General features: G+C 37.4%; 1 protein-coding gene across 2 annotated transcripts; it reads left to right on the top strand.

Moving 5' to 3' along the window:
* Positions 1 to 20,729: 20,729 nt before the first annotated feature.
* Positions 20,730 to 58,051, top strand: AFTPH (aftiphilin). Of its 2 annotated transcripts, XM_007464112.1 has the most exons (9): positions 20,730 to 22,661; positions 33,400 to 33,551; positions 35,366 to 35,492; positions 35,898 to 35,954; positions 38,734 to 38,856; positions 44,535 to 44,595; positions 46,120 to 46,203; positions 50,035 to 50,158; positions 56,918 to 57,065. In XM_007464112.1, the coding sequence occupies exons 1-9, from the start codon at positions 20,730 to 20,732 to the stop codon at positions 57,063 to 57,065; spliced, it is 2,808 nt and encodes a 935-aa protein (XP_007464174.1). The 2 variants fall into 2 exon arrangements, with proteins under 2 accessions (XP_007464174.1, XP_007464175.1); XM_007464113.1 differs by lacking the exon at positions 46,120 to 46,203 and having other exon boundaries at positions 56,918 to 58,051.
* Positions 58,052 to 65,827: the final 7,776 nt, after the last annotated feature.

Here is a 65,827-nt window from a genome sequence, read left to right as displayed (position 1 = left end):
ACTCTTTCCAATCAAGTGAGATCTTATTCTTAGAATCTTTAAAACCACATTTTACTTTACTTGGTGTTTATATTCTGCCTTGTATTAATTACTTTTACTGTCTTCCTATATTGGTCCTCATAATTAATTATAAGTTTCTTTAAGGTTGTGGCTCCATTACTCAGTCCTACCCCTTATAGAACCTATCGTATGTAGCAGATGCTCAGTAAGGTGCGCGCGCGCGCGCGCGCGCGTGTGTGTGTGTATAGTTTAATTTTTTTTAAGTCTTATTACAGAAGCATACAGAAGCATCGTAGAAAATAGTAAATCAAAAAAAAAAAATTACACTCCCAATACCCAGGAATCCCACTGTAAACAGTTCAGTGCATATCTTTCCACACATATATTTATGTATGTGTACTTTTTTACCAGAATGAAATCTTATCATACAGACTGTTTTGTAGGTTGTTTTGATTTAGTCAGTTAGACTCCCTTACCACTTCAAGAAATTTTCATCTGAACTGATATTCAAGACCATATTCAAATTCTTCCCCAGTTGACTCAAAAATGTCCCTTTACAGCTGACTTGGCCAAAACATTCACTCCATATTCTTCTGGTTATTAAAATTATGAAAGGGTAATATACTTTTACTATAGAAAATTTGGAAAAGTGTGGAAAGTGTAAAGAAAACTGGTATGCCTCTTAGTGGCAAATATCCATCTGTTTTAACACTTGGGACAGAGTAGCACTCAATAAATATATATATTTAAAGGAATAATAGAAAAATATGTCAGTCATCACACTACAAAAAGATAACTGTAAATATTTTGGTTTACAATTAGTTTTGTTTTTTTCCCTATGGATATACGAGTGTCATACACACATACATGTATGAATGAATCATGTTGTATCTCGGTGAACAGGTTTGTAGGTAATTTGGTTATTTCCATAGGACTGAGTCTTAGAAGTGGAGTTACTAAATCAAAGGGAAAACCAATTGCTTTCTAAGAGGTTGTAATAAAATCACTCCTACTGGCAATAGTCAAGAGCACCCATCTTCCTGTAATCTGCTGAGATGGTCAATAAATATGCAGTTTTAAAATGGCTTACCTGAATTTTTATTTTGAATTTGGGATTTTCAGCAGCGTGGAATGTTGGCATAATTTAAAAATTTTTGAAGGGTTTAAACGTGAGACATATCCTTGTTGATAGAAGTTAAAATTGTTTAATGTCATGCTCTTTTAAAAATAGCTCTGATTCTATTTAAGTACAAGAAATAGGATATTATTTTCTAGAACTATGTTGTGCAGTACAGAAGCCAGTGGCCACATGTGCCACTTGAAATAAAGCTAGTCCAAAGTAAGATGTGCATTAAGTATAAAATACCAGATTTCAAAAACTAACGTAAAATATAGATTTTACATTGATTACATGTTAAAATAATAATATTTTGGATACTTTGGGTTAAGTGAAATATATTAGATTAATTTCACCTCTTTTTTAATTGGCTACTGGGAAATTTTAAATTGTATATGTGACTTTATTGTATTTTGATTGGACAGTGCTACTCTAGAGTATGACATTTTTACCTATGGAAAAGAAATGCAAGATAACTTCATTGTTCTAGAAAGTAGTTAATAGTGTTCTTAAAATTACTTCCTACATTTAAGCCTGTCAGTGTGTTTTTTCCAGTATACTCAGTTTGCACATTTTTCAAATTATGTTTTTTATTACAGACTATAACTTATTGCGGTTCTTATGCTCTGAAAGAAATATGTGTAGTAGGAATTGGGAGAGGGTGTTAGGAAACTTACTTGAGGAATTGATACCTCTTCTAGGAATTGAAGCATGTGTGGGCATGTTTTATGCAATAGGAGTGTAGGTGCAAAGGCCTTGTGGCACAAAAGAATGTTATTGTCTGACTTTCAAAAACTGAAAGAAGGCCTAGTTTAGAGCATTGAAAACTATAGGGGAAAGGAGAAGGAATCTGTGTTGGAGAGATGGGAATGGCTTAGACTTTATTAAAGATTTTTTTAAAATCTTTATCATAAGCAGGGGATTGATGTGAACAGATTGACTTTTTTTAAGTTTATTTGTCGTGATTGTTTATGAGGTATTTCTATATATATATATTTATTTTAATTTATTTATTTTTGGCTGCATTGGGTCTTCATTGCTGCACTCGGGCTTTCTCTAGTTGCAGTGAGCCCCGGGGGCTACTCTTCATTGTAGTGCATGGGCCCTTCATTGCGGTGGCTTCTCTTGTTGTGGAGCATGGGCTCTAGGCATGCGGGCTTCAGTAGTTGTGGCATGTGGGCCGGTAGTTGTGGCTTGAGGGCTCAAGAGCACAGGCTCAGTAGTTGTGGCACACGGGCTTAGTTGCTCCACGGCATGTGGGATCTTCCCGAAACGGGGCACGAACCCGCGTCTCCTGCATCGGCAGGCGGACTCTCAAGCACTGCACCACCAGGGAAGCCCCCAGATTGACTTTTTAAAAGATTACTTGGGTTGGGCATGATTGAATACTAATCAGGGAGACTAGTTTAGATAATGGAAGCTTACACCAGAATGGAGTCAGGGGAGTTGGAAAGAGGTACAGGTATTCCAAAGTTGAGAGATTCATGAGATAAAAATTATTCTTTAGAGATAGTGGAGGGTGGGGAGCTTTGTCAAGAATGGCTCTGAAGTTTCTGGCTTAGTGACTGGGTGGGTAGTGGTGCCATCTGCCCAGGGTTAGAGAGCCCTGGATGAGGACCAAGTTTGAGGAAGAAAAGCTTGGGTTCTGTTCTTCTTAAGCCCAGTTCCAGGTCTTTGAGGACCTCAAGTGGAGAGGACTGTAGGGAATTGGCTTGGCTGGACTGGGTTTCAGGTTTGAGGGCTGGGCTGCAGGGAAAAATCTGGGAGTCCTAGAATGTACTAATTAAACCTTAGGTGGATAAGATTGTTTGAGGGAGAGTTGAGTAAGAACAGAGCCTAGATGAAACCTGGAAGAACTTAATGCTACTAATTTGAGTATGTTCAGTACTTACAAGAAAATATCAGTTTGTTTTGAAGCCTACTTGTAAAAGTGAAAGTGAGGAGTAAGTTGGATCAAATAAGTTAAATACTTCTGTTTGACTTATATGTATTTGAATAGATAATCTAACACAATTCTTATTTCATTATTTGGAAACATACCTTTTTCCTGCAATAGAAAACAAACTGGGCTTCCCTAACATCAAACAAGCTGGGAATATTTATGAATAAGGATTGGTATTTTTGCTACATTAGTAGATCTAAGGAAAAATTATGTAATTATCTCCGTAAATACTGAAAAGTCACTTTAAAAACCCGTCTTCTGATTTTTTTTAAACAAAGCAACTTAAAATAAGAATTATTAGAAAATTCTGTAATATGATAAAACATATATACCTCAAACCAAAAATCAGTACCTTAATTCAGTATCCTAATTAAGGGGAAATACTAGATGCCTGCTGTCACCACTACTACTAAATCTGGTATTGGAGGCATTAGCCAGCACAATCAATAAGGAAAAAGAGACATAAGAATTGGAAAGGAAAAGGTCAAACTACCCCAATTTGCTTATGATGTGATGGTATACTGTACAAGTAACAAGGGCTTTCAATTTTATAAACAGTATTCAGCAGTTAGAAAATTAGATGAGCAGAAGAAAAAAAAAAAGGTAAAGTCCTTAACAATAAGCTTAATAATAAATGTAAAAACCCTACATTGCTGTTTCAGTTTTATTAACAATTCTGTGTTTAGGTAATAGAAATCATTCTAAGTCATATCTTCTTATTCTTTAAATGCTGACTTTAAATGATACTTTTCAAAGTAAGACTTCTAGGTGTAGGACCTTTAATATTTGTATACATCTTAATGAGACCACAGTTCTTTAAATGGATGAAGTGCATAACATTCCTGCCTCACCCACCCTCCGAAGTGGACATTTTTGTTGTTGTTTTCTTCTTGGTCATTGCTTTTGTTTTGTAGTATTTTCTGTTTTGCTGTGGTTTATCATCTCGCATAATAATTGTTTATTGTGTGCATGCAGAAATGTTGACCTGGAGTATTTGCAGATAAAACACGTCTGCTATAGCAACACTCAAAATCTGAAGCATTGGTTAATTTTCTCTCTTGAAGCTTTCATTTTTAGTAGCTATTTATAAAAAGTAATGAACCTATCATTAAGAAATAATTTAACTCTCTCTCTCTCTCTCTCTTTTTTTTTTTGGCCATACGACACAGCTTGTGGGAATCTCAGTTCCCCCACCAGGGATCTAATCCGAGTCATGGCAGGGAAAGCCCGGAATCCTAACTTCTAGGCCACCAGGGAACTCCCTAACTCTTTTTACATTGAATATTTTTAATAGCATCTTTGTTCCTTAAAAAAAAATTATACAAGTGATTCAGGTATCAAATTCAAATTTTCTCTTAGCTAAAGCCAAACAGAATGTTTGACTACTCATTACTTTTTACTTGTAGTTAAATCACGATTTCTTCTTACTCCTTTGCATATTACAGATTCCTTCCCCTATATCATAATGAGCCAGCAGATGATAGCATTCTGTCTCATTAAGTTTCAGAAGTTTACTTGAAGCACAGTACGAGTGTTACACGTGAATAAAATGTACAGATTTTAATCAGATAACCAGTGACCTTGGTTTCTGGAGGTGGAGAAAAGTTTCTGTTGTTGCTGCTGTTCACATATTCATTTCTTAGTGTTCAGCTGCAAGGGAAACTGTGATTAATTTTTTAAATGTGGGGTTTTTTACCCCAAGAATTCTGTAACATTTAAATTATATAGATAATTATAAATGTTTCAAGGATTAGTGCAGTAATTTAAATTTGATCCTTTAAAGAATTTTTCCAATATTCATTTTTAAGAAAAGTACTAATTTATCGTGAACTCCTTGTTTTTGAAATCTTAAGAGAGTTAAATTTTGTAGTGATATTCTCATGTATGTGTACTGACAGAACTTTAAGAAATATTTGTACAATCAAATCACTGTAAGTAAGGGAAAACTTTTTGTAAGAAAAAGTACTATTTCATTGATTTACCTATATTAATGAGTTCAGCAGTGAAGTTTAGAGATGTTTATGTTATCCCCAGAGTTATGAAGTCCAGTAATATTTATATTCTCTGGAAGCTTAACACAGTGGTTCTTAACCTTCGCTAACCATCAGAATTATCTTTGAAACTTTTTTTTAAATACAGATATTCAGGCCCATCTATTCTATTAAAAAAATACTTAATACAAAGCTAAGATTGAGACACATTGGTTTATAGCCTACTAGAGGAGAAAAACATGGAAATAAATTTGGTTCACTTTGTTAAATGTAATAAAAGAGATAGATATAAAGAAGTATTAATTCAGACACGCAACCTGACATAATGAAAAGAACACTGATTTTTTTAATGTTAGAGTCCTGCTGCATAACTCTTTGTGGGACCTTGAGCGGATTTTTTGACCTCTCTGAGCCTGTTCCTTTATCTAAAAATGGATGTTTGAGATTAAATTGGATAGTGTACGAATAAGTACCTTGCACAGTTCCTATCACATAATAACTTGATAAATATTGGTGATATCACTTCACAGAAAAACTGTATGCCTGAATAGGGTTTTGAAGGCTTAGTAAATGGGTTTTCTGGACAGATAAGAATAGTAAATTAGAAGAAGTGGCATATGTGACAACCTAGAGGTAACGTAGTGCCAGTGGAGAACCCAGGGGGTAGTGTTGTCTGGCTGGAGGAAAGAGGGAGTGTCTTGGCTATATGGCTAAGATAAGGAGTTTCAAGTGGACTACAGGAATCCTGGCCAAAAATAATGAGGCCCTGAAATACGATATTGGTCTTGGGATATTAAATATAGTAAGAGTTGTTAAGGACTTAATTTGTGGTTCATTTAATTTGAGGGAGGGAGATGGCAAAGAGGGAGCAGTCAGAGGTAACACTCAGATTTCTGGACTTAGAACTCAGAATATTATAAGAACAAGTGGTTTCTGTTTGTTCTTTGAGTAGAGGTTGACTTCAGTTTTGGAATTGGAGGATATGAGTTGTATTTGGGACATCCAGGTAGAGAGATTCAAAAAGGCAGTTGGGTAGGCAGAGGTTGGGCAGCCACAGATAGATAGAGGTTTGGCCATAGTGAACATATAATTATCAAACAAGATGGGGAAGAGATCTCTCAGGGATAAGAATATGAGGAAGCCAAGGCCTGGGGAACATGGACATTTATGAGGCAAGCAGAAGCAGCACATCCACTGGAGGAGAAAGAAAGGATGTGATAGGTAGGAGGAGAATCAAGAGAGAATGCCTCTTCAGAAAGGCTTTTTCACTAAAAATGTGTTTTAGACACCTTTCCCTATTAGCAATATAGTTTATCTTTTTAAAAAATGGTTACAGTTTCTATTTACCCTAATTCCTTATTGATAGATATTTAAGTTGTTTTCAGTTGCTTCTTTAAAAACAAACAATGCAGGAATTAACATTTTGTGGAAATATCTTTGCATACTTATATGAATGCATCTGTCGAATACATTCTTGCAGGTGAAATTGCTTAGTCAAAAGAATATGCATTATAAAATTTCTGATATATTACTAAATTACCTGGAATATGGGAACCAGTATATACTCCCACCAGTAGTGTCTTTACTTTTATCTTTAAAGTGGCTTGCTTCCTAGATTGAGGGTAGTATGAATTTGAAAAATAAATAACATTTTTTATTTATTACTTTAATGTAAAATTCTGTAAAGAGGAAAGGAATACTTTGATTTTATCAGATTACTTGGTTCATTCAAATAACATAATTTAAGAATGCATTTTGTCCTTGAATGCACAAGATCAAGGAGTTCTTTGTTTTAAAAGAAGCTCTGTTTCCTCTTCTTATATGCTGGAAGCAATAACTGGATTTAGAGGAAGTGGATCAGAAGGAAGGAGAATGATAATATTATTGTGAGGTGAATTAAACTTGAACAGAATTAATGGATGCAAACAGTTCTTGTCATTGTTGTAGACATAATGACATAACCAACACAAATTCTGTGCTAAGATTTTAGACAGAAATATTTTGATTTTTTTTTTTCTTCTTATATAGACTTTAAGCAATGGCCCCAAGACTGGAAAATGAGTTATTCTTACAAAGCTGATCATAGGAGAGTCAGTGCCTTAGAAAATACCCAGAAATACTGCAGAAGTTTTAAGTTGCCCTAAATTGTACTGCTTACATAATTTAAAGGTAAAGACTATGGACAAATTTCACAGCTGGTTTAATTACCTTACATTGTTCACAGTACCAGTATGGAACTACCCACTGCCTTTTCCTAACTTCAGTGATGCGAGCAATATTAGGGGGAAATTGAGGTTAATTTTGGTCATTTTCTCTAAACTCTTTAGTATCCTTTTTGTCAGACTTTTTTTTTTTTTTTTACACTTTGGGTTATGACCTGTTTCTGGTTTGTAAAATCCACTATAGGGGATCATGACCAGCTTTTAAGAAAAAATGCAATAGAACTAAAAATATCAAGAGTACACAGTAAGAGTAAATACTGAAACTTTTTTTTAAATGTATATATTTCTACTGTGAGTTACAGAGGGGAAATTTTTGAAAAATTCTGCTTTATACAATAGGCTAATTCTCAAGTCATTTGTAACCAAAGGTATAACAGTACATTGTAAATAATAAATGTTGTCTGTTTTTTGTTTTTTTTTCCTTTTTACCCTTTAGTCTTTCTACCTCTTAGGAGAAAGTAAAACTTTAAACCAAGCAATAACACCACTAAAAGGTCAACTAGCTAGAAATTTGTTTGTAATGGGAATTCCTTCCATAGTTTCCATGAAGTTATCAGTACAGGTAGATCCACTTGTGGTAGTACCTGTATATCACACACATACACACACACACACACACACACACGAGCACTGTTTTGGAATGTGTTTACATTTGATTTTTCAGATATACAAAGCTTTTGTTTTATGATAATTTACCCCAAGAATGCCATTTATGTTATTGTCTGTGGATAATTTATGACTGTTTCTAAGCCTGGTTCATTGTCTGGTTTCCTTCTGTTAACCTCATGTGTCTCTAGGTCATCTTCTTCTCAATTGATGGGTGGTCAGGGAACAAATTAAAACTAATAGTACTTGGGAAAGACATCATTTGTGAGGTAAATCTTCTGTTACATAGGTCATAGTTTAAGGCCAAATTTGTGAGTTTTAGATGATCTAGGATATTGCTTTCTTTCTCATTAGCTCAGATAATTGAATTCTAACTGCATTTGGTTGCAGTTTTATAACTTTAGCTAGATGCTTTTTCCTCCAGAAGGTGAGTTGGTGAGTTGCTCTCATGGTAGGCGTTATGCTACAGAGAGTAACACTGTCAGGAGAAGGGCAGCTGCCAAGAGCTTCACAAGGTGTACAGATTTTAGTTACAGACTAAAATGATGTCTTTAGTTTTGAAAGCCCACAAAGTATGGTTTTGGGGTTGGTTGGTTGGTTTTTCCCAGAATACCCTGGGCTCTTGAGGTTTAACTTACCAGTCTTGACCAGAATGCTAATTTAAAACTTTACAGCAAGAAATTTCTTTCAAAGTATGTCAGCTGTTCATGTCAGCTGATTGCAAAATCTGTGGGAAGATTTACATGAAGTACTAAAGAAAGTTGCTAGGAGCAGAGAACAAGAGCAAGGGAAATTAGTTGACTGCCCAGAGCAGTATTACGCTCTGGTGACACCAGGTGACACTGGCTGACACCTCCACTTATGCAGAGAAACGGCCTCAGATTGAAGCAGATATTTATGTTATTTGGTCTATTAAAAACACCGTTATGCTACAGAGAGTAACACTGTCAGGAGAAGGGCAGCTGCCAAGAGCTTCACAAGGTGTACAGATTTTAGTTACAGACTAAAATGATGTCTTTAGTTTTGAAAGCCCACAAAGTATGGTTTTGGGGTTGGTTGGTTGGTTTTTCCCAGAATACCCTGGGCTCTTGAGGTTTAACTTACCAGTCTTGACCAGAATGCTAATTTAAAACTTTACAGCAAGAAATTTCTTTCAAAGTATGTCAGCTGTTCATGTCAGCTGATTGCAAAATCTGTGGGAAGATTTACATGAAGTACTAAAGAAAGTTGCTAGGAGCAGAGAACAAGAGCAAGGGAAATTAGTTGACTGCCCAGAGCAGTATTACGCTCTGGTGACACCAGGTGACACTGGCTGACACCTCCACTTATGCGGAGAAACGGCCTCAGATTGAAGCAGATATTTATGTTATTTGGTCTATTAAAAACACACGAACAGGGCTTCCCTGGTGGCGCAGTGATTGAGAGTCCGCCTGCCGATGCAGGGGACACGGGTTTGTGCCCTGGTCCGGGAAGATCCCACATGCCGCGGAGCGGCTGGGCCCATGAGCCATGGCTGCTGAGCCTGCGGGTCCGGAGCCTGTGCTCCGCAACGGGAGAGGCCACAACAGTCAGAGGCCCCGCGTACCGCAAAAAAACACAACAACAACAAAACACGAACAAATTTTTGTCCTTTGGCTGTTTTTTTCCCATAGCTGCATGTGAGTACTGTTCCTCTCCACACATTCTTTCCTCAGACAGGTTGCAGCAAAATGATTGGATTTGTTTTCTTTCACATGTGTCGTATTTCAGACCAGCCTCTCTCAGATCACACTTACTTACCTTGATTGAACTTAGGTATTTCCTAACTTCAGGTATTTCCTAACTTCTTTGAGTGAGCACGAGGAGACCAGAGCTAGGGTTATAAGAAATCCAGCGAGGTCATGGAGGAGGTGGCAGCTCAAGAGGGTCAGTGGACCAAATGCCCCAGCAAGAACAAAAGTAGTGTATTCAGTTCCTACTGTGAGCCAGGCCCTGAGGATGCAGTGGTCAACAAAAGAGGCCTGTGCCTGCACAACCTTTCTAGTCTTTTGAGCTCAAGTAAAGTCCCTCTTAGAAGAGCAGTTTCAGTGGAGTGGTAGGGTGAAGCCAGATTGTGCTGGGCTGAGGAGTGATTATAGGAGGTTAGGAAGTAGAGATAGCGAATAGACAGGGCCCTTTCCAGAAGCTTGGTGGTGAGGAGGAGGAGGTGAGCTAAAAGGGCACAGAAGGGAGGGGTTTGTTTTGTTTTGCTCTGATTTGTTTGACGATGGAAGATTCTTGAACATTGACAGGCTGATGAGAAAGCATCAGTAGTAATAGAGAAATTCAAAAGAGGCCCCTGAGCAAGCAGTTGAGAAAGAAAACAGAAGGTCCAGGGATTATCTGTAGACAATACTGTGGATGTAAAGCAAGGTTTTAGTGAAGGGGCATGAAATTGAAGTAGTTTCTGCTTTTAGATTCTACTTTCAATGTAAAGTTTCAGGGATATTAGGGTGGAAATTTAGCGAGGCTAATTTATTCTGCAGCTCTGTAAGAGCAGAGGGTACTAGAGGAAAAAATGGTTTTCTGAGGGCTAATGCATCTGCCCTCATTGCTGCTTCTGTTTCATTGCCTTTTTATCAACAGTTATCCAGTGTCATTTATTCAATTTCAAGTTGAAGTACCTTCTGGGAAAAATAGCTAGTAAACTCTCAAATATGGTCAGTTGATATTACAAGTTAAAGGTAAAACAGTTTCTAATGTTTTTATCTATCTTCAATTTTTACTGTGAAACTGTACAAATAAGTAAAATACCTTATGGATTTGCATAGAAGGTTAAAATATACAATGAAAGAAAAGCTCTTTCTTAGGAATTTTTGAAAACCAGCTTCTGTAAAGTAATAACTTTTATTGCTGATTAGCAACATTCATTGAAGAGTGAATATGTGTTGCTGCTCACATTGTCATTTACCTTATATATAGTATATTTGTACTTCTGTGACTCATCCTTATATTGAAACCAGGGAAGACAGATAATTTGGTTGTCACTTTTGGCAGTCTGGCCTTTTGAGGGTGGTCAACTTAGGTATAAAGATATTTTGCTGTTTATTTTCATTGTTTACCACGTTTTTACCACTATGTACATTAATATTGAAACAAATTCACTTCTTGGCATTTTTGTTGGTTATACTTTTTCTATTTTTTTAGGTGGGGGCTGCATTGGGTCTTCGTTGCCGAGAGCAGGGGCTGTTCTTCGTTGTGGTGCGCGGGCTTCTCATTGCAGTGGCTTCTCTTGTTGCGGAGCACGGGCTCTAGGCGCGGGCTTCAGCAGTTGTGGCTCGCGGGCTCTAGAGTGCAGGCTCAGTAGTTGTGGCACACAGGCTTCGTTGCTCCGCAGCATGTGGGATCTTCCCGGACCCAGGTTCAAACCCGTGTCCCCTGCATTGCAGGAGGATTCTTAACCACTGCACCACCAGGGAAGCCTGATTATACTTTCTTCATCTTAGCTCGTAAGCATCTTTTTTTCTCCTTCCAAATTGTTGTGGAAGTTTCAGAAAACTTTTAGGGAAGATTCTTGTAATTCTAATGTTTGATGTCAATTATTTCTGCAATAGGACATTCTTCAGATATCTTTATTAGCTTGTGACTGACTCACCACTTACTAGTTATACTACCGTGAGGAATTATTTAACCTCTAAGCTTTTATTTCTTCATCTGTAAAATGAAGATAATCATTCCTACCTCATACTATAGTGTGAGGAATAAATGAGATAATTCACGAGTGCTTTTTACATAGTATTGACACATAGTTAGCGCCCAATAAATATTAATATTGTTATTGATGAAAGCAGAGAATGAAAGTATGTGGAATATACTATTTATTTAAAAGATATTTTAAATAGTATTGCATATTATTGATACAGTTGATGTCAGTGGTATCTTGGGTTTTTGTTTTTAAATTGGCAAGTTCTAAGGAATTCTGAAATCTGAAAAATGCTCAGCTTTGAGATTGTGGGAGTGTGATTAAGTAGCCTTAAAGTTTGTAGCCTATGTTGATGGGAGGATGATAGTCCTAAAAACAAACAAACAACACCATCTTTCTCAATTCTTTACTAAAAAGCTTTTATTTTTAGGGGCTCTTTTTTTTTTGTTAGCCATGAGTGAGCTAATATGCTGAGGACAAAGCACTCAAAAAGAGAAAAAATATTATCCTTTTCGTAGATTCTAAATATTAGAGGCATGAAAACTTTTGTGACATCATATTCCAGTCATCTTTAGATGTATTGAAAACCAAAAAGTTAACTAAATTTAAATCTTCATATGGCTCAGAAGAAGGGCTTTCCCTTTTGTTTCTTTATGACAAGACGACTCTTAAGCAGGAATATGGGCAGGGCGGATTCATTTACAGTGCATTTTGATAGTGATAGTATCTTAAAACTCCCATGAGGATATTACAGTAAAGATTTGAATAATTTGAACTACTGCAGTAGCAGGCAACATTTGTAATGCAAATTGATGTTGTTATTTGCTTATGTAATATTTTCATTCATTTTTCTAAAGAAAATACAGATTTTTTTTCATTCACCCAAATGATTTAACAAATGATTAATTATAAACCTCAAACATATTGTGGTAAAAAGGTAGTGATTTTGTGTGTATGTGTGTCTGTGTGTGTGTTTCATTAAATAAGGCTTGTTAGTGTGGTTTGTACTACTTAAGTCAGTAGCATAACTTCAGATACAATTGTTTGTCTTTCTTCTCCCTTTTCTTACCACTAACCTTTCTGCTTGTGTTCTTCACCACCACCACCCACTTCTGTCCCAGTCCCTATAAAAATAAGTTTGGAGCGAAGGGTCCTTAGTAAAGCTGGATTGTATCATCTAGAAGTACTATCTGGCCTTGAAAGTTGATGTACACATTGATAAAGCTGGGCTGTTGTCCTGTAAAAGATGGGAATTTCTCTCTGGTGGGTTTTTAGCTTCTCTGGAAGGAACTCTCAATGTTTGATTCTGGGAGATTCCTAGAGGGACTCTTAGAGACCCCACCACTATCACCAAATGTGAGCCCAGGGATCTTTGGAGTAGTTAACACTTTGTGTGGATGATAGAGGGTAGAGGGTTGGTCGAGGATTAACTCTCTCTTAGAGGAGTATGTGGAATCCTAATCCAACCGGGCACCTTCTTAGAATCTTTTCTTCTTCTGGTCGTTCCTCTAACTTGAAAGTATCTACAGCCGTATAATTCAGGGTACTACTGGTGAGAACTTCTGGGTTGCCTTGGCCTGTTCCACTTCAAAACCTACATCTTTTTACAGACTACTACTGGTCCCTTGAGTTGGTTCAGAGGATACGGTCTCAGTCCTTTAACCTTGGGCATTGTTTCCTATTTTCTAGGGATTGGTTATAGAAATTAGAAGTAAAGTCAACTTCATGTATCTTTAATGTGGTTAGTAATAGTTTTCTTTAATGATTTATTCTTTCAGTGACCTATAAAAGTATATGCAGAGTCAGGTGAATGTTTGTGCCAACTAAGCAAACATTGGCTTAGATTTTGTTAAGGGTAGACTATGATTTGAGCCACAGACTTGGTGCAAGTTCTAATGTGATGATAGTTTATAACTTACTGAGTGCACAGAATGTGCCAGGTACTTAAGGTCTGTTATCTTTAATACTCATAACAGTAGTTGTGGTGCATGGGCTCAGTTCCTCCACGGCATGTGGGATCTTCCCAGACCAGGGCTCAAACCCGTGTCCCCTGCATTGGCAGGTGGATTCTTAACCACTGTACCACCAGGGAAGTCCTTCTTGTTGTGGTTTTAATGTGCATTTCCCTGAAGACTTTTCAAATGCTTATTGGCCATTTGGGCATCCACCTTTGTGAAATACTCTTGTTTAAATATTTTGGCCTTTTTTCTTTTAGGTCGTCTCACATTGATTTGTAGGAATTTTTTGCATATTCTGGATATGAGTTCTTTGACAATTATATGTATTGCAGATATCGTCTTCCAGGCATTTGCTTGCCTTTTCATTCTCTTAATGTTGTTCTTTTGATGGACAGAAGTTTTTAATCTTAAGTCCAATTTATCAGTTTTTTCTTACATGAGTAGTGCTTTCTGTTACTTGTTTAAAACATCTTGTCTTCCCTAAAGTCATGCAAATATTCTCTTAGATTATCTCCTAGAAGGTTGATTGTTTTACCTTTCACATTGAGGCCTACAGTCTGTATGGAGCTGGCTTTTGGGTAAGATGTTAGGTAGAGTCAAAGACCTTTCCCCCAGTTGATCTAGCACCATTTGTGTGTAAAGGCTGTTCTTTGCCCCCCACACTGCATTGGCATCTTTGTTATCATGTGGCCATATAGCTTTAAACCGAGGCTTGTTATCTGGTAGGTTAAATCCTCCAATTTTTTCCTTCTTGAGAAACTATTTTGAAATGGCTCGATAGTCTTAGATGATAGCCCAATCCCTCTTCATTCCTCTGCCTTGTCAAGCCCCAGAGCTTTCAGCCTAGAGACTCACCATCTTTTTTCTCTAAGACTATTTCAGAGTTGAGGCTAGAACTCCTTAAGCAAATGTGGCTCCTCTTGTGAGAGATTAATACTGAATCTCCTTCACTCATTATATCCCCTGTCACCTTGGCTGGTACTCTGGCGCAGGGCTGCTCTGACTACCTTTAGGACTACCATTACTACTCAGTCATGAGAGCCTTGTGTATACTATGACTTGAATCTTTCCTGGATCTCCCCATTGCTTGTTTACTCTCCTCTAACAGGTCTTGGAATAAGCAGACAAAAAAATGGCAGGTTGAGCACACCCCCTTCCCTGCAGACACACACACACACACACACGCGCGCGCGCGCGCGCGCGCGCGCGCGCATACAAGTGCTTGTTCAGGTTGTAAAGAAATTGGATGATTGATTAGGACTCCTTGTGTGTGGAGTAAGTAGTTCATTAAGGATAAAGAAACATTTATTGAGGTGGTTGTGTGCCAGACACTGTATTAAAGTAGCTCATCTATCTTTTTTCTTTTTTCTGTTAAGTAGAAATAGCTACTTTAAAATCCATATTTTCCTGTGGTTAAAAAAGAAAAGTTAGATTTGTCTAAGTCAAACTTAATATGTAAATTCATTATACAAATAATACTTCAGTTAACAATGAACAAATATACTTCAGTTAACAAATTTTACTGAATTGCCCTGGGCACAGAGGAATTTTCTGAAAAATTTCAGGCCTCCTCCACACTGGCTGGTTGGCATTCTTGGCTGAAACTCGTGAGCAGTGGCACTCTCTTAGGTTTCTGAAGGGTGAGGTGGGCCAGAGCCAAGACCTGCTGAAGGGGAATGTGCAGCCCACGTTCTTCCCATCAGTAGGTGACACAGGTTTGAGGAATGTGGAAATGTTCATAGTCTGGGGGGCTGATAGAGCCTGTTGCACCTAGGAGAAAGAGAGTATCTTGCCAGGGTGTGACAGGAAGAAAAACTACTTTGTGTTGTTGGATTGGTTACAAAGTTCCTGATTTCAGACCTTTATATTTGCCTTAACATCTGAGTTTGAAATAAGCCTTGAAATAATAAAATATTTTATTTTTCAAACAATGAAAAGTTTTAGAAAAAGCAATAGATTAACCATGAACAGATTCTACTTAAACATCACAGATGGTTCTTTAAAAATATAGTATTATGAGAATATAAAATGATACAGCACTCTAGAAAATAGTTTGGCACTTTTTACAAAACTAAACATGCACTAACTTAGGACCCAGTGATTATACTCTTGGGCATTTATCCCAGAGAAATAAGAACTTATGTTCACACAAAAACCTGTACGTAAATGCTCTTAGCATCTTTATTATAAATACTATTTAAATATACTATTAGTGTATATATTATTAACGTAGTATATATACTATTTATAATAGTAAAGTGTAGGAAATAACCCGTATGTCCTTCTCTTGGTCAGTGGTTGAACAAACTGGTATATCTGTACAGTGGAATACTACTCAACAATAAAAATTGGCCTACTGATGGACGTAATAACCATACATTGGACCTCAAGGGCATTGTAGTGAGTGAAAAAAGTCAACCTCAAAAGGTTACATGCTGTATGATTCCATTTACATAACAATCTTGAAATGATAAAACTATGGATATGGAGAACAGATTAGTGGTTGCCCAGGGACAGGAATGAGGTAGGGGAGTCGGGGCAGTTCTGTATCTTGATAGTGGTAGTTTCATAGATCTGTATGTGGGATAAAATTGAACTATACACAAGCACAGATGAATCAAGTGTTTTGGGTTGTTTTTAATGGTGAAAACTGAATAAGGTCTGTAGTCTAGTTGATAGTAATACCAACATTTCCAGTTTTGCTATTGTACTAGAGCTATTTGAGATGGCACCATTAGGAGGAACTGGGTGAAGGGTGTACAGACTTTACTATTTTTGCAACTCTGTTCATCTATTATTATTTCAAACTAAAAAGTTTTAAAAATAAGGTATGTTGTACACTCACATTCATGGCAGCGTTCTTCACAATAGCCAAAAGGTGGAAGCAACCTATCCGTCTGTCGACAGATGTTAGTGTATACATACCATGGAATAATATTCAGCCTTAAAAAGGATGAAATTCTGACTCATGCTACAACGTGTATGAACCTAAAGGACATTATGCTAAGTGAAACAAGCCAGTCACAAAAGGACAAATACTGTATGATTCCACTTATATGGTTAAAATGATAAATTTTACGTTATGCTTATCTTGCCACAATTTTTAATAAAGCATTATTATTGTATAAGTAACACATTTTTTATAAAATAGGCATATTTTAAATGCAAACATAAATCTCCTGGAATGCTTTTAATCTTGCAGTGATCACAAACTTATAAATAAGTTGCAGGTTTAGTACAAATAAGATTTTTTTCCAGAACAATTTGAGACTGTTGCCAACCTGATGCCCCATCTCTTTCAAATATTTTAGAGTGTATACCAAGGACATTCTCTTATATAACCACAATACTACCATCAAAATAATGAAATTAGCATCAATGTATTGCTGCTGTCTAATTCTTGGGCTCTTCAAGTTTCACGGTCATCCCAATAATGACCTTTATAAAAAGGGGAGCCAGTTGATAAACAAGTGTTATATTTACTTGTCACTTCTCTTTAGTCATCTTCAGTCTGGAACAGTTTTCCAATTTCTTCATAACTTTCATGACATTGATCAATACTTTTGAAGATTACAGGCCAGTTGTTTTGTAGACTCTCTCTCAATTTGAATTTGTCTGAAGTTTCCTCATGAATTTATTCAGGCTATGTATTTTTGGCAGCAATATTCCAGAAGCGAGTCTGTGTCCTCATTGCATCTTGTCAGGTGATGCATGATTTCGATATTCCCATTACTAGTGATGTTCACTTTGATCACTTAAGTGTCAGGCTTCACCACGGTAAAGTTAACACTTGTTCCCTTTGTAATTAAGTATGTTGTAGGGATATTTTGAAACTATGCAATACCTTGTTCCTCATCTTTCAGTTTATTTCACTTATATGTTTATATCCATGAGGACTGATAGTTTATTATTTTATTCAGTGAATTATAATCTATCATCATCTTTATTTTGATGCTCAATTTGTCCCTGATTTAAACAGCAGTAACCCCTTCAAGCTGGTTTTTGCATCCTTTTGACATGTTCCCATCATTATGAATGCTTTTAAATTAAAAAAAAAAAAGGAATTATGATATTAATGAATACATAGTATCCTATGTAGCATAATTTGCTTAAGTAATCCCTTTGGAGCATTTTGTTTTACTTTAAAAACTTTTTATTTTTATTTTTTAGTATAGCCAGATTGCCTTCTGGAAGCCTTGTAACAATGTATGCACCCACCAGTAGTATGTGTGTACAAGTGTCCCTTTCTCCACACTTTCATTAACAATTGGAGAGTATTTTTAAATACTAGGAACTTCATCATTAAAGGGAAACTGTCAGAGGTCAAATGACCCTGTACAGCCAGCATTAGAAGGGGTGTTCGGTGCTCTAGAAAAGGGAAGAAAATAGGATTTATGTGTATCTTTTACTGTTTGTTTTTTTTTCTCTTTAAATCAGCAGAAAAGAAGGTATCTTAGCACTAAAGCAGTTATTTCCTTCTTTATAATGCTGATTTCATAGGTAAACAATTTAAAGTAGATATGTTACAATGGAATGTTTTTTTCTCATGACTCCCTTATTTCTCTCAGCAGCTGACCAGTCATTGACCTAAAGATCTTTTCTAAATTTCTGAAGCCATTCTCTATTAACCAGCAGTATTGACTGTATTAACCAGCTGTATTGACTGTTGGTAAAGTTGCTGACCAGTAGGCCTCATTTTCCTCATCTCTGAATTAAATTATGTGGTTTCTAAGGTGCCTGCTCTGTAAAACTGGAAGATCTTATGAAATTTTATCCTGAGAGTCAGAAGAAAGTTTTGTTGTTGTTGTTGTTAGCTTGCAAAACTGGTTGAATTTTGTAGTAAACGTTTTCCTGATGTGTCTAAGGACAACTGTGAATTGCAGTAAGTATCAATTCATTGTCTATGGGCTGTTTTTGTTCTAGGACTTTGATGTTAATCTACCCTTTGCTTTTAATGTTAACTTTGTCTTGTGACACTTTTGACTGTTTAATAGAGAGGACCAAAATAACCCAGACATAGATTTCATTTAAGAATTAAATGTATAGAAAAAGAAGGTATCAAACTGGTGGGCATGGGAAGGATTATTCAGTAAATGGGAGTATGATAATTGCTAGTCAGAAAAAAATTCACTTAGACCCTTGCTTTAGACCATATGCCAAAATAAATTGTAGATGTATTAAAAATTAAATGTAAAAAAAACCCTCTAAGTAGAAGAAAATAAGTGAATATTTATTCAATTTTAAGCTTATATGATAGCAAAATAATGAAGAAAATTACTAATGGAAAATTAATCAGTTTGACCCCTTAAAAATTAACTTGGGAAAACAGTTTGGCTTATAAAGTTAACCACACACTTACCATGTGACCCAGCATTTGCTCTCCTGGGTATTCATCTTAAAGAAATGAGAGCTCATGTTCACAGGATAATCTGTACACAAATGTACATAGCAGCTTTATTTGTAATTGTAAAATACAGAAAATAACCCAAATGACTTGAATGGAGTAAATGGAGAAACAAACTGTGGTAACATCTATAACATCCAACATCTGTATAATGGAACACTACTTAGCAATAAAAAAGAATGAACTGTGGACACATGCAACAACATGGATGGATCTTGAGGGCATTAAGCTGAGTGAAAAAGCCAACTTCAAAGGATTACATATTATATGATTCCATTTAGATAACACTCTTGACATAGCAAAATTATAATGATGGAGAATAGATCAGTGGTTGCCAGCAGTTAGGGTTTAGGGAAGGGCATGACTGTTAAGGGATAACACAAGGGACTTTCTTTATATTGATGAGTATTATTGAACTATTTTTGCAACAGTTCTAATCCCCAATTGTAGTGACAGTTACTTAAATCTAATCTGCACATATGATCAATTTCATAAAGCTATACAGACACACACACAAAGAAAAAAAGTGGTGAAATCTGAACAAGGTGTGTGGCTGAGTTAATAGGTTGTACTGATGTCAGTTTCAGGGTTTGATCATGTACTGTTGTTGTTTACCGTATTCTTATTGAGGGAAACTGGGTGGGAGTATACATGAGAACTCTCTGTACTATTTTTGCAACTTCTTGTGAGTCCTAAGCAATTTCAAAATTGAAAGTTATAAAAAATTAAATAAACTATGGTACATCCAGACAATGGAACATTATTCAGTACCTAAAAAGAAAAAAGAGCTATTGAGCCATGAAAAGATATGGAGAAAGAACCTTAAATACATAGTACTCAGTGAAAGAAGCCAGTCATACAGTGTGTACAGGCTACATACTCTGTGATTCCAATTATACGACATTCTGGAAAAAGCAAAACTATGGAGACAGTAAGAAGACCAGTGGTTGCGAGGGCAGGGGAGAGGGAGGGATGAATAGAATAGGTGGAACACAGGATTTTTAGGGCAGTAAAATTATTTTGTGTGATACTGTAATGGTGGACACGTCTTTATGCATTTGTCCAAACACATAGAATGTACAGCACCAACAGTGAACCCTAATATGAACTATGGACTTTGGGTAATAATGATGTGTCAATGTAGGTTCATCAGTTGTAACAAATATACCACTGGTGGAAGATGTTCATAATAGAGGAGGCTATGCATGAATGGGGGTAGGAGATATATGAGAAATCTCTGTACCTTCTGCTCAATTTTGCTGTGAACCTAAAACTTATTTAAAAAAATAAAGTCTATTAAAACAAAAAAAATTAACTTGGGTCAGAAATAAACATTGAAAAGTAAAGTGAGGAAAATATCAATATTCGTAGCCATTATTAGAGATAAAATTTTCATGTCTTTTATTTATAAAGAACTCATACAAATCCATAAGGCAAGCCCTGAGTCCCCAGTGAACTGGAAAGAGAGCTCAAGAGAACAAGCAAGTGCCCCAAGAGAGACTTTTGTAGATATACTTTTGTAAGTGTTTATTTGAAATTTTCTGGAATCCCCAGATTCAGTAATGTACTACCAATGCCCATGGAAACATACACTAGAAGAGAGTGTGTTTCTTCTTTTTTTTTTTTTTTTGCCATTATATTATAGCTGTGTAATCCCACCTAAGATAAAAAATAGTTTAAAAGATAAAAAAACAGAGCACTGTAAATTTGCATAGTTTTGAAGTTTCTTTGAGAGAATTTTGAAAGACTTTGTTCTATGTAATCAGTTCCCTAAAAAAAAAATCTTTTTTTTTCAGGTATAAATTAATTATTTGAAAGCAATTGAACAATGGAGCCAGACATCATTCGAATGTACTCTTCATCCCCACCACCACTAGACAATGGAGCTGAGGATGAGGATGATGATGAATTTGGGGAATTTGGTGGGTTTTCCGAAGTTAGCCCTTCTGGTGTAGGGTTTGTTGATTTTGATACACCAGATTATACTCATCCCAAGGAAGAGTTTGTACCTTCAAACCATTTTATGCCAATTCATGGTTTCTCAGAAAATGTAGATAGCCTTACAAGCTTTAAGTCCATTAAAAATGGTAATGATAAGGACATCACTGCTGAACTTTCTTCTTCTGTGAAAGGACAGTCTGATATTTTACTTTCTACCACCAGCAAAGAAATAATTTCATCTAAAACTTTAGATACTTCCATTGATGGCATAGAAAGTCCAAGAGATTTAAATAAAGTAGTGGAGCAGAGACAGAATGTTGGAACACCTGAAAGTTTCTCTCCAGGAGATTTTAGAACTGATATGAATGTTGTTCATCAAAACAAGCAGTTAGAGAGCTGCAATGGTGAAAAGCCTCCTTGTCTGGAGATTCTAACGAATGGGTTTGCAGTACTAGAAACTGTAAATCCTCAGGGAACAGATGATCTGGACACTGTAGCTGATTCAAAAGGACGAAAGCCTCTTAGCACTCACAGTACTGAGTATAATTTAGACTCTGCACCTAGTCCTGCGGAGGAATTTGCAGATTTTGCCACATTTTCCAAAAAAGAAAGGATACAACTAGAAGAAATAGGATGTGCAGTTTTAAATGATAGAGAAGCACTTACCATTCAGGAAAACAATAAAATTAATAGAGTCAATGAACTGAATTCTGTAAAAGAAGTGTCCTTGGATAGAAGCATTGACAATAAAGGAGACAGTGCTGGAGAGGATCAGGTTTGTGTTTCAGAAATAAGCATGGTGAGTAATGGAGTTTTCACCAGTGAAAAACAAAGCCTTCCAACATTGCAACAGGATGAATTTTTAAATTCAAGTGTTCAATCAAAGGCTTGGAGTTTGGTAGACTCAGCTGAAAATTCAGAAGCCAGTAGGAGAGAACAATATAAAACTGAGGAAAAACTTGATTTATTTACTTCTAAACGTGCTGACCTATGCATGGATTCTACTAAAACTCACGATGCTGATGATGAAGTTGCTTCTTCCAAAGAAGAAAGTAGAAAGTTTACTGATTCCCAAAGCCTCAGCATTGATCCTACAGAAGAAAATGTTTTGGATGATTCTATAAGTGTAAAAAATGATGATAGTAGTAATGACTTTGTGACTTGCAACGATACCAATGAGGATGATTTTGGTGACTTTGGCACAGCCAGTGGCACGACTCCACCTTTTGTTACTGGTACACAAGATTCAATGAGTGATGTCACTTTTGAAGAGTCCTCAGAGCACTTTCCACATTTTAGTGAACCAGGTGATGACTTTGGAGAATTTGGGGAATCAAATGCTGTCTCTTGCCCAGAGGAAATTATATTTACTGAGTCAGTTCTAAAACAAACTTCTGATAGTTTATCAGAGGGATGCAATTTGGCAAGAAAATCTACTGGGACAGGCACTGAACCTGTTTCAGAACTGAAAATTGGGCAAGAAGGTGAGTTTGGAGATTTTGATTCTGTGCCAAATATTCAAGATGACTGCAGTGATTTTCAGGACTCTGATGATTTTGCAGACTTCAGTTCAGCTGGCCCTAGTCAGGTTGTAGACTGGAATGCTTTTGAGGATGAACAGAAAGATAGCTGCTCTTGGGCTGCTTTTGGAGACCAGCAAGCTACTGAATCTCATCATCGAAAGGAAGCCTGGCAGTCACATAGGACAGATGAGAAGATTGATACTCCAGGAACCCCCAAAACGCACAGTGTCCCTTTAGCAGCTTCCACAGGAGCAGTTGCTGGTGGTCATTTACAGGAAACAGCCACTTCAGCTCAGGTATTTACTCATTTTCTCTATTTTGTATGACATATTAATTGCTATGGAGGTTTCTAATTCAGCTTTTCAAAAAGTATTTTTTAATTGGGTACCTGTTAAAGGCATCTCTTTATGATACACAATGCTTGCCAGATTGGTAGATTAGTTACATGTTTCACAATCATTTGGTTAACGTTAAAGAGACATTCTTATAATAATCTTGGTAAGATTTTTCTTTATCTCAGTAGGTTTCTTTAATATTTACAGAAATATTAAATAATCATAATCATCAACTTGGTTTTTTGATAAATATAAATACCACTAATGTAAAAATTCATTAATTAGTTAGTGAACTATTCTAGCAAATCCTTCAGTTTTTACCTTTTTAGTGATTTTAAAAGAAGGTTAAACTGAGATTTCAAAGATTTTTTTAAGCTTCAGAAAATAATGTCTCTTAATTTTGTCTATCAAAGACCTAGTTTTGATTACAAAAAAGAGCAAGCAGAGTTTGAAACCTCAATCTGTGCTGAAGGCTATAGGGACTTGAAGGATAGAAAAAGAATTTGAAGAAAGCAGATATGGGGCTCATAATTTAACAGCTAATAAAAGGCCTGAGGTGAGGGTGTCAGATGGATTAAGGGTTAGAGCTAGAACATGCAACAGCCATAGTTGACTTAGCCATACTGTGACTATTTATTTGCTTATAATTTCTTGCAAATGTATATTTATGTTTACTCTTAGGAAGTAGGTTTGTCAGGAATATTTTTACCCCTTAGCCCCTGTACTTTATCCTTTTCTGGTCCAGATTCTTTCAGAGAAGATTCATTAAGATTTATTTTGACCTAAAGTAGCCCCTAGAGGTGCAGTTTGATATCCAGATTGTTCCCCAGTCCTGAGTTGTACCCTGTGCTAAATTTAACCAGGGGTATGGAAGAGAGCACTCCCTTGAATATAACTGCTTTTTATTGATATATGTAACACTTGGTCTACAGGCCTATTTTAAAAATACTGAGAATAAAATCAGAATCTATAAACTTTGCTTCTCCAATTATCTTTTGCTAAGCAAACCATTTTCAATTGGAAATATTTCCAGAGTCTGTTAATTAAAATGGTTATACATCATTGCTTTGATATTGCTGATACATTAAGATATTGTAGAAATTGTGGTACCACCAGTTGGAGTGCACAGCTAATCACTTTTCATTTGACATTGAGTGTCTGAATAGCTTAATTTGCTAATTCAGTTATTACATGGTTTGGCTAATGTGTATTATTCCTGTTGAGTAATTCATTATTGAGGCAGAAGTTTACAATTTTAAACAAGGAATGAATGAATTATATAGTGCAAAGTGAAGACTGTTGGGTTTTGACCTAATCGTTTCCCTGTTTAGTTTCATCTTATTAGAGTATAGGGTGACACTAGGATAATCTTTAATTTATAGCCTTAGAACTTTTAACATCATCATATAATGTATTTTTTAAAGTATGACCACTTCAAAAAGGAATTTTTTGCATCATAAGATTGAAGTTATTTATGTGTAATCTGATAACTGGATATAGGAGGAAATAAAGTACAAGGGCTTTATGGAATCTTACAGATCTGAGTTTGAATCTTGACTCAGAGTCATATAAGCGTTATGATTTTGGACAAGTTCTGAACTCAGTTGTCTGTAAAAAGGAGGTAATATCTGTTGCAAAGGACTTTTGTGAAGATAAAATGACAGTAAACGTTAAAACGAGTGAAAAAAATCTATTGAAAAATAAGAATCTTGTATGATTCTATTTTGTAAAAATAAAACAAAAACTATATGGATGTGTCAAGATGCTTTGACTTCCTGAGATTTGTCTGGTTCAGTCCTCAGGCTTTTCTTTTTGCTGAATGGCTATGCAAAATGAGCAGAACTTGGAGATGCATGTTGGAAAGGAGAAACTGCTGGAAGGGGGCTAGAAGAGAAGTTTGGAAGGAAATTGAGGTGGGGAAATGGAAAGTGACTGAGCTGGAAAGTGACTTCCATTCTTATCCTTCTGTTGTAAAGGAGGGTTGTGACCTGTAGTTTCTTCCTTTTCCAGAATCTGCTGGAAATGAACATTAATCTAGTTCTCTAGGAGAGGATTAGATGTATTAATATTTTTCTTAAAATGTTGCTCCTAGTTGCTACCATTTTGGGGACAGCACAGAAATCCTCACATATTAATGACACTAAAAGTTAGATTTTTTAATAATAAAATGATTTATCCTTGTTGAATCTTACCTGTATACAACAATTCTGTCTTGAACAGAGTGCCCGCAAATTGTGTTTTGACAGAATGTTGTGAGAGTCTTTTAGAATACAGAGCTCAGTTAATTCAATTAAGCAAACATGGGGAACAATTCTTTGTGAAGTCAGACAGATGGTATAGTTGTCATTTCAGATTTCTTTGACTTTTTTGCTATGTATGTGACATTGTCCAGGTCCCTGTTTTTTTAGTACTTTCCTTTTTTCAGCCTACCAGAAGGATATCTTAACATTTTAATAAAATATATCTTCCCTGGGTCAAGAGACAATCGATTATTGTAACTTTATTGCTATAATTGGTTACTTAGGGAAAAGTCAACTAAGAAGAAATCTTTGAAACTTATAAAATGTTTTCAGTCAAGCCAATTCTCAGATGGTGAGTCCAGCAAGCCTCAGAGGGTTCAGGCCTTGATGTAAAAGCCATAATGACCATTTATTGAGAAATATTCTTCCCCTTCAGTGAATATTTTTTTCTGAGAACGCAGAGTTCAGTTTATTTCATTCTCCTGTTAACATTCTTATAAATTGTAGAGAAAAGCAAGTTAGTGGTATCTCTACTGTAGAAGTTGGAAAAAGGTCAAAATTATTCTTCACTTTTGGGGCTGAGATTTAAAGCAAAATAAAATGACAGTAACAAAAAACAAAAATCTCCTTACTTTGAAAGCAGTTCTTTTTCCAAAAGACCATTATATGTATTGTTTTAACAGTTTTTTGTTTTTTGGTTTTTTTTAACCTGTTAATGTTCCAGAAAGGAACCTTGATTGAAATAGCCAAGATGCCTTTTCTTTGGTATAAGGTAAAGGAGATAATGCCATGAGCACTGCATTAAACTCTGAGCTTTTGTAAAATTTTCAAAATAATCCTCTGGGTGTTATTTGAGAATTTAGGTAATTGGTAAGTAATCTCCTTATATTAATTGGCTATAGAAAAAGAAGCTATGAGTCATTTTCTTTTATTAGCCATCTAATTGATAATGCTACTGGGAAAATGTTATTAGAAGATTTATCTTGAGAGCTTTAAAAATTGAGTATCACAAAAAGGAAAAAGAAGAGAATCACTAATACTTTGGCTTATGTTATTTTGAGATTAAGTTATTGGTTTGCTCACCAGAAAGTCAGCATTCTCAAACTGAGTGTAACTACATTTTCACCTTCATTTATTTAATCACCTGCCTAAGATTTGTGCAGGTTTTCCTTAATGTGGGTGAACACCTGAACTTATGACTGAAAACATAAGTAAGCAACAAAATAAATTAAGTGGTCAAAAGGTGCAACCTTCCAGTCATAAAATAAATAAGTCCCTGGAGGTACAATGTACAGCATGGTGACTATTGTTAATAATACTGCATTGTGTATTTGAAAGTTGCTAAGAGAGTAGTTCTTAAAAGTTCTCATACGAGAAAAAAATTTGTAACTATGGTGACCATTTTGCAATATACATATATTGAACCCTTATGTTGTACGTATGAAACTAATATGTCAATTATATCTCAATTTAAAAAAAAAAAAAGAAAGAAATGGAGATTTTGGCCGTATAGCTCTTTGCTTGCTTGAAGTATTTGGACAGCAATTTTGTTATTTTTCCCTCAGAAAATGTGAAATTCTGTCTTTAATTCCAAAATAGATAGAAATACTTTATTAGATTTATCCAGAAACTGTGCAGAAGGGGCAAACTATCTTTTTAGAGCAAGTGAGTACTACAATTGGTTACTCTTCTTACATAGCTTGAAACTGGGGATTGATAAGTATACAGTTGTAGATTGTACTTGATATCTTACTTAATATTTAATGGTGGTAAGGCATAAGGTATCCTCTTACATGGAAGATTAAATTGCCCAGTGGATTTTATGTTTCTTCTAAACTTCCACTTAAGAACAAGACCAAATTCTATCAATATTAAAACTATTGACATTAATCAACTACTGTTTGTAAGGGAGAAAGGAAAACTAACTAGAAATATGTTGAAGGAATTTTAGAAATTACCCTAAAATCAAGATACTTTAAAGGGGATACGCCTTTGAGTGGCCTCAGAACCATAGTCTAGGATCCTCGGTGCTGTTCTTATACACTCCTTTGGAAAACTGAATGAGAATTTCAATACACAATCTTTTTATACTCTACTGTAGTCATTTACAAAATAGAGGTGTATTAATCATGGTTCTCCAGAGAAGTAGAACCATACATGCATGCATGCATGCATGGAGAGACAGACAGACTGACTGATGTATTATAAGGAATTGGCTCATGCAATTATGGAGATGATCACTAAGTCCTAAGATCTGTAGTCCGCAAACTGTCTTCAATTGATTGAATGAGGCCCATCCATACTAAGGAAGACAATCTGCTTTACTTAGTCTACTAATTCAAATATTAATCTCATCCAGCAACAACCTCACAGACATATCTGAAATAATGTTTGACCAAATGTCTGGGCACCCCTTGGCCCTGTCAAGTTGATGCATAAAATTAACTGTCACAAGAGGGAACACCAAATATCCATATATAGCTTTCAGGATTTTTGGAAGACCTGTAACCTGTTTGTAACTGAGCCACATCAGTTGAGAAGCTCTGCATTAGATAATATGACTTATTTGCACCAGTTTATAAAATGAAAGGGTTTTCTTCCTCCAAACCCAGACATGGAGATAGGACAGAACTGGGAATGAGTATAAGTGAATTCATGCATAGTGCTTTGCCCTCATTGATGAATTAAAACATTGGGTAATCGTTTTTGCTTTTCCAGAAACACTGTATGTGTTGAAAAAAATAAAATATAGAGGGATTCAAGGTAAAAAGGACCCTGATAGGAAAACAAATATATGAGAAATGAGAAAATTGGGAAAGATAGAGAAATCCTATAAAAGCCAGTGTACCCTTGGAGAGTAGTATAGCTAAGACCACATATGACTTTTGTGAGCCCCTTCCCCATAAGATATTTAAAATTCTATTTTATAACTTGGTATAAGGTTGATTATGTTAATATTAACTATTAAAACGTTTTCATGAACCCCTAAAATTATTGTGGACCCTAGGCCCTGTGCCTACTGCATAAGTTGGCCCTGATTATAGTATAGTACCTAAAAATCAAGGCTGTGGAGTCACACTGCTAGATTTAGATCCAGCTTTCAGCACTGACTTGCATTAGCCACTTCTCTGAACCTGAGATTTAGAGAATAATAATAGTACTTACTTCAAAACTCTCATTGTGAAGATAAAATGAAATTGTGCATATTAAAGGTGCTTAGTGCAGTGTCTTGCACATAACTAGTGCTCAATAAATGTTAGCTGTTACTGAATAATCTCAGAAATGCACTTCTTAGGAAATGCACTTCAAAGGTGCAAGAGGGCTTCCCTGGTGGCGCAGTGGTTGAGAGTCCGCCTGCTGATTCAGGGGACACAGCTTCGTGCCCCGGTCAGGGAAGATCCCACATGCCGCGGAGTGGCTGGGCCCGTGAGCCATGGCTGCTAAGCCTGCGCGTCCGGAGCCTGTGCTCTGCAACGGGAGAGGCCACACAACAGTGAGAGGCCCGCGTACCGCAAAAAAAAAAAAAAAAAAAAAAAGGTGCAAGAAATAGTGTTGCCAACTGGATTTTTTGGTGAAGAGCAAAAAGTAATAGGGAGATAAATGAGAATTTGTGTGGGAGTGCCCCTAGTTCAGCTGTATACTCACCTGTCAGACTATTTTGAGAGCAAAAGTGCTGCTTCTGGCTAGTTTCCCTTCTCAGAATAGTTTTGACAGGTAGGAACTCTTCTGAGCCCAAGTGTGCTTGTCTGCAAGTAGCAGACCTTCTCCTTTGGCTTCCTAGCGCTGGAAACGGTAGAGAAAATAAAAAAGGGAGTCTGGTACCTGTCTGGAAAAGCATTTGCCTTTCAACCCTGCATTTATCAGAGCCCCCTGTTCTTAAAATGTTTAATGGCTGGATATGCTGCTGTTTGCAGGTTTAGAATTTGATATGTGTTTGAATTGACAGACATGGCTCAATCACCAGTTTCCTAATTCCAAATACAAGGGAGAACTGATGACTATTTTTCCTCTTTGACTTTGAAGTTGAAGGCATTTGAAATTCAAGTAACTGGAGTGAATATTATTTTATTTAGTTCGCTATTTAGTTACTGTTGTAACCTCAGCTAAATATTTAATATGCTAAGTGTGTGTGTACTTATTTTGTTACCCTCACATTAATTTAGAGTGCAGCACTGGCTCTTTAGTAAAAATTTACTATTTGCTTTGTTGGAAACTATGAATAGTAGTGTTAGATGAATAATTTGCATATGTACAGTAGAATAAATTGAAGTTTAAATAATATTTCACTTTACTGACTTTAAGGCTATTGCATGTGTTAGACTACCTTGGCTGACAATGTTGAGGAAAAAAATTGAATATGTTTTAAAACAATTAAAATTATTTAATAGTCTTCAAGAAACAAAAAAACCCAAAACTTTTACCAGTATCAATCTTTACCCTTTTTATTTATTTATTTATTTATTTATTTTTGGCTGCGTTGGGTCTTCGTTGCTGCATGCTGTCTTTCTCGTGAGCGTGAGCTTCTCATTGTGGTGGCTTCTCGTTGCAGAGCACAGGCTCTAGGCGCGTGGGCTTCAGTAGTTGCAGCGCGCAGGCTCTAGGGCGCATAGGCTTCAGTAGTTGTGGCACGCCAGCTCAGTAGTTGTGGCTCCCAGGCTCTAGAGCACAGGCTCAGTAGTTGTGGCGCACGGGCTTAGTTGCTCTGCGGCATGTGGGATCTTCCCGGACCAGCGATTGAACTTGTGTCCTCTGCGTTGGCAGGCAGATTCTTAACCACTGCGCCACCAGGGAAGTTCCAACCTTTACCTTTTATCTCATGCTCAAATTTTATGAGTTTTTTAAAATTGAGTGTCTGATTACAGTGTTTTGGGAAATCTGTTTTTTTTGAAAGAAATTTATCTGCTTGGTCATAAGAGAAACTATTCTTGTGGTAGGTTAGTTTCTCTTCTTCTGAGTGTTAATGTTAGTTATATTCTTGTACCTCGTCTACTTAGCAAGTTACTTGGGCTATGTTCCATCGTATGTTTGAACTTTATTGTGCTTCTTGGGAAGTAAAGCATCTTAACACACCTCATGTGTGGTTTACACTCTTTGATTTTCATAATGTGATCAAGATTTAAGTCACAAATGCCAACAGTCAACCAAAATGTTCACGAGTTTTCAAAATTTAAAATCCCCAAGGGGCAGCAGTAACAGGTTCTCATTATATAAGCAGCTCTTAACAACAGATATTTTTTAATTAGGTACCTTTTTCCCAACTTGATAGGAGGATCTTGGGGACGATGCAAAATATTTGGATTATTTAATTTCTTGATATAATATGTTAGAAATTGATATAAATTGAGACAATTATTTTCATAATGATTTAGAATGCTAAACAGTGGTGGAGAAATAGCCTTAGTGAGATTTGAACCTGGTTTTGACGTTTATTCCTTGGCAGGCCACTGTGTCTGTATGTATCATCTATATAATAACAACAGTAGTGATAAAAGCTACCACTTCTTGAGCACACACTGGGTGTCAAGCATTTACTCCTCTAATTTATTATTCACCTTGTAAGGTAGGCCCTGAGAGCTCCAGTTTATAAATCCTGAAACTGAGTCTCAGCCCCTTGGGTCCACAGTCCTCTTTTTTTTTTTTTTTTTTTTTTTTTTTTTTGTGGTATGTGGGCCTCTCACTGTTGTGGCCTCTCTTTTTTTTTTTTTTTTTGTGGTAGGCGGGCCTCTCACTGTTGTGGCCTCTCCCGTTGCAGAGCACAGGCTCTGGAGGCGCAGGCTCAGCAGCCACGGCTCACGGGCCCAGCCGCTCCGCGGCATGTGGGATCTTCCCGGACCGGGGCACGAACCTGCATCCCCTGCATCAGCAGGCGGACTCTCAACCACTGCGCCACCGGGGAAGCCCCCACAGTCCTCTTTTGAAGTGTTATAATTGCATCAGCTATTTACTTACTGGAATTAACTAGTAGTAAATGAAATTTGGCATTATTTATTACCATGAACAAGATAGTAGCCCTTTTAGCATCAAACTGGTCTTGTAGATAGTTGGAAATTAATATACTTTTAAAAGTAAAATGTTAGGAAATTTAATTTTAATCAAAATCTTTGTTACTTCTGTTAGCTGCTTTCTTGTTGAATTGTTGAGGAGTTCCTCCTTGTGGTGAGTGGTGCTGGTCAGTTAGTGGATTCTGGTTGTTTGAATATTTATTTAAAAAATTTATTTATGGCTCTACCTCCGGGGTCAGCAAACTATGGCTTAGCAGACAAATCTGTCCTGCCACCTGTTTTAGTAAATCAAGTTTCATCGGAATACACCCACACTTATTTGTTTATGGATGGCCTGCAACACGAAAATTATTCACTATCTAGCCCTATAGAGAAAAATCTACCAACTCCTGCTCTACCTCATTCAGCAAAAGATTTGAAGCAATTGACTCTAATATCTAATCCTAAAGACATATGGAACTTTCTTTTAAAATTTCCGTGTAATTTTATTCTTTATGAGAAAAGGTTGGGAAGAAGTTTAAAACAAAGTTTAAGTGTGATCGGGTTAAAATAATGTTCTGTTTCCTCAAGTACATTCCACTAATTTGAGAATTTGCTCACTGGTATACCTAAGACCTGGTAGTTATGTGTAATGATTGATCCAAATCATTGAATATGTTTTGAGGTCCTTTCTTTCATCCTTAGATAAATGTTTTTTCTATCCCATTAAAAGGATAACAAAGAGGATACAAGAAAGATTCTGTTTTAATTTACAGAGAAATAAAATTTGGTCATATGTGAGTTTTTGCTTACCCTCACTGCCCAAGAGGAGCCAATGCTTATTATGTTTCCAATTAGATGGTTATCTGATCCCTTTAAAAGTAATGTCTGTCCATTCCCTCTGTTGAAGTGAGTTAAGTATGGGTCGCCTTGATGCACTCAAGTTTCACAAGCCTTGGGATCTTGAGTCTACTCTTTACTGTAGGTTTCATAATTGATACTGAGAACCTTTTCCCATTATCACATACATGAATATAATGAAGGTGTTAAACTTTTGTAGAGATAGCAGGAGTACCCTGAGACCAATTATGCAGCGTCAAGTTTTTTGCTCTGATACTGCTTCCAAAAGAGATTTTGTTTTGGAAAATAAGTATGTGAAAATTTTTCCTTTTGTTTTTAATTTTCCTGTTTGCTGACTATACTAAACAACAGAAATCAAGCATTAACTTGTTTTGTTACTTGGCAGGAAGTACCACCATGATGTAGCATTTTCTTGTACGCAGGATGACATTTCAGTAGTACACTTAATCTTCCAACAAGTTTTGACTTAAAAGTTTGTATTCCTAGTTGATGTTTAAGTAGTAAGGTGAGCTGAGTTGAAAATATTTTACATGTATCTGAAATAAAGTTAGGCAAGTGGGAATAAATGTTATTGTAGGTTACACATGTAGACTAAACCTACTAGTACCCCCAAAATCTAAGTTAATCTAAATCCAACAAGTTTTAATTAATAAAAATGCTCCAAAAATGCCAGTGTTCTCAGAGAAAATACTCTAGGGGATATGCAGGCTTTGCTTGGAGGAAAGGTAGTGTACTATTCAGAAATACAAATATGCACACCATAGAAGAGTAGAGAAATGGAATTTCTAAAAGATAGCACAGATCATCAAAATGATAAATGAGCCATTGAATTTCTTGGTAAAAATTGAGACATTCATTCCTACTTTGGTTTCTTCTATTAGCAGATATTTCTAAAAGGTTTTCACAACAAGGTCATTCTGTATAGCACAAGGAACTATATTCAGTATTCTGTGACAAACCATAATGGAAAAGAATATGAAAAAGAATATATGTATATGTATCACTGAGTCACTTTGCTGTACAGAAGAAATTAACAAAACATTGTAAATCAACTATACTTCAATAAAATTTTTTAAAAATTAAAAAAAAGGTTTTCAGAATTCACGTGTTCATATCCAGGTTCTGTTCAACTATAATAGGATAATACTCTTTGAAAGCATCCAGTCTTATTGTTCTAAATATAGAGTATGTGAGTGGTAGTAAGAAATACCCCAGTGTTATGGAAAGATTGTGAATACTGTCTGGTTTTTTTGGGTTTGTTTTTGCTTGCAGATTATTCAAACTCTGAGATTGCTTTCTCACTGTACAATGGGGTAGTAATTTCTTCTTTGTAGAATTTTGTAATGGATTAAGTAAGATAATGTTTGTAAAGTGCCAGGCATGATGCTTAGTGTGTAATGACATTTATTTGTCATTACACAATTATTTAAAGCTGTTCTATGAGTAGTTATTCTTCTTTCACTTAGTGTTTCCTGTATCTGACTGGTAGTTCCCCCACCCCATAGTAGCAGACAGGGTATTGTTGTATGGGGGTGTGTGTGTGTAGTAATGATAAAGCTACGACATTATTAAAATTACAAAAATGAAAATAAACTTTTGGGGGGTGTTTTGATGCAGACAGCTTTACTAAACCGCCTGGAGCGAATTTTCGAAGCATGTTTTCCTTCCATATTTGTCCCTGATACTGAAGAAGAAGTTACTTCCCTGAAGCACTTGCTGGAAACAAGCACCTTGCCAATAAAAAGAAGAGAGGCCTTAGCTGAAAGTGGGTAAGTAGTAGACACTTTTCAGATAACATGTATATTTGTTAGTTGCAACTGTTCTAATTTATAAGGTTATCGAAGGTTATCTTAAACCATTAAGGTTCTAAGACATTACTGTGTTTAAGTTTAAAAAATTATATTGTGCTGAAAGATAAGATTTAAAAAACTCTCTACTTGTCTATTTTTGAGCTTTTTTAAAAAAAATTCTAAATCGATATTCTAATCAATTTTATATATTATTTTTTGATTTCCTAGTATGATAGATGAAAATTTAGATCTTACATCTGCTATTCTCTTCTCTTCATCTTCCCAGTATACTTATATCATAGTTTTTGGTTAAATTGTTATTTGGTATTTTCATTATTACGATCATATATATAGTGTTCACAGCTAAGCCACTATTTTCTTTATAGTATACATTTTTCCTGGATTTAATAATTGCCTCTCTTTTTCATTTACTGAGTCTTTCGCTACCCTCCAGCAGCCTGTTAATATAATTTTACTTGTGATAAGACCTATCAAGCTGACCATTCCATTTTTTACCTGGAGTCCTCCATCTTCCAATTCCTTCCAATCTGGAATGGATCATTCTGGGCCCCCTAAACACATGTTGTCTTGGGACTTCCCTTCACTTAAATCCCATTTTGGTGGAGCACATCCTCTAATAGCCTCCTCAGAGAAAAAGGTACACAGGAGGTAAAATTTTACTTTATTCTACCCCTACATCAGATTTATAATTTAGGGTCTTTTGTTGCTGGTGTTCTGAAATTTCACAATGAAGTATCTCGATATGAATCTTCTTTCATTCATTGGACTGAGTACTAGGTAGGAACCTTTCAATCTGGAAGCTTCTGTTCTTCAGTATTGAGCAGTTCTCTTATAATGACAATTACCTTCCCTCCATTGCCTCTGTTTTCTTTCTGGAACTCCTATTAATTATTAGATGTTAGAGGGTCTAGATTGACTTGCTAATTTTATTCTTATTCCTGGATACTTCTGTTACATTTCATTACTCCCCACCTCTGGAGGCAGGATTTCTTAATTTCATTGAAGATGAATATTAGCTTTGCTTCTTGACTTTTGTTTTGGGGTGATTTCTGAGAACAGAAGGGGACAAAAAGGTTGATGTTTTGCCATCTTTAAACTGTAGATATTTTTTAAAAATATGCTAGCTGTACAGATAGTTCATAGTCTTAGACCCAAGAGATTCATTCTCAGGAAATAACACAATTCTGCAATAACACACACCATAAAATACAGAAAGATATTCTTGCACTACTAGCAATAGGAGCCAAACAGTAAGAACAACTTAATTAAAACTGTATGATGATTGTGGCTAAATAAATGATGATGCATCTGTCTAATAGAACATTACACAACCACTGAAAAAGATACATATGTACATAAGGAAATGCTTAAAATCTGAAAAAAGAATACAGAATTTTAAATATGCTGTAATTGCAACTGTGTATTTGTGAGTCAAGACTCAAGGAGAAAACATATTAAATAGCTCCAGAAAGATGGTGGGATGCTGGGTGGTATCTTTCCTCCTTTTAAATATTTTTGCCTTACAATTTAAAAAGAATAACATACAGGCCAAATTTTTGCTTGATTGTTTCAAATGAGTTTAACTTACTTTTCTAATGACTAAGTGTTGGCTGTTGATTTCATTCAGATAGTAGTTATATACTCATGTTAGACACAAGATTAATTGAAATGTATATTTCACAGTCACATTAAAAGTAGAATTCATGGTGAAAGCTACTGAGTAACCCATGAAAGCTATTGAGTAACCCATGGCTTCATCGTGACCTTTGCAGGGAACTGCTAGATGTGTGGGCTGAGCTACAGGACATCCATGATGCACATGGCTTGAGATATCAGTGGGGCGGCTCCCATAGCAACAAGAAGCTCTTGTGCTCCTTGGGAATAGACACCCGAAACATTGTGAGTTTATTAGTACCTTGGAAAATCCTTTAATCAACCTATGAATGTTTTTAAATTCTGTCACACTTCTGTTGAAACTAGTTCCTCAGAAAAATAAATATTAGTTGGTTTAACATGTTCATGTATTTTTGAATATGCCAACTTTTAGGCATAAATCTATCTAGATTTTTCTGCAATATTTCTTACTTTTAGGAAAAGTTGTTTTAGTGTTTTTCCTTAACTATAAAATGAAGGAATTGGGCTAGGAGATCAAAAATATAACCCCATAAGGGCAATTTAACAATTTCTTAAATTTATCATTCACGATGTATGTAATAAAGCATTACAAGCATATTTTGGAAACTTTCATTCTATGACAGATCATTCTCTAAATATATGTTCTTTCTCTCTAACGTACGTATATAGCTCTTCACGGGCAATAAGAAGCAACCTGTTATAGTGCCCATGTATGCAGCAGGATTGGTAAGTAAAAAGATGTCTTTGCATGTGTTTATCATTGCTGCATTTATTCTGTAAAATCATCTTGCATAGCATGGCATGGAAAGTGTATTAATTATAGACACTTTTGTTTTAGATTGAAAATTATTTTTTATCATAGTAATATTAGTGCTCATAACTTTTTGTAAAATCCACCTTTGGAAGTCTCTCTCTTTTAATTTGCTTTTAAAAAGAAGAAGCTGAAGTATCTGAAGCCTTAGCTATCACTTGTGTTAATGCATTTGCAATTATTTTTAAATAATGCAGTATTGAAGCCATGGATGTATATCAGAGCTTGGAAATATCAAATTATAACAAATGAAAGTGAGTCAGGACCCATAATTGGTATTTAGTTTTTCCATTAATGTTTTAAACGTGTTGAATTTTGTTTTTTCAGATATGCCAGGTAGTCCAGGAAAACTGAGGAATTTTCATTCTGTACCTTATCAAGACTCAGTCACATTTTAAAGTTTGACTTGTTTGTGGTTTTTGGCGTGTCTTTGAGTTATTGGTGCATAAAAATGTCCTATCAAACTAAAAATATTTTAAAATTCTTTCACCAATAACTTGAAAATAAGAAAAAAATACTGTGTTTAAGATAGAGAAAAAAATAACTGAGGAACCCTTGGTATGGAGTTTAAGTTTAAAAACCCTTTATGTGCATGTGAAAATGAATTTGCTGTGGAACTTGACCTTTTTTTAATCTGCAAACTTTTCCATGAATAAGCTCTAATTATTGTTATTGAATTGAAATGTTTGCTTTGTTTTGTTTTGTGGAATTGCACAAAAACTTCTGTGCTTGACCTTTTTTAAAAAAATCAGTTTCTGCTCCTTTGTGAATGGTTATCTTGTATTTTCAAAACATCTTGATCATCCCTACTCTCTTTTATGTTGTAGGTAAATGTAATCCAGAACGTTTCTTTAACTTTCTGGTTATGTGGATCTCTTTCCTCAGGGAGTAGCATTCTAGAGATTGTTGGTGGTGTTACTGTCACATTCTGAATAGGAAGTAGGAGTTTAATTTGTGGGCACTTTTCATTCAGCATGTTGGCGACAGTAACCTACTTAATGCTCTGTGTTAGGGTCAGCACATTAGCCAATTCTTTAAGTTTTATGTGGAATTAGAGACTAATGTCTATGCTTTTTTTCCTATCTTAATTACAACCTTTTATTAGTAATGTAATTTTACCATTTTTGTAAGCTTTTAATACCAAAGTTGGTTTAGTGAATGTATCATCTCCTCCTCCATCTTTGTGATGCCTTATATTTAGAAACTTATTCTTTTTCATATCTGGTTTCAAATTTTAATGATACCTGAATTTTTCCCATGGTGCTTTACACACATGAGATGTTCAGTATCTTTTGATCTCATCTTGAGGAATAGTACCTGAAATTGTCATTTAAGTCACTGGCTCTGAGACTTTAATGTGCATTGGAGTGGCTTAGAAGCCTCATTAAAACACAGAATGCTCAGCACCACCCCCATAGTTTCTTATTCGGTAGGTCTGGGGTAGGGCTCAAAAATTTGCACATTTGACAAGTTCCCAGGTGATAGAGAAGCTACTGATGGGGACCACTTTGAGAACCACTGACTTAAGGGAGAGTTCATATTAGAAAAGTTGACTAAGACTAGTAATTGTTTGCCAAATGCATGGAGCCTTTGTAGAAGGGCACACTAGAAAGCCTGTATCATGTGTATGGTATTGAATTAGACCATGAATTTATTTTCATTTTTCAAGCTGCTAGGTTAAAGCCTTTCACGTGCACTGTTAAGAACTAAATCTGTAAATTGCTTATTTAGCTTATGCTTGATTTTATGAGGGTACGGGGAGTCTCCTGAAAACTTGGTTTTAGAAATGCATAGATTCTAACTATAAGATTCCTGACTTAGCAGCTTTGGGTTTTTTTCCCCAGTAGTAAAGGGAGACTTTTATTTGGTTGATAACTATTCAAGAGCTTATCAAGTATTACTTTAAAATTTGTAAAAGCTTGGGCCTTTTTTCATGCCAGTAACCTGGATTATTACCCATTATTTTTAGTGTTTGGTAGAACATTAATGCAAAATGCTGATTTTTTTCTTCTTCTTTGTTTCTACATCCATCTTGAATGTTTTTCTCTCTTACTCAAAAAGTGTGTTAGATTCATAGTGGAATATGTAAGATGTTTTCCCCTCTGAAATGACTGTCTCTGCTTTGCCAGTCCAAAGAACCAAGAACTAAGGTTCCCATCTATAATGGAGCAAGGATCAAACACTAAATTCACATTGAAACATGTAGACGTCATCACATTATATGGTGTGTTTTAGACTCACCTCTCACCTCTCCAAGCACCACCATGGTGTAATGTGTATGAAGAGTGCCCTTTCCTGCAGTTTCAGATCTGAAACATCAGAATAATGTTGGATTCTTAGGGCATGGATGTGATATACTGTTCTGCTTGCCTCTTCCCCGCTCCCACCATCCCATGTGCTTATGCTTTTGTGTGACAGTGATAACCAGGCACTTTACAACAAATCCAGTTCAGTTACAACGTCTTGCTTCAAAAAGTTTGGATTCCAAAGGTATTATTATGAAACATTTCCCATTATAGTGCTGTAAGATTTTCACGAAGCAAAATTTAGGACTAGTTCCTTTTTGTCTTCAGTTCTTTTCAGATGACCTGTTTTCTTTCTGCTTTCTGCTAGATTAACTTTCTTGTAAAAAAAGTTTACAAAGTTTATGGGCTGATCCTTCCCCTCCATTAATGGCTAATATGCCTTTTTCAGGGTATGTTAGAGCCCACCAAGGAACCATTGAAACCACTATCTGCTGCAGAGAAAATCGCTTCCATCGGTCAGACAACCACTGTGTCACCAGAAATGAACACATGCACATCTGACCAATTCCAGGTAAAAATATCTGGATGTATATAGATATTTTTATGCATGTATATACACGTATGTCCACACACATTGTTGTTTCCCTTAATATATAACTTTTAGTTTTTAAAATATTTTTAAAATTTAGTTTCATGATGTGATTTCAGTTACTTATTAACATCCCTTGAAATACAATGAGCAAATTCTCTTTAATTTAAAAAAATAGAAAAGGCAGTTTGAGAACTGGCTGGCTATGGGTAAGAACCTATCCAGGACTTAGTCTTTTTACCTATAAAATGAGGACTTTGAAGCAAGCATCCCTAAAAATCCCTTACAGCTTGAACATTATATGATCATTATTACTGACACACAAATCTGGTAAGTGCTAGATTTCAAAAAAATGGAAAACACTGCATTTATACCAGCTCTTCAAGTCTGCTACAGTGTCTTTTTCCTGAAGCCTGCAAAAATTTTATAAAGTAATAAAATTTAGGTGTGTTTATTAACATCAAAAACTGTTGTTTTGAGAGTTTGAATAAAGCTGTTAAGTTAAAAATGATGTAGCCTTTAACAAAACATTCTGTGGATTAGGAAAAAAAGAAGGCTCTCTTACCTTTCTTATCCTTTACCTCCTTGGGACATTTAAAGCCTTCCCTCTTACTTTTTATCTGGGAGAACATAGCCACTTTGGTTTGCTTACTTTTTCGACATCGAATTAGAAACTGACTCAGTGCTGGTTAAACATTGTTTTTTAAAATATTAGTATTCTTAATGAACATTACCATTTCTAAAACATATTCTTGCTGTGTTTGTCATTTCTTAACCTTAAATATCATCTTTGATTATGTCTAACACAATAATGTATGTTTGGACAGCCTTTTCCAAAATGTGTGTTCCACTGAACACTAATTCCCGGAAATGCTCCATTAAAGAAGGGTTCCATAGTGAAGTAAGTTTGGGAAATATTTCATATCATACCCTACAACCACCCTTGGAGATTCACAACCCACACATTAAGGACTCTGAAGAATTTTGCAGTCATTTCTCAAATTTACTTGGCCACAGGACCCTTTTCTGAAGAACATACTTTGGAAAATAATTTTGTAAAGCAAGGTCCTACTTTTTCAGGTGTGTTTCAAGAAACATCTAATATTACTGCTATGTACCACTGTGGTTTATACTTGGGCTTAGCTTAAACATCCCTCTGAAGCCAGTTTATTACTGGCACTGAATTAGTGGGCAAGGGGACCTAATGCGTAAAAATGCCTGACCTTATTGATGGTTGGGCAACAGGCAAGGTGCCTTGGGCAAAATGTCTCAGTAGGTTGAATCTGTCCTTAGCTCTCTTCTTTTCATTGGCCTTATATATTGCCCTCTGGCTATCAGCTGCTCTCCCAGGCCTGCCATGTCTATGCAGGTTCCAAAATTACTTCTCCCACAGCACATTCTCACTTCTGCCCCAGTCAACATTCTTATTCCTACAATGCTAGGTGTTAGGAAAGTAATTTGAGCAACTGCCTGGTATGTTTTCTGGAAATGGAGCTGTTCTTACTTGAGGCCACTTGTTGCTACTTTTACTTGCCTCCTTCTCTTCTCCTGTATCTAACCACTTCCACGTGTTACAGCCCCATAAGTTATTGCTTATTTTATCAGTTAGCTGTCACCTGTCATTTTTGCCTAGTCATACCTCATACTTATCATCTTTCTTATATAATTTAATTATAGACTTGATTAAAAGTCTAGATAACCTAATAAAAACGTGTGTTAATTTAACAGAAGATTTTTAATAGAAATTAATGTGTGTTAATTTAATGGAGGTTAGTTGCAGCTCCATATGTATTCAGCTGCTGCCACCTCTGTGCATACATATACACCCCTATGTACTTGTAATCAAGGGACTCTGTCCCTATTTACAGGCAAGTGTAGGAATTTTCAGCAACATTTAAGCATATCTAACATTTTTGCTGGAAGATGGAACTTGGTCTCTTGCTACTTATATTTTTTAAAAGCTCTTTTTAAGCAAATATGTCCTTTTATTCTGTTTCATGCACACATTTCTCTTTTTAAAAAATACACATATAAATAATGAATTAACAAGTTTATTCTGTACTTTTTTCTGGTAGTTTGTGATCCTCACTGGCTTTAGTTTTTAGGCTTTTGGGAAACCAGTGAGAATAATATTTCCCAGTGGAAATTCAAACTTATTTCTGAATTGACTTGAGCCTGTGTAGGTCTGCATTCTAACATTCAAATTGAAGATTTCAGCATGCGTATCAGAATTTTGTGCTGAGATGCCTAACCTCCATCACTAGATTGCATGACCTTTGCTTGGCTCCATACTTCTGATTCAGGTTAAGATACTTAACAAACATCTGAAATGCATTGTAAAGATTCTCTATATAAAGTGATATTTCTTACCACTATTCTTTGGCATGCAGTGTATATATTATATATATATTATATAAACATGTATATATTTTTCACTTAACATTTTGGCCATGCAATATTTCTCCTAGTGATAATTTTCAGATTAAACAGCCATAGCCATTAGTGCTAGAAGCTTAGCAAAATGTGTCAGGAAAGACCTGTTCAATACCTAAATTTCCCCGCGCCCCCGCCCAAAGCGTATAGCAGACCTTCCTTTTATGTTTTGGCATCATTGAACAGTGACTTTCAAACTTAGCATAGTTGTATAATTCTCATTATGACTGCATTCTTTTTGGTCTGTCTTTTCTATTTCAGTTTGGTACCCATTGAATTTTTATCTTCCACATCAGTTTGTACTCATCAGTCTTATAGCCATTGCATCTCTTGTTTAGGAATTTAATATTTTACTAACAACTGTTAATGTTTTTTTAAAAGATACTTTTACCTGAAAAAAGTTTATAGGTAAAAAGCAATAGTGATACTTTTTGTTGTTGTCGTTTGCATCTTTATCCACTGAATTTCAAGGTCACACCATTCATGGTGCCATTGATTCCCCTCTAAGATCAGTACTTTAACCATACTTTATTCACTGCTGAGTAAAGTCAGCTCTCTGGCTATTAGTTATCCAGCTAGTCACCACTAGCAAACTTCTTTCCTTAGGCTACTTTATGTTGCTATTTCAGTTGTGAATCAGAGTTTTAGAGATAGAAGAAAGAAAAAATGACTATCTAGCACTGTACTCTCTTTTTACACTTAGAAAACATACTTGGAAAGACTAAGTGATTTACCCAAAAGCACACATCAGTGGTATAGCTAGGACTAGAGCCAGAGTCTCCTGTCTCTAGTCTTTTCTTTCCCCCTCTTTTTATTATGACCTTGTCTCCTTTCTTTTGTCTCTGCATTAATCATTCATGCCACATTACTTAAAGTTGTTTGAAAACGTTTCATTCCAGTGCTTTCTCTTTAAGTTGCCTACTTGTCTGTGCCGTTAGTTAGCCTATAATTATTTAGGTATCTGTTTTTCATCTTTCTCTTTTCCACTAAATTTTGATTCATGATTTAGCACCTCATTATTATAATATTGGCTGTGTCTTCAAAATGCCATACACCTCTGCGAGAAGCTAAAATTCCAGAAAATCACTGAAATATTTCAAAACATCCAGCTACTTGACATCATTTAGGTAAAACATGTTAATGAAAGACCTTTGCTCCATTTACCCAGAAACTTTTTTATTATGTAAATCTGGGTCTGGTCCATCCAGTCAGTGTTGAATAGTTCTAAAGGTGTTTCTGATCTAGAAGTAGAATAATATAAGTTGAATCTGTTGGAATGCCTAGAGCTTTTTGTTTGTTTTTGAGATCAGCTAAAGAAAATCTTTTCTAAATGTTATTTATCGGTCTTGCAGGTAGGTTATAAACTAGATTTTCACCAGGATTTTTTAAAATTTTATTTGAAATAATTATAGATTCACAGGAAGTTGCAAAGGTAGTACAGAAGAGGTGCCTTGTGTCTTCACCAGTTTCCCCCATGATTACATCTTACATAATCATAGTACAATATCAAAACCAAGAATCTGACATTTGTGCAATAAGTGTGTGTGGTTCTATGTCGTCTTTCCATGTGTGTGACCACCTCCCCAGTCAGCATACAGCATTTCTTCCATTTCCACAGCCAAGCCCCCGCCCCACCCCACTCCAGCTCCCACAACTCTCTCTCACCCCTGGCAACCACTAATGTTAGTGTTTTATTTTGTTTATACCTAGCCCCTCCACCTCCAGGCCCGACTTATATGGGGGAGACTAAGTACTTATAGTAGCATGCCTATAATTGGTTATCAAAGCAATTGTATTATAATGTCATGGGATTGAACTTTCAAAAATAGCCGATTCGTGTTCCCTTCCTACAGGGAACAATGTCTTTGTCTACACAGAAAAAATGATTATAAAGTTGTTGTTTTTTTAATTTATTTTTTTATATTTTATTCATTTATTTTTGGCTGCGCTGGGTCTTTGTTGCTGCGTGCGGGCTCTCTCTAGTTACGGCAAGCAGGGGCTACGCTAAGGTGTGCGTGTTGCTCCGCGGCATGTGGGATCCTCCCGGGCTCGAACCCGTTTTATATTTTATTCATTTATTTTTGGCTGCGCTGGGTCTTTGTTGCTGCGTGCGGGCTCTCTCTAGTTACGGCAAGCAGGGGCTACGCTAAGGTGTGCGTGTTGCTCCGCGGCATGTGGGATCCTCCCGGGCCAGGGCTCGAACCCGTGTCCCCTGCATTGGCAGGCAGGTTCCTAACCACTGCACCACCAGGGATGTCCCGATTATAAAGTTTTAATAAGTGCCTACCTTACAGTAAAGCATGGTGGTGAGCAATATAGAAAAAAAAAAAGATGGCAACATGTTGATAGTAAGAGTCTAATAAAACACAGGTTATTTCAATAATTGTTGCCAACACCACCCTCAAAATAAAACAAGAAAATGAAAAAAAGACTTTTTTCTTGTCAAGAATATTCTTAAAATCAAGCAGTGATCATTTTTAAATGTTTTGTACTACCTTCCATCTTCTATGTATCATTTGCTCATTTTATCTTTATGTGTTTGGTAGTTAACAGAATTTAAAAACCTAGAATAGTCAAATGAGTTCTGAGTATACTTTTCAGTACATTATTTTAAAAATTAAATTCTAATACTGATTATAAGTAATTTCTAAATTAAAGATGATTAATTTTTTAAAAAATTTTATGTATAAGGAAACCAACTCAATTAACCATACATGTTTATACAACTAGTTAATTAGTCTTTAATAACCCAAATTGCCTCACTTTCAGTGGTACCTTCTCTATTGCATTATATTATCTATTAAGAAATTTTAAGTGGATAGTCATTTAAAATAAAGTGGATAACTCTTTAGTGAAAAAAATCAGTGATGTTTTTAAATATTTTTATTGTAACCAAGCCAGTAGTTTAAATCATGATTTGAGAATAGATTGAAATCTTGACATAGGATCAGTCCATAAATTTCTGTTTGAAAATGTAAAGATAATTCCATTTCTCAGATACAACATTTTTAATGTCAACAAGCTGTACTGTTTATAAATTTTGCAATTTCAGTTTGTGTTAATATTTGTAGATAACCTTCTGAAATTGTAAATTATCCCAATTTTGTCTTTAGGTATCTTATTGCCTAATGATCTTGCTATAATAGTGTTTCGTTTTATTTTTAAGGATTCTTTATGTTGCTACAACCTATACTGATTAATTTTGATTTTCTGGTTTTCAACTCTAGGAGTCTCTACCACCCGTCCAGTTTGACTGGAGTAGCAGTGGCCTTACTAACCCTTTAGATGGTACGTCTCTCCGTAGAGCCTCTAGCACCAGAGCTAGAGTTAAGAAAGCTACAAAGTTCAGACAGACTTCTCTCTGCTGACTTCCTTTTTTGTTTGAACATAACTTCTTATCTTTGGAAATTCAGGCTTTCTTTCTGAATAGTGATTGCTCAAGAAACCAGCTGTTACTAGTATTAACAGTATTAATGTCCATATATAGGTAGTAGTAGCCAGATAAAATTTTAGTTTCTTTATCTCAAGTCACAAACAAGCTTCTTTATTTTTCACAAATATCTAGGCAGTTTAAATGATATTTTAGGTAAGATCAATTTACTTGAAATTTTTTTTTGTAGTTTTAGTTTATGGAATTTTCTTGGATGCAAAGTCTTGTGTGTAGAGGCTGCTTTAAAGCACAAAGCACAATTATTTAACCAAAAACAATGTGCAAATAGATCCATATTTATTGACTCAGTAGTTTTCAGATTTAATAATATTTTATAGTGCACTTATATGCAAAGGAAAAACGAATGATTTTCATGATCCTTTTCTAATACTTATCTCAAAATACTAGTAGGTAGTTCCAGAAATAATTGGTTTCACTTATGGCTTTAAAAGAAAATCCTGAAAAAGGATTAACTTATTCCAATAAGGTGGGGTTTTTAAGTAATACAAAATGCTAGTTTTCCTGTGTGTTGACATCACAAGTTTTAATTGGACTCTGAGGTATAATTACTCTTACTCCTTATACTTCATAAGTTGTTTGAGCCATGGTCTAAAACACCTGTTATTCTATCAGCTTTGCCTTAGAGTGGGAGATCCCAGGATATCTGGAAAGCATCCAATTGAATATCCATGCTGAAGGAAAGCCTGGATGCACCTTCTGCTGTTGTCTGGTGTCTTATTCAGTCAAATCGTCATGCTTTTTATTAACAAACAACTTCTTTAAAAATGTATACTATTTCTGATTACTGTTTCAGAGTTAAAGGGGAACAGTACAGCTTGAGGTTGCACATCAGGGTAGGGCAGTTATGACATTCCTTATTACGTTATTTTATTTTAAACTAAGCTAATGTATTGGTGCCTGTCCTGAAACTGACAACTTTGTCACTTTTAAAAAGCATTAATTAGAAACCAACACTACTAACATAAAAGATTTATTTGGGCATGTACAGTGATTTAATGTTGGGTTGAGATTAAAGTATTGTTTCCCTTTAACGGGTATACTTTCCCCTTGGTCTTTCTGGTATGGCTTCGAGTTTCGATTGAAAGAACCGAACTCCTAACTAAAACCTTACTAAGTGTCAAATTATTTACATTGTACATGAGAAAATGTACATTGAATTAAATTGTTACTTTAGAAATGTCCTTAGCAGTGAAAAACTAATACTGTACACATTGTTTTAATGTTGATTTAAAAATATGTAATGACTACTAATTATAACCTGCATGTTCAAGTGTGTGTCTTACCCCTTTTTACACATAACCCCTCCTCCCTTGGCTTACCTTCTGTGTGGCTGCCTACCAACACGGTCACTGAATTTCAAGCTAGTGGAGGTTCCACTCTTCTGAACCTTGATTTCTTTGGGCCCGTGGATGACAGTAGCTCTAGCAGCAGCACCACAATCCCAGGTCAGCAGAGTGTTAAAACCATAATTCTAGTTTATTTACTAAAAGCATGACCACATCACTTGACTTTCCTATAAACAAGGAAACAAGTAGATTGTATTCACTATAATGTCTACTACTTTTCTTTCATCTATCTACTATTATTTTCTAGTAGTATAACTATAACAAATGACTTATGTGAAATGTATTTTAAGGAAAGCTTTGTCAGAGTGTAATACTCAGAGCTGAAAGTAGTTTCTATATATAAAACAGCCCTAATGTCCTTACACAGGTAAAGGCAGGGTTTTTTTTCCCCCTGTAAATAGAAAATGTGATATTTTATATGCTTATTTTTAAAGCATATTCTGCAAAGCCATTTGAAAAAATACAAATTTAGAGATGTAAGAATATTTTAGTACACAAAGGTGACTTTACATTATAGTGTCTGTGATAATAGAACCTTTTACAAATTCTAGCATTCAATTAGTTGTTCATTAGTGCTGCTAAATGTATAATTAGGTTCCAAAATGTTGGAGTCTAGCACTTAGTTATATAGTCCCACATAGAATTATTACTGTTTTTATGTAGCTCTTGAATAGAAAGTTTACTGTTTTCCATGGAGGAAAAAAAAAAATGTTAAAGATAATAATAGAAAATAATTGCTATGAGATACTAAAAGCTAGAAATTAAAACTTACTGGAGTGCCTGTTAAATTAATGTTCAACCTGGCAAAAGTTCAGTTCACTGACCAAAGGCCTAATGTACTTTGTCATTTTCTAACTGAATAAACGATTAAAATATAATGGCATTTTTATGTTTACATTTTATTTAATATGATTTTAATGACTCCCTGTCATCCCAACTTGTGATCTGGTAATCATGCCCATTGATACCAGACGGCTGTTGAGGTGCTATATAGATGCTGATGCCCAGAATGCATAGGGAGGGTCCCTCTCAGTCCCCACTAGGATCAGTTAGACAGCCAGCCTGGTTCCTGAGAATCTGCTGGTTTTGTTCAGCTAGATAACCCTGCCACCCACTTCTAGCAATTTAGGAGCCATGATGGGAAATGGGGGAGACTAAGACAATCAGCTAAGGGTGAACCTGGGACCCAGAATGCCCTTCTCCAAGAGCTGGTTATGGAAATCTGATTGTGCTGTAAGGACATTCCAAGGCCGTTTTGTAGAATGACTGGATTCCGCAAATCTAATCCCCTGTTTATCATTTTCATTGTTTCCAAGATTTTACAAGCATATGAAAAACTAATGAGTCTGGTTTTGACTTCAAAATATTTCACTATTTAAATTACTTCTAAATACATGTGAGCTATGGAATGACCTGGGTGAGCTAATTAGATTTTAATACTTAATGGGGGGAAGAAACCCAAAAACTTGTATATCAGTTTCCTTATTACTATAATCCCAAGAATGAATTACCAAGCTCCTATTTCTAATTTGCTTTCAGCTTTGTTTTGTCATGGACTGTATCATAATTTAAATGAGGTCACTATTTTGGGGTGTCTAAAAACCTGGTTTAAATTTAATTTTTGGTTACATTTCAAACTCAGTTAAAACTCACCCATGAGAGCACAGATCATCTGACTGTATAAAGAAGTACAGAAATGACCTGATAAACCAGGCTCAGTATACATACACAGCTTTGAGAAGAGCAAGCAGTTTCAGAAGCTTAGAGCTGTAATGGAAATGAAATTAGCATGGTCAATGGCGGTCCTCATTACTTTGGAACCTTTTAAATATTTTCCTTCCGTATTTTCATTAATATACTCTAGCTGCTGTGTAAACCTGATTACTATAAATTTGCTTTGGCTTGTTTTATTGCTATTGGGTTTTGTTAAAACTTACCATCAAGCTACAGGTATCAACACTTTCCTGAGTATTCCATTTCACCACTTGCTTGCACTTTTTCTGACTTGTTTCTGGGAAAGTCATTTTGTCTTAGCTTGCGGTTATTTAATTATTTTGTGTTTGAGACTTAGGAGGTCGGCATAGAATTTGGTTGGCTAGCTTTATTTATGTAACTAAACTATGCCTCACTAAGGTTCTGTTAAAAAAAAAAAACTCTTCCATTAAAAAAATTACTCTCCAGTTTTTTGTGTAGAGTAAGTAGTTGTCTTGTTTTTGAAAAGTATAAAATAATAGCCATAGTACATTTTTTGGTGATAATGGTTTTGGGGGGTTGGGGGAGGTTGAAGGGTTTTTTTTTAAATCTCCCACTTCACTGTTTGACGGCCAAGTTGTCAGTATTGTATAAACCCAACTAAATTTTTACTAGCGCTTTCCTGTTGCCAGTCAGAATGCAGTTGTTTACTCTGCATTGTGCATTCACCATCTACTTAAATTTTGTGGTTACTTGGAATCTAATCTTTCATAGTGGAGGAAGGAGGTGCTTTGGGTTCATCTGGTCCCTTTACAGGCATCTGTAAATTTTTACATTTTAATTGCAACCTTAATACTTATAGAAATACAAAGAAAGGGCCTTTTAAATTATATTTTGAAACTGTACCTTAATGAAATACTAAAAACTTCGGAGAGTCAACAAACATTTTCTATAGCCTTCCTCCCTTGTTGGACATGGTAACTGTGGAAGCGGCTTGTGCTAGTATGATTTCTGTAAACATCTGAGATCTGTGTTTACATCTGCTAGTCAGCTACAAAGTTGGTTGATAGAAGGCAGTTCCTGATTTTTTTTCTTAACCTAGAAATATCCTAAAGGAGGAAACTTGTTTGTTAATGTCGATATGGTACATGTATATATAATTTTATCTATGCGTCTTAGGGCTTTTTTAGAAATGATAAGTAGAAATTGATGAAGCTATAAGACATTTGTACTTATAGTCTGCTTTTCTATTATACCATGAAACTACTGAATTTGCTAAAACCAAAGAGAGTGCAGAATTAAAAATTTTTTATCTGATCATCTTTATTTTCCAACGCTTAGCTTGAGTTGAAAATATTTAATTGTTTCTTGTTTTTTGTAGTCATCATATTTGATATAAATTAATATTCAAGGGAAGTTTTAAAATATGTATGTATATTTTAATGAAGTCAGATGGGAAGGATTTTAATAGATTTTACAATAAATCTAATCCTCTAACAGCTTTGTTTTGAATTTTTCTGACAAGTATTTGAACTGTTAGCCACTAGATTCAGCTGTGAGACAATAGAAGTATAAGCCTTGAGACAATTTTCATTTTGTTCAAAAGTAGTGCTTTTATTCACTTTTTCTGCGGTATATAAGTTTTCTTTAATAATAATTTGATACTTTGGGTAATATTTCATGTCCTCAGATAGTCAGAATATATTTAACCAAATTATTTACTGTATCTGAGACTTTATATTAACTTACAAATTTGGGGGTATGAATGAAAATAATGGAGGATAAATGGTCAGGGAGGTAAGGGAAAAGGGAGGTTCAAAAGATGAGGTTAAATCAGTCAATTTAAAAATTGAGGTGTCATTATGTAACAAATCATGTGCATTCTATTTATAAAACATTGATAACCTTCATATCACAAACAAATACAAAATTTAGGGAGTTTTCTATAGCAGATAGAATTTTTTAGAAGTATTATGATGGTATCATCTATATAAATGTTAGATTAATTAAGGCTATATTTATACCAGAGTGGAATTTTAAGAGTATTTTCCTACTTTATAAAAACTCCAAAGAGTGGAATTTATAATTTAAAAACTAAATGCAATATTACAGTGTTCTAAAGATGTGTTGTGCTTATAAAGACTCAGATGTTTACAGAGTAATTGCCTTTTGCATCTTGGATTGTGGCTGAGTACCCATTGCAGCTTGCCATCACTGACTATCATTTTATACTATAAGGTGTGGATCCAGAGTTGTATGAGTTAACAACTTCTAAGCTGGAAATCTCCACCTCAAGCCTCAAAGTGACTGATGCATTTGCGAGACTCATGTCCACAGTAGAGAAGACAAGCACATCTACCAGGTAAAAGCTAGTGCTCATTACACCCTAATTTTGAATTCTGTGTTAAACAAAGTAGCCCAGATGGGAAAGCACATAAGTTGGCAGTATTTCAATATATTATATTAAAATTCACTTTACATTTATAAAACCAATAGATGCCTAATTCCAGAAAATAGTATCAAATTATGTTTAATTATGGATTTACTAGAGCGGAGCTATTTCATGAGAGACTGGAAAGGGCTGACAGATGTCGTTTTCTCTCCTTCCCTACCCCTACACCCAACTTTGTAGAGAAGAATCTGATAAAAGAATTGAGATCATGAAGCCCCTTTTCTTTCATAACTACTGAGATGATCATCTTTGAGAACCCAGTTTCACACTCCCAGAGTCACCTAGGCTGATCCTTTCACCTCTGGGCTAAGAGAGAGTAGGGAATTGGCCACTGTTTTATTTTCTGAATTTTCGCTGGTGTGTAGCACCTCTGATTTGGGTCGTGAAGCCTTGCTTTTTTTTTTTTTTTTTTTTTTTTTTGCGGTATGCGGGCCTCTCACTGTTGTGGCCTCTCCCGTTGCGGAGCACAGGCTCCGGACGCGCAGGCTCAGCGGCCATGGCTCACGGGCCCAGCTGCAACGCGGCACGTGGGATCCTTCCGGACCAGGGCTCGAACCCATGTCCCCTGCGTCGGCAGGCGGACTCTCAGCCACTGCGCCACCAGGGAAGCCCGAAGCCTTGCTTTTAACAAGCTTTCTGGGAGCCCCTCAGGGGCAGGGCCTTTAGAAAAGCAGTTATCTCAGACACAGGAATGTCATGTGGGCGTTGTGTGCAGGATTCAGGAAACCTTTAGTTTTACATAATTAAGCACTGGAATAATCCATTGCTTTGACATGTTAGCCATAAGAATAAGGCAGTTTCTAATAAGAAGGTAATCATTATGAACCAGGAAATCACTACTGCAAGAGCAAATACTGGTTGATTGGCATACCAACTCTGCTGTACCAAATCTATGATTCATCAGCACTTTAAAGTGAAAATATTTACCTGTTTTTGCCCAGTTAGGCAGAGATATTATAGCTTTTTCCCCTGTTTAAATACATTCCACTCACACGTCAAATTCAGATTTATCTTTTAAATCAATTCTTCTGTAGAAAAACATCCATTTAATAAAGCCATGTTTTCCTTGCAAATAATAAATGCTTACCTGCCTTAAAACTTTGGCTTGAATGATCACATTGCCTTTAAAACTGTGTTTGTGCTTAAGTACCCATTCAACAGATATTTATTAGTACTAATACAATTAATATTTATAATCATGAAAATCCATTATTATTTCTTTTATAATTAAGGCTACCCTGAACTTTTCCCGGGAATGGATTTGTAGTCTGCACGTTCTTGTTTAGCCACAGGTTCTCTCCCTTGTTCTCATCACCCCTGTTTCTTTGTAGTAACACTACCTGGCACTGTTAAAGCCTCCTATTAAGTGAACTTGCTTGTAAATGAAGCTAGTGTGGATTTTTTGCTTGCTTTCTAATTTATCTTTCCAAATAAATCATATTTTCAAATTAATGTTCTCCTTATACAAATTTCTCATCCATTTTTTCTATATACGTTAACCAAAAGCTAATGACTTTTAAAACAAACAAACAAAAAACTGATACTTTTATTGTCTGGGCTTTCTCCTGCTACTTTTTGGACAACTTTTTCTAAGGACAGTCCTAGTGTTTCCTCTCCTTTTTCCCACTGAGTGAACTGTAGTAGTGTTCAAAGTCCCGGTGGTGATAATTCATTCTTTGTGCCAGTAGGAGGAGCTCTAAGCCACATTGTTAACTTGCTTGCTCTCCTAACTTTTCAACTCACCCTTAAAACATTCTGTACACTAGGGCACTCTTCCACCTCCTACCACTTTAAGTTATTTTCATTTTTTCTCTTATTCTGTACTATTACGGAATGAACTGAAACTATAGTGTGTATCCTGAGGTCAGTGTTGTAACTGCATTGAATTAGTCTCTGGTACCTGTCCAGCTTCACATTTAAAACAAAATAAATTGCAAAGAAAACAAGTTGTCAACTTTGTGTTTTCTCTTTGGAGGAATTAACTATTTGAAAGTGGTGAGAAGTGCAAATATTCACAAGTCTTATAATTAGAAGGTAATACTGTAAAGTGCCCCCATGAGTGATTCTCAGTTGTAAAGGGAAGAGAAAGGGGGGTGGTGGCATAATTCCAAAGGAATTTTAAGCATCTTTGTTGTTTTTTGGTTTTGCTTCATTTTTTGTTTTTGTTTTTGAATAAAATAAAATTTAAAGTGTACACCTCAGCAAAACCTTGGCTTTTGTCAGTACACAGAAGATAGAGTGAAAAAGCACTGAGGAACTGTAGGGTAAGAAAAGGTTAAGAAACAGTGGTCTAGGTAGAGGAAATTTGCCATGTAACAAACAACATCCCATACTCTTTTCCAAGTGCCTTTGCATATGTAAGAGAAAGTACATGTGTTCTTCACTTTCTAAACATAGGTTGTGAAAGTGACTTCTTATTTTAAAGAAATGCAAGTTCTCAGTTTTAAAATAGTTCCATCTTCTTGCTTACCTTTTCTAATACAGAGAAAAATTACTTCCTAATCTTAATCAGTGGGTAGCCAGCTAGTTAGTAGCCACAGACCTCTAACTGAAGATTATACAGGCCAGAGGGCTAGTTGCCAAAAGGCATGCATGGTTTTTTCTTTTCTTTTTTTGACCTTTTAATTGAGATATAATTCACATGCCATGAAATTCACACTTGTCAAGTGTACAATTCAGTGGCTTTTAGTATATTCGCAAGGTTGTGCAACCATTACAGCTAATTCCAGAACATTACTAATTCCTCCAGAACATTACTATCTAATTCCAGAACATCACTATCTAATTCCAGAAGATTTTTATCATCCCCAAAAGAAACCCCGTACCCATTAGCAGTCACTCCCTATATGCCAGTTTTCCCAGCCCCTGCCAGCTATTAATCTGCCTTCTATCTCTATGGATTTGCATATTCTGATTATTTCATACTAACAGAATAATACATTATATAGCCTTTTGTGTCTGGCTTCTTTCAGTTAGCATAATGTTTTCAAGCTCAGCCAAGTTGTTGCATGTATTGGCACTTTCTATTCCTTTTTATGGCTGCATAATATTCCATTGTGTGGCTATACCACATTTTGCTTATCCCATTAATGGACTTTTGGGTTGTTTTCACTTTTTGACTGTTATGAGTAATGCTGCCATGAACATTCATGTACAAGTTTTTGTGTGGACAAATGCTTTCAATTTTCTTGGGAGTGGAACTTCTGGGTCATATGGTAACACTGTTTAATTTTTTGAAGAACTACCAAACTGTTTTCCAAAGCAATGGCCCCATTTTGCATTTCCACCAATAAAGTTTGAGGGTTCCAATGTCGCCACATTCTCACAAGGCTTGTTACTGTCTTTTGGTTATAGTCATCCCAATGGGTATGAAGTGATATCTCATTGTCATTTTGATTTACATTTCCCTGATGGCCAATGATATTGAACAGTTTTTCAGGTGCTTATTGACCACTTGTATCTCTTCTTTAGGGAAGTTGTTGTTGTTAAGAACTCTTTACATATTCTGCATACTAGACCTTTATCAGATACAGGATTTGCAAATATCTCATTCTGCAGGCTGTTTTTTCACTTTCTTGGTAGTGTCCTGTGAAACACAAAAGTTCCTTAATTTTGATGAAGCCCTATATACATGCATATATGTGTATATATCTCTATATATAGATACACATATATGTGTACATAAATATGTACATATATATTTCATTGCTTGTGCCTTAGGTGTCATATCTAAGAAACCATTGCCTACTTCAAGGTCAGGAAGGGTTACACCTAGGTTTTCTTTTAAGAGTTTTATTAAAGTTTCAACTCTTATATTTAGACCTTTGATGTATTTTGAATTAATTTTTGAATATGGTGTAAGTTAGAGGTCCAACTTCATTCTTTTGCATGTGGATATCCAGTTGTACCAGCACTGGTTGTTGAAAAGACTGTTCTTGCCCCATTTCCCTCTTGTTGAAAATCAGTTTAACCACAAATGTATGGGTTTATTTCTGAACTCTTAATTGTACTGCATTAGCCAAAAGGATAAATCTTAACTAGGAAGAGTATAAATCAAAATTAGGTCACTGCCTTTGGCTTCAAGGAAAGGTCATGATGTAACTTTATTTTCAAATTCCCCTCAAGCATTTTCTTCTTTCTTATATTCTAAGAAAACTAGATCACATCAACGCATAGCGACTACAGATAAATGCACAAACTATGAACTATGTAAACTTTTTCTTATTTTTAAATACAACTTCAGACAGCCTTCAAGTAGTGTCTCTGAAATAAGGCAATTGGTAGAAACTCTAGAATAATATTTACCAACCATTCCTTGGGTGAAAACAACTTCTTTGTTCTCCTTCCCCACACCCCAACTGCACTCCACAAATGAGAAGTCCATTTAGGTGCAATTTTACTGGTTACTGCTTTTAATAATTTTTTATCTTTACAGAAGCAGTAAGAGTAGAAAGTTAGAAAATAGACAAAAATTTTTTCATGGAAGTATCATATTCTTACCAGTCAGATCACTATAACTCCTTAGTGCATATTCTTTCAGATCTTCATCTTTGCAAATATACCCATATGGGTGTTGTTTTAACCAAAAAGGAGATTTTATAGTCTATACAGAATTGAGCCTTCCCTTGCAGTCAGTGGTCTCCGTCTACTGATTTCAGTAAATTTTCATTTCATCTAATACCCAGGCTACATGTATTCAAATTTCCCAGCAATGTCCTTTCTCTCTGCTTTCTCCAAATCAGCATCCAATCTAGGACTATTGTACCTAGCTGCTATGGCTAAGTCACTTTTAACCTAGTATATCTACCCCCATCCCTTCTGTTTGCTTTTCAGTTTAATAACGCTAGCTTGTTGAAAAGATCGGTCCACTTGTCCTGCAGAACGTCCCAATCTCTGGATTTGTCCATTTGCTTCCTTCAAGTAGTTTTCAAATATTTCTCTATTCCCCTTATTTCCTGTAAACTGGACATTATATCTAAAGGTTTGATGGATTCAGGTAAAACCTTTCGGCTGGAATACATCATAGGTGTTGTATCGCATCAGAAGACACATAATGTCTGGTTGACCCCATCGTGAGTGATGCTAAGATTGACCATGGTGACAGGCTGCCCTTTCCCATGTAGTCTTCCAGTTTTTCACTTTGAGACTAAAAAGTGAACTATCTGGTTTTATTTTGGAATGATACAGATAGGCAGCTTCCCATCAACCATCCACTTAATAGTTTTACCATGATTTAAGTGCAATTAAAAATGTAGATTTTAATCGGAAAAAAATTTGGAGTGCTATTACATTCTTCTGAGAAACTGTGGAACTGAGTTCAGTATTGGTTGATCTACTGACGGTTTCAGTTTGCCTGAAGCTGACCCCCATATTGAAGAACTTTGGTCCTAAAAGTCTGATGTTTGATTTTTCAGTCTTTCTGTAAAATCTTTTTATTTCAGCCTGAACTTAAATGTGGTAACAACAGAAAAGTCCAAGTATAAAACAAAGACCTGCATCTATCTTTTCTTTCTTGTTTCATCTCCTGACCTCCTGCACCTTATCCCAAGGACAAAGAAAATACTTAGGTAGAAGAAATAACTTGTGTCGCACCTAATAGAGTACCAACTATCATTTACCGTAAAAGAGAATTGGGCTTTTTAGAGTCAACAATTTTAAATTACTTTGATCTAAAATTAATATCTTTGTGACTGAAGCTATCTTTGAGTATATTTAACATCCTAGAAAAAATAAAGATTGGATTACAATCATGTGCTCAATTTGAGCCACATTCGAGGCTCAGTTGGCATTTTCTGTGGCTCACCTGCTGGGAAGACCCGAGTCAGCAGGAGCTCTTCCTCTCTGTGTTGCCACGCTGATCACTTCTTATATTAGAGGCATTTCATCTATAGGACCGAACAGATTTTGAGATTTCCCCTCTCCCTGAGTCCTTCCTGCCCATGTGCATTCTCGGCATGGGTAGCTGGCCCTCGTGCTGCGGCCTTTGGACCTACCATCAATCTGCATCCCAGTGGGGCAGAGGCTGGGTGTTTTTGAGCTGAGGGCTTTCTGTCCTGGAATTCCCCTTTGGGGTTGAAGAAAGCCTGAGGTTAAAATGACTTACAAGGACTGTGCCAGACATACTTTGCTTTATGTTGAGGCAACTTTGGTAGTTTCTCAGTGGGGAGGGGGAAATCCAGTTGGCAGAGTGTTATTAACTAGGGCTTCAGCATTATATTTCTGCTTCGTAACTTTTTTTTGGCTGCGCCACACAGCATGCAGGATCTTCGTTCCCCGACCAGGGATTGAACACGTGACCCCTGCAGTGGAAGCACGGAATCCTAACCACTGGACCACCAGGGAGTTCCCTAGTAACATTTTAAAAGTGTGCCTAGGTAGATGCTTCTAAGCTTAAATAGGGCTGCGAGCTGTGCATAGGTACATGTGAATGTCTATGTACCTGCCTAACTGTAATGAACATACATAAATTCGGTGTGAATCTTTGTAAGAGATTTGACCTCTGGCACAGGAAGCACTCAACACAAAGGTATTATGAGGTTCAGGGACTGGCAGAGGGAAAGATAACTCAAGTCCCCACAGATTGCTGTCTACCTTGAGAGTAGATTTTCTCCCGTTTGACCTACAGCAAAAGTCACTTTAACACACTTCTCTTTTTTCATTTGTCAACAGGAAACCGAAAAGAGAAGAGCACCTGAGTGAAGAAGCCATCAAGGTGATTGCCAGCCTTCCTGACCTGACGTTCATGCATGCCAAGGTGTTGATGTTCCCAACCACCTTGACACCTTCCACAAGCTCCCAAGAGAAGGCAGACTGTTAACTGATGTGAACTGGACGGTTTCAGTTGCTTTTCCTTTTCTCCAGCCCTTCCCCACCATCAAAAGCATACCTGCTCTAATTAAAAAAAAAAAAAAATTAAAGTTCAGCTGATTTGTTGGTAAGCCGCACTAGAAAGGTATACATAGTAATGTATATTTATTTACATACTGAAGTCCTAAATTTATATTAGAAACAAATGTAAATAATCGGGGTGAACATTTTTGAAGACTTATTCTTTTTGTGTTGCTGGGGTGTATACATTTATGTCTTTGTGAAATACACTGGTGGTGTCCTTCTTACAAAACTTTTGAAATAAAAAAATGAAAACTAAAAAGTCAAATCTCCACTGTCTGTGAAATCCCCTTCAGTCTTTTCAGATTGCATTGACTGTCCTATTAATTTTTCACATCATACACTGAATTACTTTTGCTCTCATAAATAAGCTCCAAGTCCCTGTTTAAATTTTTTTTAAATTTTATGTGTGGTGGGTTTGTTTCAGATCTGGCTTTTGTTACCATTTTTGTGCTCTTGTTTAATCTTTTCAGTCTGGCCTGTTGCTGTTTGACCTTTTGCAAGGTACTTTCATAGATTGCTCTTTTGTTCTAGGGTATGGATCATTGTCAGAACTTGATTGAAGGGGTTTAAAGAGATTGTGTCTGTCTGTTTTAAATCAGTTTGGTTTAGAGAAGGACCAAATTACATGAATGTCTTACCATGAAATTTACTTGTTACTGATTTTTTTGTTCTATCATACCACTATTTTTTGAGGATTTTGCACAGTGTAAAATGACATAATCATAGATTGCTATGGTTTAGGCTGTATATACAGTAAAAACTATGGGTTTTAAATGTTTGGGGAAATTCCTATGGAAAAAAAGAGACATGTAGAGGAACCTCTAACAAGGTTAATGTGCATGCCCAAGGTCTTTTGAGATTTCAGTGTGTAAATTTCCTTTTAGCTTACACAAAAATAAAATAATTTAAAAGAAGTTTAGCCTGGTGTCTGTACTTTGGTATCTGAGGGAAAATGTAATGAATTTGAATGTTAAGTTTTATTTCATCTTAATGTGTTTCAATCCAGAAGAAATCATTTGGTAGGGCTTCCAGTTTATTAAAACCAAGAAGAATTAGATTCTCACCCATAAGAATTTGAATCAACCCTTTAAGTAGCTGAGCTGTTTTTATGTAGAACATGAGATCATACAAGAAATTCCCATGATCATTATAATATATCTTCATTAGAATTGGCAAAGTTAAATAGGGATTTGTAGGGATTTTTTTTTCTTCCCAAGGAAATATATGCATGAAATTAAGGTGAGCAGAAAATTTCTTAAAAGCACTTTTAAAATATTGTTATTAGATTAGATGTTGCTTCAGCAAAAAGTCACATGAGGTATTTCAGTAAAAACAGGCAATCAGCCCAACAGCAGTCCACCTCATCAGCTATGGGAATGTTCCATTGGAACTCTTCTGCACCTCTGTCATTGACAGAGATTCCTGTGTCGCCAGGTTATTACACGGGCCATTGGAACAGTTGCCTGAGTGTAATTTAAGTAAGGCCTGGAGCAAGAATGCTTATCCAGTCCATCTCCTGCTGTTTCCCCAACTTTTTTTTTTTTTTTTTTTCCAGAGAAGGCTTTCCTTCAGAATAGTCACAAGTCTTCAGTGCCCAGTTGGACCTTCTGAATGGAAGGATAAATGTATTCCTCTGCAGACCTTTACATGTTTCAGTAACTGAAGCTTAAAGGGCTGCTTCTACAGTCCATTACAACTAAATGATAATGGTGGCCTTCATCCACCTAGGTTCAGAGCCCATTTATTAGCTGTGTGTGATACCATGAGAAAGTTAATCAACCTTCTCTGAGCCACAGTTATATTATCTTTAAAAATGGGAATGAGGGGCTTCCCTGGTGGCGCAGTGGTTGGGAGTCCGCCTGCCGATGCGGGGGACACGGGTTCGTGCCCCGGTCCGGGAGGATCCCATATGCCACGGAGCAGCTGGGCCCGTGAGCCATGGCCGCTGAGCCTGCGCGTCCGGAGCCTGTGCTCCGCAACGGGAGAGGCCACGGCAGTGAGAGGCCCGCGTACTGCAAAAAAAAAAAAAAAGGGGGGGGGGAATGATACCACCTACCTGTGGGGTTGATGTGTTAAATAATAGATGTAAAACATTTATCACATGAGGAGACCGTCAATAAACGATAGCCAGAGCATAGAATCCGCAAAATCTATAAAGGCCCCTGGTGTCCCGGTAGATTCAAGAAGCAGTCACAGGAGATAGGATCAATTAAAATAAGTTATTCTGTTATAATTTAAAAGTGATCAAGTGGACATTTCTCATGAAAGTGCCCCTGCTTTAATGACACACAAAGTGGATAGTCCATCTTATAACCACTTTTGAATAAGCCAGATTTCCCTTTCCCTTTCATGTGTCATATTGGCCTTTGATGTTTTAATCACTCAGGTACATTAATACTGGGTTGTCATAGCTTAAGGTCAGGGCTCTAGTGCTGAGGACCAAAAGTGCTCAGGTTTGCACCAGATCAAGGCTCAAATTACACTGGAAAGCAGTAGCAGGGCTGGTGCGGGAAGAGCAGTGAGCATCTCCATGCAAATCTCAGCTAAGGGAGAGCCTGTTGGTTGCAAGCTTGTCTTGGTCATCAGCTGCTTCTGGCAGCAGCTGCCCATTTGTCCTTCTCAAAGTCAGCCAGGAGGACCCTGCAGAGTTGGGGAGAAGAAACCAAGGAGTCAGAGACCCTAAAACCAAATCACACACAATGGAGACTGGCTTAGCAATGCCCTTTGGGTCTTTGACATCTTAAAACCAGCCCACTCATCCCCTGGTGTCTCATCTCACTTTATGGCCAAATCCAAATAGCCATACATAATTCCCCAGTTAATTCAAGCCAGACTGGGAAGTTATAGGAGAAACTTCCCTAAATTGAGTCATGTGTCACTACTATTTTTATGAGTCATTCTTTTATAGAGACTTGTTCTTCCCTCTACATGATTGTCATGCTCTTTATTTAGAACTTGTCTTTTTGCTCCCTCATGTTTCTTGAATCAGGATTAGGCTTGGCTATGAGTAACAAAAACCAAAAATACTGCGTTTCATGTAATAAGACTCATCCTTTTGCTACATTTGAACTTCTCTGAAATTGGAATGGGTTAGCTGGATGAGGTAGCTGTTTAATTTGGCAGTGGTTTCTTTTTCTTAGTGATGTATGAAATAACGCTGTTCTTATATTCAATGACAGAGTTGATGGAAGATGGTAACGGTGGCTTCAACGTTAGGAGTTTATTTCTCTTGCCTGTAAAACATGAGGAAAACAGTCTGGGGCCGGTAAAGAGGCTTCATAAGCTCATCAGAGATGCAAGCTCTTACCATCCTTTCCACCCTTATCAACACGTGGTTTCTAGCTTATGGTCCACGGTGGCTGCTGGGGGTCCAGCCACCAAGTCTGCATTCCATCCATCATGGGCGAAGGGCATGCTTCTTCCTGCTAAGGACACTTTCCATAAGTCTCTCTAATTCCAACCTATTGGCCAGAACTTAGTTGCAATGCCATATCTAGCTGCAAAAGAGACTGGGGAATACCTTTATTCTGGGTGGCCATCTAAAAGGGACTCTAGTAGTAAGGAAGGAGAGAACAGATCATGTAGGACAACCGGAAGCCTGAGTCACTCCTGTTTTTCACTTCCCAGTTCATACAGTATTTCATGGAGCTAAAGCAATACACAGTGAAATGAAATCTGGGATCGTTGTCTCACACTGCAGCAATGCCTCAAACAGGATCTGTTGCCTTCCTGGTGCTTTTCCAAGGGGGAAAGAATCAATAGTGGGCAGCTCAGGTTTATCGGGACCTTCTAGGGGCACAGATGCTAAGACAAATCATGGGTGGAAGTAGGGAGCCTCCTGGTGAGGTAGAAGGGGCAGCGGATTAAGCTAGGAGTTGTGTGTTCTAAGTATAGCTCTGCCACCAATCAGCTGTAAGATCTTGGATAAACCCCTTTTCTAAGTCACAGGTACTTGATGCATAAAATGAGGGGTTGGAATCTATAGAATCAAAAGCTAAAGTAGGGGGCTTCCCTGGTGGCGCAGTGGTTGAGAATCCGCCTGCCGCTGCAGGGGACACGGGTTCGTGCCCCGGTCCAGGAAGATCACACATGCCGCGTAGTGGCTGGGCCCGTGAGCCATGGCCGCTGAGCCTGCGTGTCCGGAGCCTGTGCTCCGCAACGGGAGAGGCCACAGCAGTGAGAGGCCCACGTACCACAAAAGAAAAAAATGTACTCCTGAGACTGGGTCAGATGTTGCTTCATCACTAGCAAGGGGCTCATATTTTATTTAATTTCAGGCACTTTTTTAAAATTTAGCCTACAATTACATTATTGTATAGGGCAATAATGTTGCCTCTTTAAATTGTGTAAACGGCCTTTTCTCCCATAACTGCCATCAAGCCAGATTTTCTCTATCATCTACTTGTGTACTTGAGTTTTTAGATCTGAAAACAGAGTTCTACATTTGTCCTTTTACAACTTTATTTTGTTAGCTTTGGATGATCACTTCAGCCTGTCCCTCTCAGCAAATCTTTATTGTACCATCTAGCATGTAGTCTCTCCCTCCTTCCTCAGTTTTGTCATCCACAGATTGATAAATAACCTTTATGATCCAGATCACCGACCCAGATGTTGACCAGTACAAATCCCTGCAACTGCCCTCGCAGAGAGCCAGGAAGACTCAGCACACATCTTCCCAGCACAGTGACACCCACGTTTCTCTATCGTGCCCACGGATTCTAAGAACAGGCGAAGCCTTGCCGAATCCCTCACACTCTGCCTGTGGCAATTCGTGGGTACCCTCAGCATTTCTACACATGATCTCCAATCCCTCATCCAGCTTGATAATGCCTAGTGCTCCCAAAGAAGCGTAAGGGTGATAAAACTAGTAGGAGATAAAATGACATCTACTCAGGATGTGAGGTTAAATGAGGATAATCCATAGAGTCACTGGCACATAGTAAGAACTCAATAAATACTGTTGTATTATCATCACTCATCCAGGTCAGTACTCCATCGCTGATGATGCGGATAAAAGGCTAATGGTGGGAAAAGCGATTGTCTTCCTGACAGTAAAGTCAGAAAGTCCACCCAACGTCCACAAACCTCAGGTTGCCCTCCGAGTATCTCATGCCTCAGTTGTCCATCACTTGACCTCATCTTTTCAGGGGGACTGTCTCTGAGGATACCATTCATATCACTTCATATAATAATATTTTATTTTATTTTAAATTTACCTCTTTCAAGAACTGTTCCCTTCCTTCAGTTTTCCAAAATCAGGATTTAAGGACGACAGACCCCTTATCTATACCCTGAACTTGACTCTGAACAGTGACATTGGCTACTTTGGCTTTCACCTCTGGACTCACCTTTTGACCACGCTCATGCGCCTCTCCGGTGTTGTCGTCTCCCTCCTGGGGGTCAGTGACGAGGGTCACGAAAAATCACAAGGGTCAGCGGGTGAGAATGTCATCAGTGCTGTGTCTGCCGCAGAAAAGGGGACACTCTGGTCACCTACATAGTGTTTCCCATATGGCTCCTCAGCCCAAACAGGTAACCAAGAGTCTTGCTGGAGATCCTTACCCTTGCCCCTCCCCCAGCTCTGCACCAGGATTTGATGGCCCCATCGCCCCCACCCAGACGGCCCACAGACCCCTGCACGGAAGCCCGTGTGCCACACAGCCCTGCGCTCCCCTGCCTCCACACCCCGCCCCTGGCCTTGGGGCCAAACTCCACGCTCGCTCTTGGTCTGCTCCCCTACCTTACCCCTGATCCTGTCGGTTCTGGAGTCATACCAGCGACACCTCCTACATCCCCATCTCCTCCGTCTTCAGGCCCCCAGAGTCTCTTACGTGCCCACTGTTACAGCCCACGCTGACCCTCCCCGCCTTGCCTCCCTTCCCATCTAATCTTCTGCTGATGGCAGAGTGCTCTTCTCCTGTCAGAAAGCCTCCCCAGTACCCCTCCACCCTCCCGACAAAAGTTTTAACTCCTTGGCACGTCGCAGAGCACCTGGGGGCTCTGTCCCCTGTGCAGTGGGCTCTGCCGGGACTGCCGGCTGCTCTCCGGGACCCAAACGCCCCCTCCCAGGGTCGCTCTGCCTCACCGTGTGGCCAGCATCACCCTCTGGGAGCCCTTCTGGACCGCACCCCCGACCCGCCCCGAACAGCAGACGACTGGTCTCCAGCCACCCTGGGTGCTTGGCAAGCTTCTCTGATAATACTAGGTTCACGTTATTATCATCAAACGAGCTTCTCTGCGTTATTAGGAGCACCACCGTGGGCCAGGCACGTGCTTTGCACATGCTCAGTCTCTGAAGCCTCCCTGGAACCCTAGGAGGTACCTGAACTGTACTCACCCCCAGTTTGCTGCGGAGGAAACCAGGACCTGGAAGATTGTGCAACTTGCCCAAGATCACTCAGCCAGGAAGCAGAAGAGTCTAGAAGCCAGGTCCGTCTGACGCCAGGGGCTGAACGCTTCACAGAGTGATGAGGGCTGCCAAGGCACCTGTGGCCTTGCTTCATGAGGACCGGTTTGCTCCTTTCTCCCTCAGGCCATGAGCTTCTTGAGGGCAGGACCGCGTCTGGCTCCGGTTGGGCCCGTGGTCTGGCAGGTGGACGGACTTTCACCTTGTTTTCCTCCTGAACCTGTTAACGCTGAACCCCTCGGTGAAATGGAGGGATCCTTTCAGAACCTGTGCTGTGTGTGCCTTTGCCTGCAAATATTATGAGCCCTACCTCAAGTCCTGTCTGAATTTTTCCGAGATACCCTATGCCATTCATCATCAACTCGATTCTCCAAGCCCCGAAGCCACGCCCCAATGCCAACACCAACCCCGTGGGGTTTCCATTTTGCCCAAAGCTGTCTGTTTTGTTTTGGTTTGGCCTCGATTCCTGCCTTGTGCAAACAGCAAGTAGGGACTGGACATGGGGGTATCTCGGCCGCCCCGGGGCACAGCTCACACCGCCAGGCAAGCCCCGTCTGGAAAGCACACAGCTCTATAGGAGGTTCCCAAACCCAGAATCCCGACCTTTCCCCAGAGGGGGCCCTCAGTGGATGGTGCTGGACAGTCAGCCTCTGAGCAAGGCCTGGGTGTACTCAGAGGGGCTCAGAGGACCACACTGAGGGGTCGTCAGACAGAGCTTGATATACCTGAAAGGGGGTGTCACGCTGATAGTTACTGAACTCAGGGGCACGACAAGGGAACCTGAAGGCTTGCTCCACGGTGAAACCTGCCCAGCCGGCTCTGGGCTTTCAACAGTGCTCCCACTCTCCACCCCTCCTTCCCTGTTCTGTTCTCCAAAGCAGTGCCTCCGCGTTGCGTCTGGAGGTGGTGTGGTCATGGCAGGGGGAATTGTTCTTGACTTTTCCGCTCTGGGCCCAGGTTCCCCATCACGGCCCCAGCACCCCAAACGCAGCAGGATTGCTGCCAGAGACAGCTATGCCAGGGGCTCTCCTCTCATTATAAATTCAAGCCTCAGCTGAATGAAGACATTTCCCTGAAATCAGTATTTTTACTCAGAAGGAGCAAAGAAGTGTGACTCAAGGGCCGTCCAACTCCTGGCTTCATGGTTTGGTCATGAGAAGCCTGGTTTGAATGGGTTATAATTTGTTTCACTTTATTTTTGCTGAGTTGCCTTGGGAGCCTGAACTTTGATCTGGGTGGGAATCACTAATTCACTGGCACAAGAGAAGACACAGACCAGTGTTCTACCTCCTGTCAGAACAAGCTACGCCCCCTTGGCTCAAGGAAGAGGCCTGAACACTGTCCCTAGCACCCTGGCCCCATCCCACCCACCCGCCAGGCTAATCACCTTCCTTGGCTGCCTGGGTCCCATCAGTGCCACACCAGCCACAACCAGAGAGCAGGGAGGCGTTGTTTCCCTTCAGCTACTATCTTGTAACTCCCTCTTAATTTACAATCTGTTTGCACTTTCAGATGTTTGGAAAGAAAACTCCTTAGTCAGCAACCCTGAAAAGCCTCATTTTCAGTGAAATCTGGATCCTTCTTTCCCACCCCAGTTTTTTTTTTTTTGGTTTTTTTTTTTTTTTTTTGGTTTTGTGGCTGGAACCTAACATCTGTGAGGCAGGCAGGACCTCATGGGTCCTGTGTCACCAGACACCTGTTGAGAGGATGCATTCAGGGGAAGAAAATCGGGGCAGAGCCCACCAGTGACAACTGGTCTTTATCTAATATCAACCTCTGTTGATGGGGAGATGGATGGGCAATCGGCCCTGAGAGAGGAGCAAAGATGAGAAATGGTCTATCCTAGCTCAGATGCTAGTGGGGACCCGCCAGGAACCCCTAATGACTGACAAGAAAGCCAGGGGACCTGAACATTTTCCTGGCTGAAGGGGAGGGTCTGCAACCAGGGTACTTACCACTGCAGGCTGGCCTCTGGGAAAGGGTCCTCCCAGGCACTTCCATAAAAGGTGACACATCAACCTGTCCGACTTTCAACCATCCTGTGGGTTGCCTCTGAGGATTGTGAAAGAAGGGGCATGAGCTATTATTCTGGATAATCATTTCAACATGGAGCTTGGTCAGGAACAAACACAGTAACCGGAGTTGCAGCTCTTGGGCCCTGGGGGCTCATGGCTTTCCCAGCTGTCCTCAAGCATTCACCAGCCCCACGACTAAGGAATCCTGAGCCTTCGAGGACCACAGAAGATGTGGCCTAAACATTGTTCCTGGGAGAGAAGCAGGAA

The sequence above is a fragment of the Lipotes vexillifer genome, unplaced genomic scaffold, assembly GCF_000442215.2.
Source record: "Lipotes vexillifer unplaced genomic scaffold, Lipotes_vexillifer_v1.1 scaffold311, whole genome shotgun sequence".
NCBI lineage: Eukaryota > Metazoa > Chordata > Mammalia > Artiodactyla > Lipotidae > Lipotes > Lipotes vexillifer.
Note: the sequence above shows the minus strand (reverse complement) of the source record. Positions and strands in the feature narration are given on the sequence as shown.

Excerpts from the sequence above, each read along its gene's own strand:
- AFTPH (XM_007464112.1), top strand. The coding sequence starts at position 20,730 with ATGGAGCCAGACATCATTCGAATGTACTCTTCATCCCCACCACCACTA. Across the intron at positions 44,596-46,119 it reads CCTTACTAACCCTTTAGATG|CTAGTGGAGGTTCCACTCTT; the intron begins GTACGTCTCTCC and ends CTGAATTTCAAG. Across the intron at positions 46,204-50,034 it reads CAGCAGCACCACAATCCCAG|GTGTGGATCCAGAGTTGTAT; the intron begins GTCAGCAGAGTG and ends TTATACTATAAG.